At 25.1% G+C, this 72,089-nt stretch overlaps 1 protein-coding gene and 2 long non-coding RNA genes across 3 annotated transcripts; all 3 read left to right on the top strand.

Annotated features, from left to right (window-relative positions):
* The first annotated feature begins 24,439 nt into the window (after nucleotides 1-24,439).
* On the top strand, nucleotides 24,440-36,808 carry LOC135926074 (rho GTPase-activating protein 1-like). Its single transcript, XM_065461742.1, has 12 exons — nucleotides 24,440-24,669; nucleotides 33,057-33,245; nucleotides 33,774-33,861; nucleotides 33,922-34,053; nucleotides 34,109-34,195; nucleotides 34,256-34,354; nucleotides 34,416-34,520; nucleotides 34,567-34,640; nucleotides 34,681-34,758; nucleotides 36,201-36,326; nucleotides 36,378-36,484; nucleotides 36,532-36,808. The coding sequence occupies exons 1-12, from the start codon at nucleotides 24,522-24,524 to the stop codon at nucleotides 36,700-36,702; spliced, it is 1,404 nt and encodes a 467-aa protein (XP_065317814.1). The 5' UTR covers nucleotides 24,440-24,521; the 3' UTR covers nucleotides 36,703-36,808.
* A 16,796-nt stretch (nucleotides 36,809-53,604) lies between these two features.
* On the top strand, nucleotides 53,605-57,767 carry LOC135927547 (uncharacterized). Its single transcript, XR_010572112.1, has 3 exons — nucleotides 53,605-53,715; nucleotides 55,722-55,868; nucleotides 57,653-57,767. It is a non-coding gene; the product is annotated as an uncharacterized LOC135927547 (long non-coding RNA).
* Nucleotides 57,768-59,758: 1,991 nt separating this feature from the next.
* On the top strand, nucleotides 59,759-63,236 carry LOC135927548 (uncharacterized). Its single transcript, XR_010572113.1, has 3 exons — nucleotides 59,759-59,832; nucleotides 59,876-59,994; nucleotides 63,176-63,236. It is a non-coding gene; the product is annotated as an uncharacterized LOC135927548 (long non-coding RNA).
* Nucleotides 63,237-72,089: the final 8,853 nt, after the last annotated feature.

The following is a 72,089-nucleotide window of genomic DNA, read 5'->3' as shown; positions in this document are numbered from 1 at the left end:
TGAATATTATATTGCAGATCTTCATTTTCAATTAAACCATATTGCAGTAAAAAAAAGGAAGAGTAGCCTTATTTTATAATTCAATATTCCATAAATCTTATTATTATATTGCAGCTATTTATTACTCAATTTACAAGCTTTTATGCATATTTTATTGCTTCAATTTCAATCAAACCATATTACCGTTAAAAAAAAGAAGCTTTACTTTAGAATTCAAAAATAAAAGGTATATTTTATTCAAAAATGCTATATAAATTATATATAATTGTAGATGCCGATTTCAAAATCTGTTATGTTCCTCAACTATTGCTATATCATCATTTATGGAGAACAGTAGCGTCGCTAGGAGGGGGCGCGCAGGGGCTCGAGCCCCCTGGAAAATTTGCATAGCCCCCTGAAGCAAAAAAAAATTTTTAATGGAATCTTAACCCCTTGAACTTAAAAATTTTTTTTGATTGCCCCTTAAAGATTTCTTTTATAATTCTATTAAGTCAAATATATATTTAATTTTATTATTTAAAATTAATAAGACTATCTATATATTTATTAAATGAATACTATTTTAAATATTAGATTAAATTAATACATATAAATTATATTTTCACTATGACAGCTAGCAATCAAATTTTGAGAATATCAATATCCCTCACTAAATATTAATTTAGCATTAACAATTGAAGCTTAATGGACTATTATTATTTAAATTATTTTATAAACCTATAAAAAATATTGTAATTAGCAGAGTTCAAAATGACTAATCAACTGTATATTTATTTTTAAATTTTATTATACCTATTCCTAAAAATATTTTCAAGGTCCAAATAAGTATAATAAAAAGTAAGTAGACATATAGTTTATAATCCTCTATTATATACAATTGTTTATAAAATGTTAGATAAAATGCCACTGCAGTTATTATATATTACAGCTAATATTAAAATGAATTTTATTAATAAATGCTTTTGATAATAAATATAGTAACAATTTGCTTTCAAGTATTAAACGCCATCTATTTACTTATAAATAATTTTAAAAATTAAACATTTTATTATTCATCCTACAATAGATATAATAAATTTGATATCTTTTTTTTTCTTTTTTACGTTAGGAAAGCTATTTTTTTCTTTTTCAAAAAACAGTTTTGAGTTAAATTTTTAATACAAGTATATTTTTGATATTTTTACAAACTACTTTGTATAATTCAATATGCACAATTATTCTTCCAAAATTTTTAGTGTTTTTATTTTATCAATTTATTCAACATAAAAAATTCTGATACTAGTTAACATCGTGAGTGTCATGGCTATTACTGCAAATTAACTAGCATCAATTATTTGTGTTGCTATATAATTTAAGATTATTACTACAACGGCTGAGAGCATATGATTGCATATTTTAGATAAACAATAATGGTCAACTGTGCAGTCGTTTATATATTATATATCATTTAAAATGGATGATAATCATTAAGAAATTTAATATCTCACAATAATTTTCTCTATTAATTATCTAGCTACCATCATGTCATCTAAAAGGAAGTGCTAACCACTTAATAGTTTTATGATTTGGATTGGTCGTTTATACTCTCTTCTTCAAGAATTGTTGATTTGGTTTAGGCCTATATAATTTTCCTTATTAGTCCATTCTATAAATGTATTAAATGGTAACAGAGAGTTATATTAGTTTGATAACAATTTGTCAATGTAAGTTGTTAAGAATTATATTATTGCATAATGTGGTTTCTAAAAACTATTATCAATTTATCACTTGAAATACTTTATACGCAAATTTTTTTTATATTAACAATCGAAAATATTTTATATTGTAATAAATAGATTTTGTATTAAAAAAAATTTATATTTAGAAATGTATTGTATTGTTTTAATTATTTATATTCCAGTTTATTTTGTATGCATAATATAATAAATGAGAATTAAAATTCAGAATAATTGTTCAGAGTTAACAAATTTAAAAAAATTATAATATATTAATATAAAACCCGGCCGACGGCCGGACAAAAGAGGGCTAAAGGCCCGCAAATTTATGGGCATGGGGAGGGAGCGAAGCCCCCATGGAATTTTTTTAGTTGAGCCCCCCGAGATTGTAAAGGCTAGCGACGCCCCTGGTGGAGAGCTTTATATAGTAAAAGTTCATAATATTAATCATAATGTTAATGACATTGGAATGCTTGAATAGTACACTAAACCCTTCCTTTTTATATTTTTTTTATCAGTATAACTTACATTTATTGTTGTTATATTTTTTGTATAATTTATTTCAATTCAAAATTATCATCTTTCATTTTGTACGTTTATATTATTGTTTCGCGCACTATTATAAAATTATTTTTTTTATTTAACCTGATATATATGTAATTAAATTCTTATAAAATACATTTTTAATATTGTCTACACAGGCATGAATAAATAAAATTATATTCGCGAATTTTCAGAAAAATTTCATAATCAATAATAATTTAATGTAACCTGCGTCTCTTCCTTTCTCTCATCAATTAATTCAAACCCTCTTACTAGCGGGAAAAATAAAAAAACTAAAAAATACTCAACAATAAATAACTTTATTTTTCAAACCATAGTCATTTCAACTAATGGCAATTTCTCAAAATCTACATATTTTATTTTTAAATTTTAGCACGTAAAATTTTTAACATTACAAACGAAAAACGCGAATCAATTTTTCTTAAACAAAAACTCCAATTAGAAATTTTTAAATAATTCCTGTTTTTAGGAGCATTTTTACTATAAGCTCTTTTTAGAGCCATCAATATTTTTAAAATATACATTCACTTTTAATATATATATATATTCATTTTTTATTTTTATATTTTGTTTACATGTCTTAAAGATAAATGAATAATAAATATCGGTAATTATGCACTTGAAATAAAAAGAAATATTCATATGTAACCATAATTATATTATATAAATATTTACGATAAAAATTTTATTAAAGGAGTTCTTAGTAAGAAAAAAAATTAACGATCCCATATCAGAAATAACAGAAAAATTTGAGTAAATCAGATATTTGAAGAAATAATAAATATAAATACCTACTATAAAAATTTTATTTATAGAGTTCCAATAAAAAAAATTAACGATCCCATTAATTATTAGAAATCTAAAGAAATTTGAGTAAATAAGATGTTTGAAGGAATAATAAGTATAAATACCTACTATAAAAATTTTATTTATATAGTTCCAATAAAAAAAATTAACGATCCCATTAATTATAAAAAATCTCAAGAAATATTTGAGTAAATAAGATATATGAAGGAATAATAAGTATAAATACCTACTATAAAAATTTTATTTATAGAGTTCCAATAAAAATAATATTAGCAATCCCATTAATTATTATAAATCTCAAGAAAAATTTGAGTAAATAAGATATTTTAATGAATAATAAGTATAAATACCTACTATAAAAATTTTATTTATAGAGTTCCAATAAAAAAAAATTAACGATCCCATTAATTATTAGAAATCTCAAGAAAAATTTGAGTAAATTAGATATTTGAAGGAATAATAAGTATATATACCTACTATAAAAATTTTATTTAGAGTTCCTAGTAAAAAAAATTAACGATCCCATGAATCATTAGAAATAACAAAAAAAATTAAAATATATGAGTAAATGTGATATTTATTGAAATAATGAATATCTATTACCCCTTTACCCTCAAATTTATTTTTATTTTCTACTCATCTACAAGTCTCATGAAATTATATTCAGAAAACGACGTAAGTAAATGGCTCCTAGTTTTACCATTCTTGGTTATTTTTTTAGAATAAATATTACAAAAAAATTAATCTATATTTTTATTATTAAGTATATAAGTTCTCTAATGCAGAGAAAAATTGTTTTAATATCATCTAATATAAATTATTTAAAAAAATATATATAATATTGAATAAATTCTATTTATTATTTCATTATAAATAAATTATATTAAATATATCAATAATATTAAAATATGCAAATATATTATAAATATATTAAATAAATTATATTAATTATGTAAATAATATTAATTATTATATTATAATAAAATCTTATAATCTTACAATTTAATACAATTATTAATTTACATACTTTTCTTTATATCTAATTTAATAATAAATATATTAAAATTAAAATTTATATTATACTATGTATTTATTAATATATATTTTTTTAAATATTATATTATTAATTTATATAAATAATTAATATTAGTGTTGTAGTTTTGTATTATTATGATACTAGCTAATAACCCGTCAAGAATGACGGGGTTGAGGGGTAATTAGTTAGTTTGTGTATTGCAACGTAACCCGTGAGCATTAAGGGTATTAGAAATATCAAAATTTAAATTTGTGATAGGAATCATATTGGGTAAAATTAAAAATAGAGATGATTCAAAATTTTTGAATTTTAAATATGGGCTAGACATTGGTCTCAAAATTTTGTTTGCAGATACAGCTATGCCTGATCAAAAAACCACGTCCCATGCAACTTTCCCAAAATTTTGACATTTATTTCTATTGTAATTTAATAATAATGTCTTAAATTTAATTTTATATTTAGAATAAAATTTAAATTTGTAATAGAAATCATATTGAATAAAGTTTAATATAGAGATGCTTGGAAATTTTTTAATTTTAAATATGGGGTACACATTGGCCTGAAATTTATTTTTGCAGACATAGCCAGGCCTGATCAAAAAACCAAATTCCAAGAAACTTTCATAAAATTTTGCCATTTATTTCTATATAACAATGTCTTAAATTTAATTTTATATTCCATTTATTTCTATTGTAATTTAATAACAATATCTTATTTTATATTTAGAATAAAATTTAAATTTGTGATATAAATCATATTGTGGAAAATTTAAAATAGATATGTTTGAAAAAATTTTAATTTTAAATATGGACCAGACGGCCTGGAATTTTTTTTCTCAAACCTGGCCAACCCATAATAATTTTGTAATTTTTTCCCAAGCCTGGAGATAGGTAAATCTCTGAAAACCATATTGTTAGGAAAATTTTCTCAAGCCCGCCAAAGACCATAATAATTTTGTTAGTTGAGAGCTGAGATAAAATATATATAAGTCATAATTCATTTAAAAATAAAATCAGAATATGAAAGTTGCATGGGCTTGGTTTTTTAATCAGGCCTGGCGATTTCTGCAAAAATAAATTTTCAGGCCAATGTCTAGCCCAAATTTAAAATTAAAAAATTTTCATGCATTTCTATTTTATATTTTACCAAATATGATTTCTATAACAAATCTAAATTTTATTCTAAATATAAAATTAAATTTAAAACATTTTTATTAAATTAAATTTAAAACATTTTTATTAATTTAAATAAAAATAAATGGCAAAATTTTATGAAAGTTGCATGGGACTTGGTTTTTTGATCAGGCCTGGCTATGTCTGCAAAAAAAGAATTTCAGGCCAATATATAACCATATTTAAAATTCAAAAATCTTAAAACTTCTCTATTTTAAATTTTATCCAATATGATTTCCATCACAAATTTATATTTGATATTTCTAATACATGCTCACGGTATACATTACAACAATTTTACCTCTTTTTCTCCTAAATTTTAATATTTATATAAAATTTATTAATAATGTATATTTAGTACCATACACACAAACTAAATAATTACCCTTCAACCCCGTCAGCTAATATGGTAATAAACGGTAAAATTTTAATAATATCAGCTATTAATTAATATATATATATAAAATTAATATTTTAAATTTAATTATATTCAAGTTGGTGCATGCTTAAAACATACGCCTTTGAAACGGGAGGTTTGTGGTTCGACTCTCGTAGAGAGCAAAAAAAATAACATTACACTATATAGTCCCCTTAAATTTTAAATACATTGGGAGGATACCAAAACGATCATGTTTTGATTATGGAGATTATATATTAGATATATTTTTACATATATATTATAAAATGTCAATCAAGAAGAATATATTTTATTTATTGGTAATTTTATCGAGAATTGATATTCAAACACTTGGTATTTTTTTTTGTTTACTTGTTTACTTTTTTACTTTTTTACTTTTTACTTTTGACTTTTGATAAATATATTATACGAGAAAAATTTACTTTTTCTTTTTTTATTGAAATGAAAAGAAAAACTTTTATGGGATGAAAATTATTTTAATTTGATGTTAATAATTTGATTCAGTCGGTGATTTTATAAACTAGAGATGTAAATTAATTGATTTTGGTTTTATATATTTTGAAAACTGAAATTTTACTTGGTTTTTATGAATAGTTATTGTAAATAGGAATTTTTTTTATTATAGTGTTGGAATTTATTATTGAAAAATAAAGAGAATTTTATCCGAATAAATTTATATAAGTAGTAAAGTATTTATAAATATAAAAATGGTGCCGTGACCAGGATACGTGAACACTTATTAGTAAAAAAAATAAGTTAGAGAAAAATATAAAAACTGAGATATTTAGAGAAAAAAATAAAACAAGAGTGTTTTATAAAAATAAATTTCAGATGTTATTAATCAAGAAAAACAATTTCTAGGACCGGGTTCCTCAAAATAATAGTGGATTCCGGATATATAAAGGTAAGAAATTTTTTTTTGTATTATAAATTACACAATGCAATTGTAAGATTTTTTGGATTAAAATTAGAAATATATAAGATAAAATTTTAAATTTTGGGTAATTATTGAAAAAATGGCTTTTTATTTTAATGATAATTATAATAAACATAATATTAATAAAATGTCAAATTTTAAGAGTAATTTTAATAAAATTTTTAATTCAAACTTTAATAAAGTGGATGTGACCAATAGTGTGGTTACAGCTTTCATTTTTTTTATATTGTATATATTATTAATTGGTTTCAGACAATTAATTAATAAAATTCAAAGAAGATCAGTGAATAATAAAATAATTAAATTAGGTGATCTAAATAGTAATAAATCTTTAGATATTTCTGAGGATATCAAAAATAGTTTATATTTAATTTTGTTAGAATTAAAAAATTTAAATAGTAAAAAAAATGTTGAAGATAAATATGAGAAATATTTAGATATTGGTGAAGTATTTAATGTTCCTTAAAATACTGACATATCGGAGGATATAAATAAAAAAATTAATTCAAAATATTTAGATACGGGGAAAGTTTTCATCAAAATATTGACATATCGGAGGATATCAATAAAAAATTAAATTCAATTGTGATTGAATTTAAAGAGAAAATTTCTGAGGTTTTAAGTAAAAAACCAGAAGAAATTTTGAAAAATAATAAAACAGATAATACTTTGAGACAAAGTACCGAGGAATCTATAATTTTAAGTGAAATTAGAGAAATGAGAGAAAATATGAAAAATTTATCCAGAGAAGTTTCCAACTTAAAAATCAAAAGTAATAATGTGATTTAAAGTTGTGAACTTTGTGGAAGAAAAGTACATATCGGTAAAAATTGTTATTCAAGAGACAGAAAAACTAATGAGAATGTGATTATAAAACCAAGTGAAAAAAATGACATAGTGTGTCATAGATGCGGTTTTGTAGGACATATAAAAAGAAATTGCATGGTGAAAGAAGCCAATTTCAAAAGTGGATTTCCACAACGAACATCGGTAGTGATAAATCCAGTGGTTCGAAGTATACAAAATCCTCAGATTATAAATGTGGATGAAATTAAAACTTACAATACAGACCATGATAGAATGTGTTTCAAATGTGAAGAAATGGGACACATTGCCCTACATTGTATTCAAAGTGTGAGTGGGTTACAGTGACTATATGATTTGAAAGAGAATCAAAAAAAATAGAAAAATCATATTTAGAGAATAATAAATATTTTGATATATTTAGTTTTATTAAAAATTTTTGAAATTTAACTCGATTAAAAAGAGTTTTAATGTAGGAAATTTTTATTGACATTTTGATGAAATAAAAAATTTTAAATTAACCAATAATCTGAATAAAAAGGATTATTGTAATCAAACAAGTGAGAAATATCCAGGAGAGATTTTTAATAAAAACATAAATGAGATTCAGAGACCTGTAAATTCTGAGATGAATTTAGGTATGAATATTAATTGTATTGAAAAAGAAATTAAAATAAATATCATTCAACCTATTAAATTGCCTAAAAATTTAATAACTGAGGGAGCAAAGGAACAGAGTTCATGTCCTCATATTAATTTAAAATTTGGTGGACAAATGGTTGAAATGTTATTTGATACCGGGGCAAGTATTTCAATAATGTCTAGTGAAAATTTTTATAAATATTGTCCGAATGGTATTGTTGAGAGACAAGTCAATATAAAATTGAGTAAAGCATAATTATAAGTGATAACATATTGTAATAAAAGTTTTATTAAAAATAATATCTGGGAAGAAAAGTATTATTTATCTTAAGCAGTAGAGAAGAATATTTTAAGTTAAGAATTATATTGTTATCAATAAAATAAAAAAAACATTGACTTTAATAAATTCATGTGAATAATACCATGTGGTATGTTATTGGAAAGTTCAATGAAATACAAACTTTTGTGTAGATTAATTTTTAAAAAAAAAATGTATTTTTTTTTAAGAGACATTGTTGTGAAACAATTAAAAAAATTTTTTAATATTATGTGATAAAGAAAAAACTCTTAAATAAAAGTTGGTGGACAATAAAGGACTTTAAACTTTGACCTAGTGAAGAATTATGTAAAATAAAGGAGTTTTAAAAAAGGATGGAATGTGATGTGAGGATATTGTTTATAGTTTTAATAGTTATAATTATAAATTAAAATTTTTTTTATCTATTGGCATATCTTCATATTTTTTTTTGTAACATAAAAAATATGATTGTGGTGGCATAATATACATATATTGTAGCTTTGTATTTTTGTTATATGACATGTCTTAATATTTTTTTTTTGTGGTTCATATTATTTTCTTAATGGATATAACGAAAATATATATATGTAATTTTAATAGTGACAATTATAAATTATTTTTTTTTATCCCTATTCGTATTCTTTTATTTTGTTTGTGGTCAATTATTTGTTTTATAATTGAACATTAAGAAAAAGAAAATAATTGTAAAGGATTGTTGAATTCAAATTTATAAGTATTATAAAACAAACAAAATATATTAATTATTATAATCCGCATGTCGAAAGAAGACAATTAAGAGTTAAAAGTCGATGATGTTCAAAGATAAGATTCGATAAATGACGAGGAAATAATCAATGTCCTTAAAGAACGATATTTATAATGGAACACGTGGCTTATGAAGGGTGGGCGTGTTGTAGTTTTGTATTATTATGATATATATTTGTACATATATATTATAAAATGTCAATCAAAAAGAATATATTTTATTTATTAGTTATTTTATCGAGAATTGATATTCAAACACTTGGTATTTTTTTTTGTTTACTTTTTTACTTTTTTACTTTTGACTTTTGATAAATATATTATACGAGAAAAATTTACTTGTTCTTTTTTTATTGAAATGAAAAGAAAAACTTTTATGGGATGAAAATTATTTTAATTTGATGTTAATAATTTGATTCAGTCGGTGATTTTATAAACTGGAGATGTAAATTAATTGATTTTTGTTTGATATATTTTGAAAACTGAAATTTTACTTGGTTTTTATGAATAGTTATTGTAAATAGGAATTTTTTTTATTATAGTGTTGGAATTTATTATTGAAAAATAAAGAGAATTTTATCCGAATAAATTTATATAAGTAGTAAAGTATTTATAAATATAAAAATTAGAATTATATATTTTTTAATATTTATATTAATAAATTTTTCATTATATTAAATTAATTTAATATTAAATAATTTACTTTAAATAGTAAAATCTGTCTAATCTGTAAAAGTTAAATTTTTTAATATTTTTAAATCTCTCGCTTCAAACTTATAGGGGTCATTTTGACAGCCATTTTAGCTTATTTGCTTTTTAATAATAGTAATTGCGGACCGTAACCGAACCAATCGGTATTTTATTTATTTTTACAAGTGAATGAAAGTTTTAATTTGATTACGTGATTTCAGCGCTAAGTTATAATGTTGAGTTGACAAACAGAGCTTCGCTAGGTTTTCCTCATAAGCCATTATTTAATTTAAGGGGAAATAAAAAAAATAAGTAGCCCTTCACATCCACAAATACATATATGCACAACAGTCCAAAAAATTACTAATTAAACGTCCATGGGCTAAGAAAAAAAGAGTTGAGCCAAACAAAAGCCTTTGTCCTAGAACTTCAGTACAATTTAATTACCTTAAGGGTGAGAGGGTAGCAAATTAAATTCTTTATGTAAGTCTTCTATCCATTAGTGTTGTTAAAAAGCCCTATTTATGTCGATTTTTCTAAACAGCCCGATTTACATTTCAGCATAACATAATATTTATTTATTTTGATTTAAAAACAATTAACCCCTATTAATCAAGCATATATTATATAAAAATAATATGGATTCCTGTTTAGCTCTTCAATATGACATAGAAAATGGTTTTTTTTTAATTTATAAAAAAAACTGATAAATTAGTTTTTTTAATAAACATTTTTTTTCATGACTAAAATAAGAATCCCCATAGAATACTTAATAATCCTTGCTAATTATAGACTACTATAAAAAAAATTTGAAATAGATTCAAGTTTATCTCCCAATGTGATTCAGAAAATGTAAAAATTAATTTAAAAAATGAATTTTAAATTAATGAGATATTGAAAATTACTCCTTTTTTTTGACTGATTAACTAAAAAATCCTTTATTAAAAAAGCTCAAATAGAAATAAAGAAATATATAATCATGTATAACTTTTCAAAGGGATTCAGAAAATATTATATATTAATATTTTTTTAAATTTATAAATATCAAAAAATTTAATTTTTATTGACTAAATTAAGAATTCTCTATTAAAAAGGCTCAAATTTAAAAAAATAATTATAGAATCTTTTATAACTTTTCAAGGGGATAAATTTATTTTTTTGACTAAACTAAGAGTCCCATATTAAAAAGGCTCAAATTTAAAAAATAAATATTGAATCATGTATAACTTCTTAAGGAAAATTTAGAAAATGATAATATTCATGTTTCTAAAAATATTTAAATATCGAAAATTTAATTTTATTGACTAACTAAGAATCCCCTATGAGGCTCAAATTTAAAATAAGAAATATAGAATATGTAAAGAATCCCTTAGAATCCTGTATTTAAAAAGCTCTAAAATGAATGTAGATTACAAAAAAGTTAATATTAACCTATTTTTAAAAATTATTAAAATATCAAAAAAAACTATTTATTTTGACCAAGCAAAGAATCCTCTATTAGAAGCGCGTTATTTTATAAATAATTTGTTTATCTTAAATAAGATTCAGAAAATGTAGTTTTTATATTTTAAATAACATTTGGCAAATTAGTAAAATAAAAAAATTAAAATTTTTTTTTGTCATTGTGAAGTGATTAATAAAAATGATTAAATTTTATTAAAATCAATTTTTAATAAATCTTAACTAGGGTTGTCAGACCTCCCGATTTTGATGTAAACTCCCGATATTTTATGCTTGTTTATGCCAAAATAAAGTTCATTAATTTACGCTTTCTTGCGATTTTCTATAAAATATATGTATATATGTTCTCTCGAGAGTGTCTTTTATTTATCATTTATAATATTAAATTCTTTAATGAAACTGGTCGTTTTTTTTATATCTTTTTTAAATCATACATTTAAGGCATCTTGTAAATGATTATTTTATATATATATATAGTGATAATACTCTATATTCAATAACCAACGCGAAATTTATCTATCACACGATAAAATCATTTAGTTTTTATCTTAAATTGCATTCTAAACTTATTACCTGTTCTTTTTTTTCATATTGGTATCCCCTTACAATATTCCCCTTCATTTTATTTTGCACAAATCACAAAAGGTCAAAACGTGGTATACTATAGTTATTATATAAATAATATTATATATCTAATCTTAAATATCCAATCTTATAACTTGAGAATTGGTTCTCAAGTAACAATATTCATCTTTATTTGCAATATACTTATAATTTTGAATAATAATAATAAATATTTCTATAATTTTTATTTATCATTGTCCCTGCTCAATAAATAAGCTATTGTTAATACACTCATTTATATTATGGCGATACATTAATTTTTTTCAGGGATCCAAACCGAACCTGAACCGTTAAACGCTAAAAACCGATATTTTTTATCAAACCTAAACCGAACCTAAACCGTTAAAATATTTCTACCCGAACCTGAACCTAACCGCTAAAATGCCTCTGAACCGGTTCGGGCCTCATGATTTTATGCCTATAAAATAATATGTAAGTTATTTTATTATTAGTATATTTCAAAAATTTCAATTATATTCAAATTGTTTTAAAGATTATTATCAATCATATTTGATTGTAAGTGTCAGTCATAATTTTTATAAACTTTAGTATATTGCCGTTTTACATCATTTTTTAAATATTTTAAGTTTATAAATTATAATACCTAGAGAGAATTAAATCCAATGTATAAATTATTTACATATAGTATTATAAATGACATATTAAAATGTAATATTACTGATTGTCAAATAAATATGAAAGGCCATCATAAATCTTGAGTGTCACATAAAAAGAAACCACCATCTAGAATTCGATAAAATTAACAAAGTATCACAACAAAAGCCTAATAAAATAAAAAGGTTTAAGATGTCATCAAGCCAACAGACGCTAGAAGTTGCATTAATAGAACAAACAATATCGGTAGAACTAAATAAAAATAATAGTAATCGATGCTTATACTGAGTTGGTCACTTTTAATGGCAGACCATTTAAATTAATCGATGATAGTCGTTTAAAATAAATTCTTGATCCTATATTAGAAGACGTGGGTAAAATTAAAAATTGTTTCTCAAAATATAATCTAATGTTGCAGAACAAGCCTTAAGTATTTGTCAAAATAAATAAATAAATATTATATTTAATTTTTGTAAAGAACCCATGTTAAATAAAACTATGAATATTTTAAATTATTGGAGAAATCAGAGTAATCAATGCTCAGTATTATGTAAATTATTTGATATCATACTGTCAGTGCCAGCTACCCAAGTTAGCGTGGAAAGATGTTTTTCAACAATTAAATTTATACTATCTTTTTATAGATGTAATTTGAGTGAGACGAATCTTAAAAATATATTAATTGTGCGGCCAAATTAAAAAAATTTTTGTAAATAAAGTTAAATATTTTTCATATTAAAATTAATCATTGATATTTATTTGTATTATTTATAATTTAAATATAATTTTATAATGTGCAATTACTAAAAATGAAGGTTTTATGCATATGTTTTTTATTTTAATGATGAAATAAATATAATATACATCCCTATACATAATTCGAATGTAGATTTGAATATAAAAATGTTCAAACCGGTTTTTAGAGGTTCGAACCGATATATTTATTTTTACGAACGAACCTGAACCTTGAACCGTTATTTTTATCCGAACCTGAATCGATATTTGTTTCGGTTTGGATCCCTGTTTTTTTTATTTACCTACTCTACCCCATATTATATTTTATTTTAATTCTTAACAAATACTTTGTGATTCATCGTTATTTTTTACTCACCACTATTTGTGATTCATGGCTATCTCTAATTCTTTGCCATTTGTGACACTCACCCCGGCCGAAGACCGGTCTAGAACGACGCCCTAATTTTAATAAAGAAACAATAGTTACAGGTATAACTCTAAGAAAAAATCAAGAATATTAATTGATGCTTGGCAGAACTTTATTTTAAAACAAAAATTAAGAATTTCATTATAATATAAATCTTCGAAAAAAATATGAAGGATTTATTTTATTTCTTGATTTTTACAATATTTTGTGTGAATATTTTTTTATATACAAGTTTAATTTGAAATTATGGTTAAATTCTCCCGCTTTTTGTTTGTAAAAATCTGGCAACCTTGATCTTAACTCAAATTTTTACCGGAGTTCGGTTCGGGTTCGGTTTAAGGTTAAAAAAATAGGTGGGTTCAGATCGGGTTAGGTTCAGGGAAATTTTTTGAAACCAGGTTTGTTTCCGGGTTTAGCTCGGGTAATGTTTGAATTGATAAAAAAAATATTCTATATTTAAATCATAATTAAAAAACTAGACATAAATTTGGTATAAAAAATAAATCTTTTATTTTATTTATAGGCAAATAGTTAAAAATACAAAGCATAGTCATGTATAGATTTAAAAAAATTTATTTAGACGTATTTTTTTAAATTAACAATAACCAATATAATAATTTTTATTTTGACTTGTTCACTTTCATTTTCCTCTAATTAATAATCTTTGATAATTAGTTAAAAATTAAAAATAAATGGCTTAAATGAATTTAATTGTTTAAAATTTATTAACAATCCAATAGGATTTTTTGAGAATAAATTTTTAAAAATTTAAAAATGTAGTGTCTATTAAAGGAATCTCGATGTCTGAGTTTTATGATTTTTGGCAAAATCGAGTCGTCTAACTTAGTGACGAAGCGTCAAGTTACTACTAGGGAAGCAATCAAAAAAATTTTTATTTTTATTTTAGTTAAACTCAAACCATAAAAACATTAAGATTTATAAATAAGTGGTATTAGTTTTTGAGTAAAATGATCAAGTACTGCATTATAAAAGTTATCGCTAGCTTTTAAATTTTTTAATAATTTTTTTTCAATCGAAATAAAAGATAGATTCGATAATCGATTTTGGCTCGTCCTGTTTCTGCAATAAGATTTGATTCTTTTTAAAGATGAAAAACTTCGTTCCGCATTGCTGTTGTTGAAGCCAAAGTTAAGATGAATTTGCATAATTTATAAAACTTTTCATCAAATCGGTGCATATTAAAAATTCAAGTATTTCATTAACTTTTTCTTTCTAAATTCAACATCCCGAAACACTACCTTTAATTCAATTCGATTTCCAGCTTGTGTAAGTCGAAAAATTAAGAATAAGTGTCGTTTAAATTATCTAATAAATAGTTTGGGAAATTTTGATAATTTGGAATCGACTAATATCTAACACGACGAATTTAATATTTTTTGGTGTAAGACTTATGAAATAGAATTAATCAAATCATTTTGAATATCGCTTGATAGTCCAATAAAAACTGCACTATTTCTAAATGATGTTTCAATATTAAATTTTCTGTCGTGAGCAAATAAATTAATTAAATATAATTTCCACTATTTACTGAATTAGAAGATTCATCATCACCACGGAATACGAGCTCCTGAATTCCAAGAAAACATATAGAGTTGATCAATATTTTTATATTTCTCTATTTGATTTGACTTTAGAATTATGCTGTTCGATTGATATTTTGCACATCGAATCCATCATAATTTTCAATACGATTTTGGCCAAATTTTTTTAATTGAATCATCGACTGCAAATGATTGACTCTTCGTGCCGTTTAACTGCCTTTGAAAAATTATTGATATCCGAAAATCCTTTATCATTCCAAACATATTTTTCCTTTGGGAATAATAGGAATGACCAACAATAGAGAGAATTAGAAAATTCACATCCAGTGAGCCATTTATATTTTTCATATTTATCAGAAAAATTACGAATGCAAGTTTTGATTTCTTTTTTTAAGTTTTGTAAAATTGGTTTTGGTCTTCCTTTTTCAATAATCAATTTTTTGCATCAAAATTTCTTGAGCTAAATGATAATGTTAATAAATTTTCAATAATACAATTACAATTATTAAACATTAATTAAGGATTTTAAAAACGAAAAATTTTTTATTTTAAAAAAGTAAGGAAAAAAATATTATATAAAAAAATTTCTTTCTCTTTTCTTTATTAAATAAATAAGCATTTTTTTATTTGCTTCCCCAATGCTTATTTTTTTAATGGTAAAATTATACAATACCATGGCATGATTTTCTTTTTATTTATTTAAAAAATAAGCAATATTAAATTTGTTTCCCTCATGTATATTTTTTTAACTTAGTAAAAAATAATAGTAAATTTTCATAGTAAAAATAATAGTAACTTTTTAACGTAGTAAAAATAATAGTAACTTTTTAACGTAGTAAAAATAATAGTAACTTTTTAACGTAGTAAAAATAATAGTATTTCTTAATATAGTAAAAAAATAATATTAATTTTTCAACGTTATAAAAATAATATTAATTTTTCAACGTTATAAAAATAATATTAATTTTTGAACGTTATAAAAATTATATTAATTTTTCAACGTTATAAAAATTATATTAATTTTTCAACGTTATAAAAATTATATTAATTTTTCAAAATTTTTTAACGTCGAAGTCAGTTTAGTTTATTTAGCATAGTTACAAAGGGTACGATTATATTGTTTATTTAAAAATTTTGTAAGAAAAATTTCAAGGGAAGCAATGCTTCCCTTGCTTCTATGGACGCTTTGCCACTGGTCTAATTACACTATAAAATATATAATTTAAAAAATTGGTTTTTTCTTTCTATTAGATACCTGAAATAATGACTTGATAAACTTTGTTCACGCTTTTTGAATAGGTTGCCTTTTATTTTAAATTAATGGAATGTTCAAAACGTTGATATTGTTATAAATGAGATATATTATATATATTATTAATGTTATAAATGTCATATACAAATCAATCATAAAAATATATAATATTTGTCATGTGATAGCATACTTGATTTACATATACATATGAAATAAAGAAATTGTATATTGGCGACGAACCTTTGTCAGTATATGGTAACCAACCGCTGGATGTACTTGGTGAGACTATGAGCAAGATCACTACCGATTGTGGTGACCCGTTCAAATGTCATACCATTATTTGGACTACCATGGATACTGGCATTTAATATGCTTATCCCACGACAAGTTACTATACGTAGTATCTCAAGTAAAGAGGTTATGACAACCGATAAACAAATTGATGGCATGACGACAGAATTTTTCAGTGTTTTTGATGACAAGCCAGGACGGGTGAATGATATAGAAGTTAGCATACATCTGAGTAAGGCAGCAAGGCCGAAATCATGGCTAGCTCGTAGAGTACCTTTTCCATTACGAAAACCAATTGAAATGGAACTCGATAGATTGGTTAAATCGAGAATATTGAAGGAGATTGACCCAACAAAAAAGCGTTTGACATGGGCTACTCCAACAGTAAACGTACGCAAACAAATGGAGAAATCAGGATTTGTGAGGATTTTAAGGTGACATTAAACTCATATATTTTATACGATTATCATATTATACCAACGGTGGATGATCTTTTAACCAAATTAAAAGATGGGTTGAAATTTACGGTAATAGATTTGATAGATGCATATTTACAATTAACAATAGTTCAAAAAAAATACTTAATCATATCAACCCATATTGGTTATTTCCAATATCAATGTATGCCTTTAGGTCTTTCTAGTGCGCCGACCATTTTCCAAAGATATATGGTAAAATAACCGGAGTTTATCTTGACGATATTATCATAACGGGGAAAAATGATGTAGAACATTTAAATAACGTAAAAAAAGTATTAATGAAATTAAAATGGGCCAAAATACGCTTTTTATATAAATCAGTTTCTTTTCTAGGTTTTGTAATAGACAAAAATGAAATACACCCAGCGAAAGAAAAAATAGATGCTATTCGAAGGATACCAACTCCTAATAATATATACCAATTACGATCTTTTTTTTGTGAATTATCACGCTAGAATTTTGCCACATCTGCATGGAATTGCCGCTCCACTGCATAAATTAACAAGCATTATATGTTGCTGGTGTTGGTCGGACAGGGAACAAAAGGTATTTGATAAAATAAAACAGCTTTTGTCAACAAATAAAACGCTAATTCCATATTCGCCAAACTTGCCAATTATATTGGAATATGACGCCTCCAACACTGGTTTTGGAGCTGTGTTGTGTCATTTAGTAAAAAAAGGTATTAGCAGACCTATAGCATTTGTCTCGCGAACATTATTGGAGTCAGAGAAAAATTATGCACCAATAGAAAAAGAGGCACGAGTACTTTTGTTTGGAATGGAAAAATTTCATACTTTCATTTTTGGTCGAAAATTTATGTTGCGAACAGATCACAAACCTTTGAAAAATTATTTGGTGATAAACGGGAACTACAAAAATATCCTCCAATAGTCGATTAACGCGCTGGGCTTGGAAAATGTCCGCATATGATTTTGATATTGAATATGTTCCAGGAAAAGAAAATAAAGTAGCTGATACTTAATCTAGACTGCCAGTAGAAGGCATAGAATCAAATAACGATCAAAAAAATGCGTTAAAAATTAGAGCTATAAATTTGCACGATATAAATATTAGTCAAGTTGAACTCCAAAAGGAAACAAGGAATGATAGCTTGTTTAAAAAAGTAGTTAAAAACATTGAGAGTGGATGGGTGGAGTTTGATGCAAAAAAAATATATAAAGTTGGTTTGTTTTTATAATCGTAGAGAGGAATTGTTAGTAGATCATGATGTTATTGAATGGAATGGGAAGTTGGTATTTCCAACCGTTTTGAGGAAATCAATATTAACGATTATACACAGAGGGCATCCAGGAATAAATGCTATGAAATCAATTTTTAGAATGTATTGTTGGTGGCCTAATTGCGATAAAGACATTGAACAATATGTTCGTCAATGTATGCCATGTCAGAGTAACCGGTCGAATATTATGGAGGTTCCTTTATATTAGTAGAACATATCTAATATGCCTTGGGAACGAATTCATTTAGATTTTGCGGGGCCTATTGATTCGTATTCATGGTTAGTTGGAGTTGATGCACATACTAAATGGGTTGAGGTTGAGTTAATGAGAGAGACCACGTCCACGACAATAATCAGGGCTTTAAGGAAATGGTTAGCACGGTTTGGAACACCTAGACAAATTGTATCAGATAATGGACCTCAATTTATTTCTGGAGAATTTCGAAAATTTTGTTTCGAGAAAAATATTAAATTGATACATACAACACTGTACCATCCAAAAACGAACAGTTTAGCGGAAAGAACGATACGAACCCTCAAGAGTCGATATTTTGCAACTAGGAAAGACATCAGGAAGCCTAAGGAAGCCACGGGAGAAGTTTTGATAGCATATAGAATGGGTGAACATCAATCAACTGGACGTTCACCGGCAATATTGGGTCGAAATTTAAAAACGGGATTAAATTGGTTACATCCAAATGTTAGGGATGAAATGGAACGATCGAATATTCGACAAAAAGTAGCGCATGATGAACATAGTCAAATGAGGGAATTTGAGATTGCACAACCGGTATGGGTGCATAATAAAATAAATTCAGGTTGGAGAGAAGGAGTTATAAAATCCAGAACTGGTAGATATTCTTATTTGGTAGAAAGCAAGGATAGAATGGTACGAAAGCATGCGGATTAGAGGTCTGCTTTGGGCGGGTTTTTGGATAATATGCCCGCCCACTCAATGTTTAAAAAAATTTTAACCCGCCCGCCCAGCCCGCCCATAGTTTTCAAAAAAAATATACCCGCCCGCCCGCCCATTAATCTAAAAATTTTTACCCTCCGCCCGCCCATTAGTCTAAAATTTCTTGCCCGCCCACCCATTAGTCAGAAATTTTTTACCAGCCCGCCCATTATTTATAAAAAATTTTTACCCAAGTCCGCTATTTTAAGCATCTAATGAAAATAGTTTCAAAATTACATCTCTATAAGTTTTATAATTTAGGAAATTACTATATTAAGCTTAAAAAATATTCAATTTAAATTATGGATAATTTATTTTATCAAATAAAATATTTATAAAATATAAATATTATAAGTAATTATAATGCAAAAATAATAATGAATCCACATTTTCGGGATTCAAACACGTTCTTCTTTGTTCTAAAAACCTTCCGGCAATGCTAAATCCTCTTTCAGAAGTAGCACTTGTTGCAGGAATTGCTAATATTTTTTTTGCTAATCTTGATAGCTTTGGCAAATCTTTTTCTTGTCGTTTCCACCAAAGTAGGACATCCTTTTGAAGTATATCCTCTTCCTCAATTGAAATCTTTAAATAAAAGTGAACCAATAATAATAAATTTATAAAAGTAATTTAAATTTATATTAATTGTAATATATGCATCTTAAAATTATGCTAAATTATACTTATCAAAAATGGTTACTTTAAGATTTAAATATTTTGTTATGTCATTATGTACGGTACTATCCTCAGTAACAACCTCATCCTCCCATCTGTTAGGGTTTAATTTTGATGTGGATGCTATTTATTTCAAATATTACATTTAATAAGTAGCTAAACGAATTTATAATTTATTAATACCTTTTAATTGGATTCTCTTTGCTTTTGGGGAAATGGGTAAAATCAAATTTTCATCTACGTCGATGTTACATTCTTCTATGCAAATCAAATCTAACAAGTTTTCAATATGTTTTTTTACTTCATTAATTTCTTCCGACGACAACATCCTCATTTGTCGGAACTTTGGTATTAAAAATGTTGAAACTTTATGGAGCATATGAATTTTAAATTTTTCAATTATAAAATTTTTAGCTCTTTTCTTTATTATATCTATTTCTTTTTCGCATTTTGTTTTTCTCTACATTATATTCATATTTATTTCATTATGCTCATGTAGAAGATTATACCTAATTTTTTTATAAATAAAGAAAAAATGGGCATAAATCCGAAAATATTAATTTTCATACCATAAAAGAACGTTCTGTAGTGTAGGCCTGCAATCACCCTCAAGAGCATTAGTTGCATCTTTATATGGTTCCAAATAATCTATCAGTGTTTTTAAATCTTCCTATCCCATAGATCCCATTTTTTCAGTCATATCACGAGATTGTAAGAATAAAAAAATCTCATCATACATTATATAAATGCTTTGTAGCATATTATGCTTTGCATTCCATCTTATATCAATATTTTGTAGTAACGTCTTGCTTAGATATTTTACGTTGCCACTTTGTTTGAAATAAGTCGTCAATGATTTTGCAGTTACCAAAATATTATTAATCTCGGGAGCATTTTCTAAAATAAAAGTTGCAGTTTAGCTATTAAAGCTAATATTTAAAAAAATAAAAGGAAAATATAATTCTTTAAATATGAATGTTTATTCTTTAGGTGTACACAAAATCTCTCAATTATTATAGTATCTACCTAATAATTAAATTTTATTTAATAAAAAATTTACCCTTCCTTTTTTAATATTTGCTCCTTGATCCGTAACAAAGATGAGCTTGGAAAAATATTCTCGGGGAACACCAATTTTTAAAAAATTTTTTAATAATTCTTTAAGAATATTTTCTCCCGTCTTTTTTTCATCTTGAAATTTTGAAATAAAAAGAAATTTTTTTTCTAATTTCCAATTTTGTATATAATGGATTGATAGAGATATGTAATCAGTTTTGGTAAATTCTTCACACCACATATCAGTAGTACATGAGCAAATGGAATTTTTTATCATTTCTACAATTTAAGGAAATAATATTTCCTTAAGATCCTCAGTAACTTTGGATACGTTGCGGCTAACTGTTGTAGCACATGGGATGATCTTATTAACATCCAATTTACCATATGTTGCCCCTAAGTCGGCAAATCTTTGTAAAATATTTATAAATCCAGGTCCTTGAACTGCTTGGAATGGCCTAAAAAAGATAAAAGAATAATTTATTAAATTAAAATACCTAATGTCTCTAGCGCAATATTCTACAAAATTCGCTATTAGACCAGATTTTATCGTTTTGTTTAATTGAGAATTGTCTTTTTCAAAATATCCAGTTATTTTTTTATTATCTACCAAATCTTCATAATTTGCAGATGAACATTGATGCCGAAGGAAGAAGAAGGTGCCACTTTTTCTATTATATTTAAAGATGGACTCGCAATCATTGCAGCGAATCCAATCTAGCTGTCATTTTCATCAAAAATAATTTTAAATTGTTTCCATATAGAAGATTTAAGTTTATTATTATTAACTTCATTGTTTTTTAATTTATAAATATTATTTTTTATTTTCTTAGCAATCAATTCTTTATTCATATTTTAAAATTAAATTAAAAAATATTATTTTGTTAAAATTATGTTTAAAAAATAAAATTTATATATTATATAAAAAAATAAAAATGAAAATAAAAAGGGCAATATAAAGATAAACAATCATTACTAAAATAAAATAACACAATGGAGTAATTTCATTATTCCCAAAAAAGGAAATTTTAATTTTCAATATCTAAAAAAATATATATATTAAGAAAAAAGTTTTATTTCATTGCCATAAAAGGAGATTTTAATTTGTTTATAGAAAAAAGTTTGTTTTTATTTGTAGAAAAAGTTTTTTTAATTGAAGAAAAAAGTTGATTTATTTTATAAAAAGTTATACCAGAAAAAGGCTTTTTATTTTTTAAGTTCGTAAGAACAATTTTTTATGAATTAAAATAAAAATTTTTAATTTTTTTAACCCGCCCGCTTATTGTTTAAATTTCTTAACCTGCCCGCCCACCCGCCCATTGTTAAAAAATTTTTTTTAACCCGCCCGCCTGCCCGTTATTAAAAAAATTTTACCCGCCCGCCCGCCCACGGGCGGGCAGGAAACCCGATCAATGCAGACCTCTAATGCGGATCAACTAAAGGGGGGTAACTAAAGAAATGGAGAAGTCTGGGCCAGTGGAAGAAAATAAAGAAAATATGGAATGGAGTCAGAGAGAGAGGAAGAAAATGGAGAAAATATGGAGTCTGAGAGAGAGGAAGAAAATATAAATTATAGAGAGTCGGATATAGTTGAGATTTTAGAAAATGTGGAAGATAACGGAAAACTAGAAACGCGGAAATTACAAAGAGCTAGGAAACCTACAAATCGGCTAATTGAGGAGTTGTAAGATCATATGTGTGGGGATATGTTATAAATGAGATATATAATATATATTACTAATGTTATAAATACCATATACAAATCAATCATAAAAATATATAATATTTGTCATGTGATAGCATACTTGATTCACATATACATATGAAATAAAGAAATTGTATAGATATAGGCATAAGTTAAATTGATAAGGGATCGCCTTCGTATTGGAATTATTATTTATCTTATGATTTTTGTAGATAGTCCTTTCTGCATCAAAATACTAAACTAATAATAAATTAATTGAGCTAACTCTTCTCTACTTAATTAATGCTAAATTTGACCGAGTACGGCCTTTTTTTATTTATTACTTCCTTTGAACAATAGCAAGTTAATCCTATTATGCGTACTAAGGTAATTGTGCCATGTCCAAAAAACGTAGATAGTCTTTCTCATATTTACTTCCCTATAATTTAATTTCCCAGTTTTATGGGGAACAAACAGAGCTAGCGGCTTGATATTACATATCATTTAATTTAGACAATTCTTAAATAGTATCAATATCTGTCTTTAGATCAAATTATTTATTTCTGAATGAATGAGATGTGGAGGAGGAGGAACAGCGTCTACATGACAGTATTTTTACTGGATGTCAACCCCTTCAAAAACCTTTGCCTACACCCTTAAAAATTCTCGCCGCTTTCGGCGGCGGTGTCTCTCTATTATTATTTTCACCTTTTTAATTTATTGATACTCTTTTCAGAGAATTAATAAAAGATAACTTAAATTAATCTATCTCTACTACCAACTATCGATATTTTGTGAATATAAAGAATTTTTTTTTAGATAATAAATTCAATTAAAACCTCCATTATTCACAATGAATTAATTATTATGGCATTATGAGCTTGCGGAAATATCTAAACCTTTTAAATTACATTACAAAGGATAGCAGAAAGTTTTATTTGGAAAACAATGTGTATGATTGTTTGCAATATAGATTTGGTCGATGAACTGTATTATAATAATTCTATAATAAAAGTATTAATTTTTACAGCAATAAATTTCGTACTATTTGATCTCAAAATTTAATAGATAACCCCCCAAAAAATTTATCATACCCCCATTAAAGCAGCCTACCCCCACCCCCTTAAAAAAATAGGATGCAAACTGTTCCTACCCCTCCCGCTCAGGTAGACGCTGAGGAGGATACACAACAAAAGGATACGTTTGCAAAGATGGCTATGTTAATCTTCGACTTAATTAATTATATAAATTAATAATATATATTTTATTATCAACTTATCATATTCAATGCAATGATATATATCATTACCCCTCCCGCTCAGGTAGACGCTGAGGAGGATACACATCAAAAGGATACGTTTGCAAAGATGGCTATGTTAATCATCGACTTAATTGATTATATAAATTAATAATATATATTTTATTATCAACTTATCATATTCAATGCAATGATATATATCATTGATTCAATGAAAAAACCTGGTTTAACGTCTGTTAGTAGCCATTTTATATTTGTCTAAAATTATGTGTAGCTTTTTGGCAATAAAGCCATTCTTGATATTATTTTTTTTGAACGGATGATTATACGATTACGTTTATCAAGATGAGGTTATTTTAATGGAAAATATTCAATTTATAAATGATGACGATAACATAATTGATATTGATGAACCTTTTCAAACTTGGACCAATTCAATTCGTGAACCACAATTAGAGTTTGATGATACAGAAGTACAGAATTCGGTTCCTTATGATATTGAAAATGGTTAAGATACATATGATATGAATATATTAAAATATCTAGGTATTAGAGATGTCGATTTATTTAAACTAGATAAAAATTCTTTTTTTTTATAAAATTATATTTTTTTGATTACATAAATAATGAAAAGTATAATATGTAAAGAAATCCATCTTTTAATAAGTTAAAATTTATTAATTGAATATGTGCCTTATAGTGCAACCTAATTGAGGGTTATAGAAAAAAGCAAACAAGTATGTGTTTTTATTAATGTTTGTAAATTGTGATCAATTTGCACAATACCATTTGAAATACATGTTTGTATAACAAATGGTGAACACTCAATTATGTTTCACTATTATTTGTATGTGGATATAAAATATTTTCTGAATTTTTAACTTGATGATAATATAAATATGTGAATTTTATTCTATTCCAAGATAGTAACAAAATTATAATTCTATATAAACAGCCAATTTTATTCAATTCTTAAAAAATTATATAAATAATTACATTATTTTACATTTTATAAAAAATATATTAATTATTTGTTTAAATAAAGTGATTTTAATTTAAAAAGGTTTGTAATATAATATTTTATTTTTGGATAAAAATATAATAAACTTTATATAAAAAACAACTATTGTATAAAAAAAATTATTTCTAAAAAAGACAGTTAATACCAGAGTTGTTAAAGAGTATCTAGATATAAAAATGTAGTATCTGTATCAAGATAGATTTTTTAGAAAGGTATCTGTATCTAGATATTTTTTTAGAGGTATCTGTATCTCTTTTTAGATACTTTTTAAGATACATTTTATATACCCCTTTTTTTATTGTAAATAAAAATATTTGACTGTAAAATTTATTTTATTTCATATGAGCTTATGAAATAAATAAATATATATATTATATATTAATATTTATTAATACTATAACAAAGAATTATATATACATAAAATATTAAAACTTATATATAAATATTCATTAATTTAAATATTATGTCCGAGTTTATCAATAAACTATACAAATTTTAATATTACAATATGGAAATGGTAAATTTTATTTTATAACTAAATTTTTAAGTTTATATATTTATTTAGATCTATATCGATGAAGAAGAGGAAGCAACAAGTTCTATTGCTTTACCATGGCCAAATTGAGCATATTTTAAAATAATATCTCAAAACAAATAAAACAATTAATTCTCTGATGGTAAAAGGTTTGCCGTGTCTACCTAAAAATACAAAAATATCCGTCAGTATGACTTTAACGTGCAATATCATGAAGCACATAAGGGTATAGATATTATATATTTAAAATTCTAATTAAAATTTTAAGAGAAAATATCCAACCTTGTTAACAAAAATAAAAAAGGGGAAGGAAAATAAAATACTAAAGAAAATATTGGCAAGGCTCATCCTCCAATAATATTTTTGCTAAAAGACCTTTGACTTTAACTCAAGGCACTTTAGATGATTTAATTATTGCTTTTATTATAGATGGCATGCAGCCATTATAAAAGAAAACAATTGATACAAAGATTAGCTGGTGAATTATCAAAGTCATCAACTGACTGCAAGCAAATAACCTGCCAAAAAAAACAAATAATTTAATTTCAGATTTTTTTCAGTAGCCTACAGCAGATATAATTTCTAATAATGATTTAAATTTTGATAATCAACAAATTTTAAATAACTTTTTCAAAAATAAATGTAGAGATTTTAGCATTTTTAAAGAACTGATATAAAATTGTTATTTATTAAATATAATACTACAATTCCTTCAAGCGCCCCTGTGGAAAGACTATTTAGTGTTGCTAAAAATGTCTTCACAGATAAACGAGGATGCCTAAATGATCAAAATTTTGAAAATATTTTATTACTGAAATCTAATAATTATTTAATCATATATTTTCATATATTATATTAAAATTATAATTTTGGTTATATTCTGATAAATGTTATATCGCGTCAATAAATTTTTAGCTCATTTCATGAATTTTCACAATATAATATTAATTTAGGTTTATGCAAACCTGTATACAGATGCATATTAAAAATTGTATCTGTATCTTGATAACTTTTTAGACGCTGTATCTGTATCTAGATAACTTTTGAGACTATGTATCTGTATCTGTATCTAGATCCATTTAAAAAGTATCTTTTAACAACTCTGGTTAATACATTTATAAAATAAAGTTTTGGGTTGATCTACATATTTCTTAGGAGATCCTCTGTTGTAGATAAAACCCCTCTTTGGGATATCCAATATCTACAGCTATTTTTTTCCTGAGGCTTTTGATTAATTGGCTACCTCACCTCTAAAGATTCCCAGGGTGTTGGTAACTATGGGCTTTTGAAGATCAGGATATTTTGTTTCTTTTTAAGTGTAAATTATTTGATTTCATTAAGAAATTTATACAAGTAGTATATCCACAGGCTAGAGAAAAACAGTTCAACCAAGATATAGTATACCACCCAGTCTTTAGAAATATCACTAAGGAGAATTACTTTTTTAACAGGCACGTACGCAGGAATTTGGTCTGGGGGGGGGAGGGGTAATAAATTTTTTTAAGAAATATCATTGAGCATAAATTTATTAGGACTAATAACTTTTCTAACACACAATTTAAAATTAATGTGAAATATTAAAAAATTATATATATAAACCGGCATATAAAAAACTATAAAATAAATGTGAATTAAAAAAACAGATATAAATGGCAACATTGAAAAACTATAAAATAAATGTGAATTATAAAATATAAAGTGAATATAACCACCATATGAATCACTAAATGACCCAAAATAGAAATTTGAATTTTTTGAGCCTTTAAAATTTATATATAAAGTATAAAAAATTTAATTGTTGGAAATATAAATTATTACACAAAATGTTTCTTAGGAATAATTATATTTTGTATGTTTTGAGCTAATTTTTCAATTATCTCATCCTTGCTTGGCGTTAAATGCCTATGAATATTCAAAAGATCCAAACCATTCAATCTACTTTTAGAAGTTTTACTTCATGGGTATGTTTTTCAGAGACTTGCTAGCTTGGCCCCTGGGCCTGACCATATATTTTTTTTAAATCTGGGCCGGGCCAAAATTTTTTTTCAAAAAAACACTCGGCTGGGTCTGAAATTTTTTTTAAAAAAATATCTGGGCTGGGCTATATATTTTAAAACCAAATATTCGAAATCACCATTATTAGCTATAAAAATAAAAAATAAATATAATTTATTTTAGAAAAATTTGGGCCGGGCCTGAATTCAAAAAAGTCTGGCCTGAAAATTTTTTTTTAAAAAAAACCCCAAACAGGGTCAAAAAATTTTTTGAAAATCCGGGCTGTGCCCTGCAAATGGTACCTCTGCAGGGCTCTGTTATTCTTCTTAAAAAGAGAATGTTCTCTCATTAGTTTATTAATAGGAAGAGTTGCTAATATATTTATAACCATTTTAATACATTGGGAATATAATCTAAAATGTGTTTGAAATAATGTGAAGCATCCATAGCATTTTTTGGGACTATGTCCACCATAGTTAATCTTTTAATCATAGTTATTTAGCTAATAAGGCATCATAAGATACTTTAATATCTTCAAGATAAAATTTAATAAATATTTATTTTTTTCTATCACCATTCATTTATTTGGGTTATAAATGTATCTAAGAGTTGGGACACTTGTTTTATAATTCTTCTACTGATCCTATATTAATGTTTTGACGATGAGCTTGCTTGCTGCAAGTCAAGGGACAAATATTAAACACGTCAAGCTCTGCTTTTGACTCAACAATAATATATAAAATATGAAATTCTTCATCAACATTAGCTCTAATTTCCTTGAGGTCTTATAAAATTGTCTCCGCTATTCTCATTTTCTTAATCAAGCCAATGTCATATTTTTGAAAAGTATTACATAAAATAGTTGTATAATTAAATAATACATTCTAATGAGAAAATAAATTTGGAATAAGTATTGAATTCAATAATTTTCTTGCTTCTGAGGAAATATTTCTTTCAAGCCATTATGATATTTCATTAATAGCATTAATAATTGGCTCTTATAACTCCATAAGAGCTGTTACTGCTTGATGGCGGCGACTCAATCTCGTTGGACAAGCTTGCAATTTCTTTCTCCCTGTTAGACAAGGAGTTTCAGAGATAATTATTATTGACTAGAAATTTAGATAAATATTACGCCACTAATATTTGAAAATAATAAGTAAATTACGCCAAGGAAAACTTGAAATCGAAATTAATTAATAAAATAACTTAGTAGATGAATGTGATAAATAAATCTAATTAAATATATATGAGATAGGAATAAATATTAACAAATATAAATTAATATTAACAATAATATTTTTGAAAAATATAATCCGGCATCTGATTTTTTTGGCTTTGGGGGGGGGGGATTTGTACCCCTATCTCCCTCCCCCGCTGCATACGCGCCTGTGTTTTAAGAGTGGATAGTATTTGTAGACTTTTGAAAGCTTGTAGAATGATGCTGTTGATTGCTTTATGGTGGGGTTCATGTCCATGAGAATATTTGCAGTATATTGGGTTTTATTATTTATTAATTGTCAGTTAGTTAAATGGTGTTACTGTACATTCTAGAAAAAGACAGCATGGATATTTAATCAATGAAACAGACAACAAGTGGAGAATCCCAGCTTTTTTGGGAAGGGGTTGATCTGATGCAGTTGGCCCAGGTGTTTAGTTAAAGTTAGGTCATTGTATGGGGTGAGTGTTTGAAGATAAAAAAATTTATAGGAAAAAAGATTAGGTGAAGTTAAGGCCAATGTAGATAGGCACAAGGGTGAACGGGTGCCATTTTTACCAGTATGAAAAAGTGTTGGCAGAAGTGGAAAATCTTATATTTAAAATGATCCCAGTAGGTTTTTAATTTTAATTTCATGCTAGGCCTGAATATCCTCATTTTTAAATCGAGGATGTCATAGCATATGAAATTTTAGGTATATTAAAGAAATTTTTGCTGAACAGGAAGGGCATGTTTAGGGTGTTATATTGGGAGAGTTAGTTAGAAAATGTGTATAGCCCCCTTTCCCCCTATAGGGGATCCTTGATTAAGTAAAATTATTTATGGGTATAGTCTGGAATGGGGAAAAGAGGGGAAATGTGAAGGTGAGCATCTTTGGAGATATTTAGAGAAAGACTTTTTGTAGGATACAAGTCTTCAATATTTTTGATATATAATAGCTGATATATCGCAAAGATGATTCTATCATCTAAATAGCAAGAATTATGAGATAAATCTGATTTATGTTTAATATCAGCCCATTCTACGATAATAAAACATGATTATTTAATTTTAGGAAAAACAAATTTGTAGCATAGCTATTATAGATCAGAGACCTTAATGGGCCTAAATTTTTTGATTAAACCTGATCCAGGTTCGCAAAAAATATTTTGGGCAGGCCCGGACATATTTAATATTATAACTATTCCCAAGTCTGACACAGGTCCATAATGTGTTTAAAAAATAATTTCCAATCCCATATCCAAAAATTTAAATTATTGTATTGAATAAAAATGAACAATATTAAATGTATTCATTTTGTTTACAATACTAAAATTTATTATTAGTATAAGAAAAAAATTACAATAATTTTTTAAGCTAGCAACTGTATAAGCGAAATATAAATAAAATAGTTTTAGGCCCAAACCCATTAAAAATAAATTTCAGTGACCCAGGCCAGCTAAAAAATATTATATCATGGACTGTTGAGGAGGAATATTCCCATTTGGGATGATATTGAGAAGTTTTATTAAGTTTTTAATACAATAAGGCTTTAGGGAATGTTTGGTTTAATAATATCTTGGAGCAAAAATATTTCCTTTTTTTCAGAGTTGTTAAACCCTACTTTTAAAAGTAGCGCGATACCGTTATCGTTATTTGTCAAAAAATTTAGCGCGCTACCGCGATCGCTACTCATCAAAAAAAGTAGCGCGCTATTAGCTACTATTTTTTAGTAGCTTGGTTACTTTTTATAAAAAAAATTAGAAATAAATTTGTTTTATTTTTTCTTATAATGTAATTGTATAGTATATAATACATAAAAATCAACATTTATAAATATTTAAATATAGTTAATTATTGATTATAAAAAATAGTATATAAAAAGGCTAAAATTAATGTAATAAAATAATTATTTATGGTAATATTTATTCTTATTTATTTTGGCATTTTAATAATAATATCATTTCTATACTATCATCCCCAAGCCTAGAGCAACGATCAGAAAGTATAAGTTTTGCTTTACTAAATAATCTCTCAACACTAGCACCTGAGGGCAAGGCAGTATTTAATTTTATATACATATTTTTAATATAAGAAAAATTTTCAAAAATAATCATTAAGTAGTTTCTGATTTAACGTATCTAGGAGATTTTCTATTATATTAGTATCCTATATTTCCAAAAAATTATCATTGGAAGTCGTTTTTGAGGTTCTAACTAGGGAATATTTGCTTGGTATTTGACTATCAGTCCATGAGCCTATCACGTTAATCCTTAGCATTATCGATTAGAGCATCTTTCATCTCTTCAAAGTTATCTACCATCTTAATCATTAGTGGCTAGCGGCAAAAAATTGTTGTACCAGGGGATAGAGTTTTAATATTGTAAATGAATTACAACCAATGACATTGGCTGAACTATATCAATTATAAGATCGATAATAACTTTATCAGCCAGTTTCTGAAAAATATTGGCATGTGCAATATTATTTATTAATCAATTTAGCTTGAATCTCTTATATATCAAAATTAAAATCTTTTTAAAACGGTTGGCATGAACATTCTTACAAAATAAAAATAGTATTAAAATTTAAAAATGACCATTACCTTTAGATGTTTTTTGAGGTAATAGCTACTAGATTTATTTGAGGATATATTTTTTCTACATTTTAAACAAATAAATTTATAGCCACCTTTTGTTTTTACATTAATTTGAAAATATTTTTCAAATTTATGAATTGGAAAATTTGTATTATTGTTATTAAGAACATTTTCTTCCAGGGTACTTACCTTCCACTTCATTAATGATCATTGTCTGACTCAATTACATCAATTTTGATTGCGATGACATATTAAATAATTTAAACCAGATGATTTAGGTTTATATTGAAAATATAAATTTCAAAATTAAATAATAAAAATTATTATTAATTATGACATTATTTAAATTTTCATGTTTATAAGCTACATTCATGCTACTTAGCTACTTTCAAAAAAAGAAGCGCGCTAAAAAAATAAATAATTCGAAAAAAAGTAGCGCGCTATTAGTTATCGCTACTAAAAAAGTGCGCTACTTTAACAACTCTGCTTTTTTAATAATCATTTTGGATATAATTTTGAATTTAAATTAAACAGATTACTTGTTTTTCGATAATAATAAGACTGCATTTTTTTAATTCTTAACTGTTTTTTTTTATAATCCTTTAAAATTTGAATCAATTAGCCTAATTAATGGGTGATTCCATATTAAATGAGCAAGAAAAATATGATTTTAACGGATTCTTTCAATTTCAATAATAATTTGTATGAACATCATATCTTTGGTGCCACTAGCCTTTACAATCTCATGGGACTCAAATAAAAAAAATGGATTTTTTTAGGAAATATTTTCTAAAATGATCTTTTTGGGGGCTCTTCAAATTTTTCAGGATCTCTGGCTTTTTTATGCCCCCTCCCCAGTTACGCTACTGCATCATATATGTTCTAGTTATGACTGAGACAATAAGATTTAAAAGTACAAAAATTGGTTTTTTTAAAACTTTTTTCAAATGTTAAAATTAGTTTTTAATTTAAAGATGGAATTAGTTGAATATTGAATCTAGTATTAATAAATAATTCAATAATTGATAATTATGATTAAAACATCAATATTCAGTTCTTAAATATAGTCCATCTAAATTTAAAATTATATTTTAAATAAGCAGGAGCTCTAATTTTCCATTTTTTAAAAATTCTTTTACTATAATTCTAAAGGTCATTCTATATCAAACCAAACACCTTTCGGTCGACCCTTTTCAAAAATTTGTAGGTACATTTAAGTTCTATTAACTTTAGCTCATTCAATAACTTGCCTACAAATTTTTATCGAAATTAAAAGAGGTGGACTGCGAGATATTTAATTTGACATGTTTAATAGTCATAACAATTGGTATCTTTGTTTTAAATTCTTATCTATATATAGTATTTTATAATTATGTAATTTAACTTCTAATATTTTGTAATTAGATTGACCTTAATAATATTATATTAAATATAGGAAAATAATAATATTGTATGACAAATATAATATTCATATAGCATTGAATATAATATTATAAAATATAACAACATGGAATGTCCTTTAATTAATGATTATGAAAAAAAATAGAATATAACGATGGATTGTTAAACGAAAAACTTGACCTCGAGTTGACCGAAAAAGTTGATGCTCTGCAGTTTTTCGATGAAAATTACGAAGACCAAATTAAAATTACCCCAATTATGGACATGGGGGCGGACTCTAAGGCGATAGATAATTTCTCAGATATGGTCAAATACAACATTATTAACGTGACCGGTAATATGTTTACTTAAAACCTTTTTTATAAACTTTAAAATGTTATATCAAAATTATATTATTGCTGGCAACAGATTAATTTATAACTTATGGTGGATAGAATAAAATGAATAAATGAAATAATATTTGGAATAAACCGCTCCTAATGCTCTTTTACACCGTAATGAGTGCGTTATGAACGATGGTTTTTAATATAACACAACATCTTTGCCCTCAATTATATTTTCTTGTAACAACCATTATTCAATTGGGTTCATTTTATTTATAATGTCATCTGAACTGAATACTCTTCTTTTTTTTAAATGGATCAAATCTTGCCTGGAATTTTAACCAAATTGATATGATATAGGTGCTCAGATATATTTTTATAATTGCTATAATATTTAGAAATGTATCTATACCTATACTCATAGTATCAATATATCAATACTTGCCATTTTAAAAATAAATAATTAATTAACCGATAAGAAACATGGTGATGTTAAATTTTTATTGATGCATCTAATATTTTGTATATAACGATTAAAGGTGATGACAAATATGGACGTAAAATTATTATAATATCCGCTTGTAATTTACCAACAAGAGATAAAATGGATTACAACAGATTTTTGAAGTGATGAAAATTTAATTCTTTAAAAAAAAGTGTTTTTTTTAAATAATTTTATCAAAGTAGATATATAACCACTACTCTGGACACATTCGTTGAATTAGATTATGTTATCGTTTATTTTCACTGTGGCTTGAATAGTAAAAACAAACCACCAATGTCATGGTTATGGCAGGCTTATAAGATGTTTGATCATAAGTATATTATTTTTTACCATTATATGTTGTTCAATTTATAAACATTATATTTATAGATATAAAAAAAATTTAAAGCAGCTTTATCTCGTGCACCCTACGAATTTTGTAAAAATATTTTATCAAATCTTTAAACCTGCAATAAGGTATAATGCTTTGTTACTTTATTCATGTATATTATATGCTAAAATTATATATGAAAAAAGTAATAAATTCGGCCATAAAATTGTGAAAATAAATTTTTTATATGAACTTCAAACTCACATGCTCATTGAACAGCTTTACATTCCCAAATTAGTATTAGAGTAAATAATACATATTCATTATATTATACTAAAATTAAATTAAACATTTTTCATCTTGTAGACATGATAGCAAATTATATATAAATTACAAAAATACTATTAATAATTCTAATTTGTTCGAGGACCATATATGCGAAAATGCATTATTTGGAGAAGATATAAAAGAGTAATTTTATCGTTTTAATCCAATATACCTAAAAAAGTTAATAAAGTTTAGCGAAAAGAAATAATGACCCTATACCTATCTTTGTTAAACAAATTGTTGAACATTTGTCGACCAAAGAATGTAAATTATTCAGTATATAGGTTTATTCATTTTGTTTTAGCTCTCAGTACTGTTGGGCTGTTTAGAAGGTCATGCAACATCAATTCGCTTAACGCGATCAAACAAAGATTAAATAACGGTTTATACTTATATATCAAGCATGATTTATTGAATAAAATAATTTTTGCTCAATATGATAATCAGAGTTATAACATGCTTTAAGCGAGGAGCGAGAGCGATTTATTTAACGTTAAATTCTATTTCTTTATTTAAAGTTATATTTAAACAAGCCATCTAGTTATTAATTATAAATTAAACATAGCTTGGTCCCAATTAGGGATTTAATCGTTTGAAACATTTTTTTTACCTCTGAAAATGCTGGAGGTTAGTTATGAGCAAAATAAGTAAGTGGGGCGTTAAGATAGAAAAAACACGACTCAAAAAAATAAATACCGTAGTATTTATCAGGGATGTGAACCCTTCGATAAAAAAAATGGTCCGGGTTCAGGAATAAAATTTTTAAAAAAGGTTCAGGTCCCGGGTTCAAGGTTTGGAGATTATAAAAAAATATTGACTTAAAATTACACAATTTATTTTTTATATACTTCATATAAATAATAGGCATGCATAAAATTAATTTATATTTTTAATGTTTTATTTAATCGCATAGCCCTTCTTAATATCATTTATAATAAAATATTACCTACACTAAAAAACATATTGGTCACTTTTTTATAAAAAAAATGCTCTTTTTCTAAAAATTTAGAATTATAATCTATATTTAAAAAGTTATTAACTTTTACTAATTTATCATTCAAATTCGTTTGTTTACATTTTTGGGGGTGAAGGCTATTTTTTATTACCTTAAAATGATATTTACGAGAGGCAAATTTGCGATGGGGGAAGGGGGGGGGGAATTCACATATATCACCTTTTAAAATTGATATAAATTAAAACAAGTAAAATGGAAGTATAAATTCCAGAAAATTTTGAAAAATGGGAAGAGATAAAAAAAACGAAAATATTTTAAAAAATTTTTGGTATTTTTTTTGACACCAAAAATACCAGAGTTCAGAAGAGTCTAGGTTCTGGTCCGGTTTGATTTTCATAGTTTTTCCCTTTTTACTAGCTTATTTATTTTACCTCAAGGCCACATATCAATCACTCATTTAAAAGTCAATCAAAAAATAAGATTTTTGCAGGACCTTTTCAGATTTTGACTACATTTTTATATACACATAAGTAAAACGTGTTCAAAATTTAGCATCCATTTCCTTAAATTTTTGGAGACACAGACCGGCAATAGATGTATAATTTAAAAAATCGGAACTGGGCCCAATTCTAAAATTTTAAGATATTTGATTTCAACAAAATAACCAAATTATTTATTATGACCAAATTTTACGGGCCTAAAAATAAATTTTTTTTATTCGGGCTTGTCGAAAGTCGATATTTTAAACTCGGGGGTCTGATCTGCAAGCTTGGCTTGGTAAATGGTATCCGTGATTTTTTTGAGTGCTTAAATTTTTTGAATTATTATGTTTGGTATTAAATAATTTTATTTAAAATATTGAAATATAGGAGCGAAATTAAAGATTGAATCTACTGATGATGCACATTTATATGCCGTTTTGTTGAAATCATTTTTACGAGATTTGCCTTCACCTTTATTTACATTTGAAAATTACGATAAAATTATAAATTCAGGTATTTTTGATTATTTTTATCTATTATTTTAAATTTATCAAAACAATTTAGAATCGAAATCGAACATTCAAACTCCAATATTTTGTAGAGATATTATAGATACATTGCCAAAGGAAAATTATGCCTTAATAAAATATATTATAAACTTTTTAAAATTGGTAATACAAATAATAAAAATATATTATTAAATTCTGAATTATTATAGGTGACGACTCATAGTGATATTAATAAAATGACCAGTCACAATTTGGGCTTAATATTTGGACCAAATTTTATATGGGCTAAAACTCAGCCATCGTTAATTAACATCGATCGTATTAATAATTTTATCACCGTTTTAATATCTTATTCCGATGAAATATTTGATATTATCTAATCATATTTATTGAAATAATTATAATTTTACAATTTTTATATAAAAAAAATGTAATAAAAATACATTGTTATTTATAATACATTTTATAATATATTTATTTAATAAAATACTAGACGGGTATTTTTTTTAATAAATGGAAATCATGTTCATATTTAATTAGGATATAATACATCTATTAGATTGTTTTATCTTTTATTAAACTATTTAACATTTTTGAACTTAAGACAATCATGATCCTTTATATAAATCGATTATCCTTCCCTCTAATTAGCGATTTCTTCCTTAAGCCTCTATTGTTCACTTTAATCTTATAGTAGTAATGGAGGTCTAGTATTAGCATGATATTAAAAAATAAAGAATAATGCTATAAAGCGTTATTTTTAAAATTTAACATAATTATTTTGAAAAATTTAACTTCGGTACCTTACCTTTTAAAAGAAGTCTTATATTATTTTTTTCGAGAGATCGAAAATGATCCATACGCTATAAATTTATAAAAAAAATGATACAAAAATTTTTAAACCGATCTAAAATTAATTATAAATGATAAATAACTCGTATTAACGTATTCCGGCGAAAATATTTTAAAATTATTTTTATCTCAGGTATCAGCCGACTCATGTTATTATCGGTTTGAATATCGATTAAAATAGTGGTATCGTTATTAGTGATCTGCATCGAGCCTAATTTTTTAAGCCCGGCCCGGCCTGAAGTTTTTTTTTAAAAAAGTTTTGCCGGCCCAGCCCGAATTATATATAGAAATTAATTTTTATAATAACTAAAAATAAAAACTGTGTTATATGGCGTTTAGTTTCTATAAATAAAATCAAATATTTTTATATTACATAAAATTTCAACATAAATTTATATATATTTAAAAAAATTCCAAGGCCCGACCCGACTTAGCCCGAATTTAAAAATAAATATTAAGCCCGACCCAGTCCAAACCCGATTTTTTTAAAAAAATAGGCCCGACTCGAAGCCTATTTGGGCCGGGTACGGGCTTGTCCTACTTTTGCAGATCTCTAATCGTTATATCTCAGACAGGTATTATGTAAATAGGGTTATAAATACATTATAATTAATCAATAAAATATATAATTTTTTTGAAAATTTATTAAATAAATTTATAATTGATTGCAAACCATTTTTTTAAATTTATTTATAACAATAATTATTCAAATTTTTGATCTGACAAATAGGAACGTTTAGCGCTTATAATTGATGTTAAGAATTTTCCATTTTATGGCTTGAAAAGAGTTATTTTTTTTTGTCCTAATCTATTAGAATATCTTTATTCAGTTTTTAATTATGTTTAAATGTGTTGGCACCCTTGTAAAAACAATCGACATAATTATACTAGGAACGACGTTTACATTATGGCTTGTCTCAATGGGGCGGATTGTAGATCAATGTTTAAGTTAGGTATTTATAAGGTTTATATTAAACGTTAGATTTGATCAGGAAATTCATCTAAAATTTAAATAAATTTAAAAAAAATACTGGGTGAAACAAACTGCTATTATGGGTAATCAGCTCCAATTTATTCGTTACTTAATTTACAAATATCAAATTTTATATAATTAAATATTGTGGACTTTTGAAACACTTTGCTTATACATTTTATTTTTCGATAGATTCTATAGTGTGTAAGTGTATTATTTATTTACTTAATAAAATTATTTCATTAAGACAAATTCGAAAAAACCTTTATTTTCGAAAACCATAATTAACCGGAATCTTTTAAAATTTAGGCAGCTGAACCTAACCATAACCTTTTAATTTTTTCGCTTCTGAACCGTAAACCAAAATATCGGGCCCCTCTACTTAGCCTTTACATTAATTACTGAATCTATGCAAAGTTTTTCAATTCTAATGATTTAACATAAATAAAATTATAAGCTAACTATAATAAGTATATAATAAAGTATGAACTTTTAGTATTCGTAGTTTAGTTAATATTTTTTCTAATATTGCTTTAAATAAAATTTTTTTGTAAATATTAGATATCGCCCCGAACCGGCTCCTTAAGAATTTAAAAATGTTTTTCATATGGCTCGAAATTTTTTTTAGCTCAGCCTCTTAATTATTTTTGGTAAAATTTTTTTTATAAATTAGCATTATTCAAGACTTAAAAAATTCCGAGCCAAAAAATATTATACACGAATTGCCTGGCTAGAAAAATATATTTTATAAAAGTTAGGAGTATTTCTGATGTGTATTCCTTTCTGAGTAAAATAATTCCTTGAGACAAGAAATTTTTAATATAATAGCAGGTATAGAAGGAAATATGATATTTTATCAGTATTTGAAGAAATATTAATTTTAATCTCTTAATATATTTAGGATCATTAGTAATATCTACACAATATCACTTAAATCTAATAGCTTAGGATATTCTGAAAATCTAATAAAATATTTAATATTAGACATTATAATAAATACTAGTCAGGCAATAAATACTAGGGCAAATCAATTATTAAAAAAATAATAAGGTTATTGAACTAACGTAAAACATGAACGCGTTCGACAAAAAATGAAATGTGGAACGAGTTCGTTTACAACCAGTATATATTTTAATACGAATCCCGGAAAAAAAAACCCCGAAATTTTTTTTCGAATTTACTTAAGATCTAATAATATCGGTATATTTTTATTTGGATTTAATAAGGTATAGATAAAATAGTATTTTAGAAATAAATATAAAAATATAATTTAATAATAAATTTTTTTAGGCCCCATTTCATTACTTAAAGATTTCTCATATACCCTCCATAAAAAATGCTTAAATAAATCCTAAATTTAGTACAAAAATTATGCTAACCTAAAAAATGCTGATGTTTAAATTGGTACTGGGAAAAAAAATAACCCATGTATTACTTATTTTCGTAAAAATTATTTGCTATAGTAATAAATACAATCCATCCTTAATTACTATATTAAGTAGACTAAATTTGACAAAATTTGCAATAAGATCTGTTTATTTTATTGATAAATCATAATATATATACAAATTTAATAATTTACAATAATAATTATATGGGTGACATAGAATATTGAAGGAAATCTCCCTCATAAAAATCTGGATGGCTTCGCACTACATCACGGTATTCCTCGCAAAGTTTCTTTAGCCGATTCTGGGTATTGTAACTGCGATTTTGTTTTCGGTGTCCAACTACCTACACGCCATCGTTCAAGTTTGGTTTAATCGGCAGCCACCTCGCATTTCATTTTTTTAATCAATACCCAGATTGATGGGTGTTTATTCCCAACCAGATTAGAAAAACGATGATTCCAACCTTGAGAATAGCTTCTTGTGACCTTCCTTGATACTCCATTGATGTAATTTTTATCGAAATATTAAAGAATATCCTTACCATTGCTCGGAGTAACTGATCTAAGGAATGCCATTGCATTGCCCATATCACATAAAGGAACAAATGCTAAGCCTTCCATCATGCCACAAAGGAAGCTAAGGGCTTCATCGGTTCTGTATTGGCTTACCAGACCTAGCTTTTGAATTTTTATATGGGTACTTTGACACAAATGGTAAAAGCATCCTCTGATTATGATGTGATCCCCTAATTGGAAAAATAAATATAAATAATTTAACATATTAATAATCATACCAATGACAGTTTTAACCGCGCTCATGGCAGACTTTTCGAAATCCATGTAAATATATAATGGATCAGGAAATAAATCCCGTTCTTGACATTTAGACATTATTACTTCGAATATTTTTTCTTTTTTTGGAGTTAAATAGCTGTTAATGATTGTGGCATTCGCTTATAAAATTATTTATCAATATTAATTATTGCTAGGTTATACTAAAAAATTAAGTGAAAATTGAGAAGAAAAAAATTGAGATAAGATCAGAAAAATAAAGATTAACAATGACATAAAGCAAAAATGGGAAGAATAAATTGAGAAAAAAATTTAAGAAAAAGTGACAAGAAAATTTTTTTAAAAAATAACGATTTTCTTTTGTTTTGGATTTTTTTTCCATGGGGTTTTTTCCGGGGGTTTTTTCCGTGAGGTTTTATTTCCGGGGGTTTTTTTCCTATTACCATTTTAATACAATCTTTTTCAATTCTGTTAGGATTTCACTTGGTAGGAAAGAATAGATATAATTTAGAAAAGATTTATTTTAGATGGATTCCAATATAAAACAGTGTAATTTATTTTCTATTTTAGATAAAAAGGTGTAGTTAATAAATTTTTTAATTTTTAAAATATGACAATATATTATCTCCTCAATTTAAATAATGTATTAATTGGTCCAAATTGAATAAAAAAAAATTAAATAAATATTTATAAAGTTTATATTATTTATAGAAATTGTATTATTTTTATTATTATATTATTTTTATTTATATTATTTTTAATAATTTATAATTGCTAGAAATTTATGAATGCAAATGTGGGAAAAATTTGGGAAGTAGCCAGCTCAGTGTGGGGTATGATATATATTCTTTTAAATAAGGGAGTTTTCCACTTGAGATCTGGCTGCCTTGGTCTCTAGACACTATACCATTAAGCACGTTTTTAATATTTTAAAATATGATTTTGTAGGAAATGCATTTCAGCATGTAAAAAAACCTATTTCCGTGGTTTTTAGAAAATTGTGTTTTGAACTTTTGAAATAAATAAAATTTATATTCGTTTTCCCATGGATTATATAAATTATTGACTCAAAATAATGGTAAAGTTGTTTGAAATTCATAGGGTAAGGAATTCTGAACAGGCTGGAAAACATTTCCGGTAAAATCAGATTTTTAAAATTTAAAAAAAGCCCCCCAAAAATGATTAAAAGTTGAAAGAATAAACGCTCAAACATTTATAGGTAATTTTAAACAAATTGGATGATTATATATTCAAGTGCCAACCTTTTTGCTGCAGTTGATAAATAAAATATAATTGAATATAATTATAGTAATACATAGATGTTCTAGTTTAGACTTGTTTTTAATTATAAATTTATTTATAAAAAATTTATTTCTTTTTATATCGATTTTTTTACTCCAATAAATCGATATTATTACGATTTTACCTTTATTGTGTGATGGTGATTAAATTTTGATATCGTATTATTTAAATAAATAAAATATTTTATTTAAAACATACTTTTGATCTCGAAACATTTAACGTTTAGCCATGGAGTTAACTGTTCAGATTCAATGTCTTCAAAATTTGATTAAAATGTGTTTATCCATTGGAAATTTTCATGATAATTTGAATGAACAACTTCAATTTGTATTAAACGATATTGAAACCAAGTTTTTTATTTGTGCTATTGATAAATCAGATAGAAGGCTTAGAATTATATTAAATATGGATAAAGTTAACATTTTTATTAAAAAATTGTATAATTTAATTAATATTCAGATGAATCAAGAAAATCTTGATAAATTTATGATTTTCATAAAAAATAATAATGAAAAAGAAAAAAGAGTAGACTCAATTTTAGATTTATTTACGATAGTGTGCTTGAATAAAAGTATAGAATCAGATCTAATAAAGCAATATATTCAAAAAATCTTTGATAAAAATTCCATACCAGATAAAAAACATTTGTTAAACGATCTTAATATTCCACAACAATATGATACAGGTAAAAAAAAATTATTTCTTTCTTTCTGTTGAGGCCTAAAAGTCCCAAGAAATGATTTATTTAATTTTTTTTAGTTTATTAAAACTCTTAATGTTTCCCTGGCGAGTTATATTTTTAAAAAAATGTGTCCTTTGCCTTCTATTAAAAATAGATTTCCACCGCATGATTATAAAATTTTAAAATAATTTATCCTCCTATTAAACATTCTAATAATAGCTTGATCACATCATCAACCAATTTTTTTTAAAACTAAAAATAGGAGAGACTGGAGAGACTGTAAACTCCGGTTGGCAGATCACTTAATCTCATTTAAAAATTAAATAAACTAGAAATTAAATTTTATCCTAGTATAGCTTTAATTAAAAATTTATTCAAGAAATAAAATTTTATGTCAAATTCAAAAGATTTTTGCAAACAGAATTTAATTCTGTTTAAGTTATATAATCATTTTTATATAAATTAAATTTTATAGCTAAATTTTACCCTCTTTTGTAATTTGAGGAAGTTTAATGAGCTTATTTTGTATTGATATTATTTTTAATAATAATTTAGAGCTAGCGGGGCTTGCTATGCCATGCACGTTAATTATGGCAGTTAACATGAAAAAAAATGCTTCAAAATCTTGGCCTGCGTATGATTGGTATTTAGGGCTTATGTTAAAAAATTATAATCTCCTTAGGAAATTTATTTTTATATGTACAAAATATTTCTTAAATTAACTAAAATTAACTTTTAATTTTTGTATATAATTAGCTTCAATTTAAAAGTATAGATATAATAAAATAATAAAACTATTCTATACGAATCATTATTAATAAATAAAAATATATTTCAATTCTTTATCGCCAAATAAACTAGTGGTTTAGGAAGTCCCTTGTAGTGGTTTGCCTAATCTCGATATTGGAATTGATTGGGCAAAATTTCAACTTTTGCAAAAAAAATTAAATATGATTATATATTTAAAGATATTTATGAGGTGCCTTTATAGAGTATAGTTATAAGTATCGATTCATATATTGTTGTTTATATATAAAAAACAAAGGCGTTATAGCCGATTTTGCAAAAATCGGTTCGACTAGCCCCAGTCTCCCCTACTAGAAGCAATTTAATATAAACAACGCATTGTTACATATAGCAAATTATTGAATTGTTCATAATATAAAAAGTTGATATAAGGAAAGATTTTTGATAAAAAAAATATAAACATAAAATAGTGTGATAAAGAATGGCTCAAATTGCATCAAATCAGAGGTGTTAAAATCAGGGTTGGCATGTCGGTCAATTGACCAGTCAAATTCGGTCAATTCACTAGAGGAGTATTTGACCAGTCAAATACTCTAAAATATTTTTGGCGAATAAATATTTTGATATAATTAATTAGTATGCATTAAAAGAATGTTTATCAATCTTATTAGGTTACAATTTATTAAAAATATATTTGTATCATGTAGTGTTGTTAAACAGCTCGATTTGAGCCGATTTTTAAAAACGGCTAACTCAATATTTTAAACAGAATAATATTATCCAAGCCTGAAGATTTTGGTCATAGATGGCACAAAGGTTTGGACATCTATTCGCGAAATCTTGAGGTTATAGTCAATAAAGCATCAGTTGTTGATGAAGTGGTATGTGATATTTGTCCTATAATTACCAATAATATATTAAATGAAGAAATATTTTGGACAAGAAATTTAAAATTTTAACTATACTCAAACCTTTAGCTACCTTTTTGTTGAAAGTGCAAGGAAATAAATGTACTTTGGTCCACGTAAAAAACGAAATGCTTAATTTGGAAAAACACATAATACAATCATGCCATGATTCTATATTTTCTCCATCTGAAGAAAAAAACAATTAAAGTTATGTTTGAAAAGAGAAAAAATGATATAAATACATATAAGAAACCATCAGATTTCGGCCTCAAGTTAGTGGAATGCCTTTGTCCACCTTGCCCATTAAGAGAAGTAGCTAATATTATACTAACATTCCCTAGTTCAACTTCTTCCTCAGTAAGAAATTGGGTTTGGGGCAATATTCATACAACAAATAAAAATCGATTGAAGACTTAGAACAGGAAAATTGTCAAGAGTATATCATAACTTAAGATTGATTAAAAATATTAAAGAAAATAATGATATTGAACATGAACCGGAACAAGACTCTGCCATGGAGGGCGATTCATCAACTATGGAATGAATTAAAAAAATATTATGAAATTAATATTAAATAGATTCATTATAATATTATATATATACAAAATAAAGTTAATATGGTGTAAAAAAAAATTATTTGAATTTGACCATATTTGTAGGTCAATATCGGTCAATTGACAGAATCGTATTGACCCATCAAATGCATAACCCTGGTTAAAATAAAATGTTTAAGCTAAACTAAATTGTATTGCTTACCATATCTAACACAAAACATAATTACAATTTACAACGTCACTATGTTTTATTTATTCTTATTTAGCATTTTTGGATATTTTTGAAAGAAAATTGGAACAAGGTAAAGTTTGTAAGGGGGTTGAAAGACATGATATTAAAAAGGATTTAAAGTTAATTAATGAATCGATGAATACTATTTTTAACGTGGAAAATGAATGGGAAGATATAAAACAAAAAATTGATTTAACATTTACAATACTGAAATCTCTATTAGATCTTAATATAAATTGTGATAAAAACTTAATTGCGTCCATATTTGAATCAACAAGTAAAATATTTATAAAGAAAATGTACAATATACAAATATGAATATTTAGATATGACGCTCAATAATTATATTAATGTGCACTATAATCTCTCAGATATATGGCCTATAGATGACAAAGGGTTTGACAATATTTCAAAGAAGATAATGAGTATCACAAAATATTGGTTACAAAAATCAAAAACATTTTCCAATAATGCTGGTTTAAGTATCAATTTTGTCGAGTTTTTCAATAGTTTAGATATAATGCCACTCAAAATAAACGATGTACAATGTTACAACATTTTGATTTTAAAAATATTATAGATTTTATATTTTCAATTAAAAGGTTGAGCCTTTTTTAAGAAAAATTTTTAATCAAATATTATCTAAAAATTCCAAATATTTTTTGTAAAAAATGTTTTATAAGTAAATATTAATTTTTTGCATGAAAAATTTTTCAAGCACAATATTTTTTCAAACTCTGAAAAATAAAAAAGTAATATTTTTAATTTATATTAAGTTAAAAAAAATTGCTAGCTACAGTTTATATAAAAAATTTTCTAGGAGATCCAAAATCTACCCGTTAGTAGATAACCGCCTGGCTTACTATAGTCATTAAGATAGTAGAAGTAGAATATCGTAAATTAGCGATTACTTAAATAATCACTTTAATTTTTAATGAATATCGGGGATTATGTTATAATAGAATCGAAATGAATACTTAGTTATTCCATTCAATCTGTTCTAACTAAAAAAGAATACTCAATTTATTCTATCCGTTGAATGACCATATTACATAATTGTTATTTGCTTTGAGATTGGTTTGCTTATAAATTTAAGAATCAAATGAATGTTATATTTTATAGCTCTTTCATTTATTTAAAAAAAATGATATTTATTATAGAGTCCTAAAAAGACCTGTATAGCCTGCCCAAAATAGGGTTAGAATAGACTAGGTCAATTTTTTTTACAAATCGAGCTTGATTTAATTATAGAATTTTGGTTTTTTAAAAGCACACTTGATTAATTTTTTGCTCTGAATTTTATATTCTATTTTTATTAAAATTTACTATTTGTAATTTTTTTATTTTTCTTTTAATTAATATGTTTTATCGTTTAAAATTATTAATTTTTTTGACAATAAATTTGAATTTTGATATAATTGTTAGAATAATAAGTATGTAAATGTTATCGAATTCAATATTTACTTTGTGTGAACTTTTAAAAAATTTTCAGCCGACATAAGCTTCTTGGCTAAAAAAAAGTAGCGTTTTTAAATCTTTATAAATCTAAAACGCGTCTTTTTATGAATAAAATTTTGTATTTTATTAAAGAATATATAAAACTTTGTTATTCTCAATTTTTTTAGAATTTGGATTTTAAAAAAAGCTAAATTTTGACAAAATAACTCAAGATCCACAATTATTTTTTGTCAATGGAGTTCACATTATGATGGATAATAGTCGAACACGTCTTTTTTAAAAAATATTTACCTAATCGTAAATTGTAATGCAAAACAAGCATTTTGGGATCTTAATTTTAACATAATTAGTGAAATATCAAGTTTCTAAATATATGCTGATAGGTCCTTTTTTATTCTGTTCTGTTTAACATCTAACAATCACATTTCCTACTGATTGAACGCCAACTTAATTTTTTCTTACAAAATTAAGGGCCATATTTCACGAGTTTTCTTCTAAAGTTTATCTAAAGATACAAAAGGTTATAGCTTATTTAATATGTTGCAAACTTGACAATACAGTACAGATATAAATTTTCCCCTACACCCCCCACCCTTTACCCCAAAAAACGTATACAATATATCACTTTTAAGGAAGAATTTGAAAGAAAAATTAGTAAAAGTTAATAACCTTTTAAAATAACTACTATAATTCAAAATTTTTAGAAAAAAGATTTTTATTTATATAAAAACATATTTATTTATTAAATTTTTTTTACAGTTTTAAAAATATCAAATATTCTATTTTATAATAAAATATAATATTTGAATTGAATAATATGAATATTTATTAATAATTGTTCTTTAATTATATTTCTCCAGCCATGGTTCTAAATTCGCTAAATCAAGATTATAAAATAGCATTGATTATTTTTAATTATTATTAACTCGTTAGAATATGCCAAAACGAGTTGTTATCTATTATTATATATAATCACCGTAATCAAGAAATGAATGTCTTCATTAGTGTTGTTAAACGGCTCATTTTGAGCCAATTTTTAAAAACGGCTAACTCAATATTTTACTGGGAAATTTATTATGCAAGCCTTAAGATTTTGTTTATAAGTGACACATTTGAATATGCATTAACGAAATCTTGAGACTTGGACAATATTTTTTTCGGCTAAAATATTGAGTTAGCCGTTTTTAAAAATCGGCTCAAATCGAGCCGTTTAACAATACTAGTTTTCATATAACCTTAATGTTAATTTTTATTTTTGGTATCAACTTTCCTATCTTCTTAATGTTAAATAAATCGAAGGAGACTATATACCACTAATGTTAAATTATTTATTTATTTTTTTTAAAAAAGAATTTTTTTTATACATCAACGAGATTCGAACCACTGACTTAACGTTCGACAGACAAACGTTCTTTCCAGTCATCCCCCTTCTATATTAAATTTTGTGATACAATTCTTCTTATATAGAATATCTTATGAGGCTTAAATTTTAATATTTTAAAAAATATATTAATAAATTATATTTAGTACCATATACACAAACTAATTACCCCTCAACCCCGTCATTCTTGACGGGTTATTAACTAGTTATAATATAATTTATCAATTTTAAGTTTTTTTAAATTATATGTTCACATATGAAAAAAAATTGCATTACAATCGCAAAATAAGGGTGAATATATACAAATTATAACCAAAAAAAATTTTCATTCCGGAAAGAATGCGAATAAATGAGTATTTGTATTTGTTAGAATAAAAAAAATAAAATAATTAACTATTCGATTCGATAAAGGTCGAGCCTGGTCTACTCTAAAATACAAATTATAGTAATTAAAATGAATTAAAATCCAAAATATATATAATTATATTTTGTCAATCAAAATCTTGATCATTTTAATAATCATACTATAGGAAATATATTTGCTGATATATTTTATAGGAAATATATTTGCTGATATATTTAATATAGACAAAAGTAAAACAAAATAAATGTATCTTTTTGATTTCAATAAGATAAATTCAGCAATATAATATCTATATTTAAATACTTTTCATAAATTATAACCAACTCTGATTTCTATAATAATTCAACATTAATATTATTTATTTCAGACAATGTATATAAGACACTTTAATTCATTCTTATCAAAAAATACTTCGTATCAATTTGTATCACCCCCATTAATTTACAAAGACATTACCACAACCGAAAATCTAATGAGTTTGGATTTAGAAAAGTGGAATAAAATTATTGATAGTTATTTGATTAATGTAAAGTCATATATTTTGGAAAGTTTGAAAAATTTTAAAATAATATACTATGAAACAAATAAGGAATTGACCAATTACGATGCTCTCTATGATATTATAATGGAAAATCACTATTTGTTTAATCATCCTAAAACATTCAAATTTTTATTAGAAGATAATAATTTTGATGATATTTATCATAATATTCTATCTAAATTACACGATTTAATCGCGACTGAAGATAATATTAAAATTGATGATACATTTGAAAATAATAATTTTATTATTTATACAAAAAATATTGTGTCAGAACTTTCGAAGTTATTGGCAAATACGAATAAGATAAACAATGTCAAAAGATGTTTTAGTGAATATTCTTTTATTAATGATAATATACATCTAAAAAAGTTGTTTGAAACTCTCGATATATTTGTAAAAAAAATTGAAAATCGCATAAAAAAGCTTACTGAATCCTGGGAGCAAGACCTTTTAAATCGTTATTATTATGATACCACAAATAAGTATAGTTAATAAATATTAAATTCTGACCAATTATTTACTATAGATTTGATACAAATCACAGTATATTCTTGGAAAATGAAATGGATCAAACATTATCTACATCATATCCAAATGACTTAATTCAATTATTAGATGAATTCGACAAAAGATATAATATATTAATAGATATTATCAAAAGGAATAATAATGAAACCGATGAATTTGTCTTAAATTTTTTGGAAAAAACTAAGAAGTCTTTAAACAATGCGAAAGATTTTTCAAAAGTTTTAAATTATTAAAATATATCCAAATAATCCCTATTTTTTTAGGATATAAATAAATATAACAAATTATTCCTTAATTTTGGATTTGAAAGACATTTAATAAATCTTTTAAGTTATGACAAATCAAACTTTATCAAATATTGCGAGCAGGTAATTTTTGATATTTAAATACTAATGCATTAAATCTAGAATAATGTAACTTGGAGCAGTTTGGTGGATGACAATGAAAAATTAAATACAATTAAAACTAAACTTATAAAATTGGTGAATACAATTCAGACACTTGAAAATATTGAAAGTAACTCGGATAGTTACATAAAAAATTTGACGAAATACAGTATATTCAATAATCACCAAGAGATCAATAATGTGATAAAATATGTTCATAATCTGTCCCAAAAATTAATATATCCAGAGGTTTATTATTGTTTTATATAAGGAGATATTTATGAATTAAAATTAAGATTTAGCCCATAGTAACAAATATTCTTAGCCATTGGGTTAACTTAAATATAACCTTTGATGTAAACATTAACATACATACCATAAAAGGGTTCTCAACTGTTTTTAATTATTGTTTTATTACTATCATATCTCATTCTATCTAGACTTTTGAAATTTTTTTCCTCATAAAAGCACTCTACCATTGTAAATCCCTAAAACTCGATTATAAGTCTTATCTAGTAAATAAATATCATAGATATTTTCCTATTTCACTGGATTTTTTTCAATGAGGAAATTCTAAGTATAAGATACATCGCTGATCTTCCTACTTTAAATCAATATTTATAATTATTCAGGTCAAACTATTTTAAATGATATGATAAACCGAAAATTAATCAATATATAATTTCCATTACCGAATACTAGGCATAGGCATAATATTTTTCTTCTCATCGAAGTTTTTTTGGAATAAAATATGTTAAAATATAATATTACTGTATTTTTGGGAAGGGAAATGTTTTTTTAAATATTTAACCTTTGAGTGGTAAGATAAAAAAAATAATAACGCAAGCAAGTGATAAATTATTATCTTGAGTTTTCATATTTGAAATATATAAGTTTTATAAGAGTGATTTTATAAAGATAGTCAAAAAGCAGAAATGCTATTAATTTTATAGTGGTAAAATATTAACAATAGCAGCATAACTGCTATTTTAAAATAGTTCCTCTAGATCCTTTGAGTATCACAAAACATTATCATCCCTTCACCTAAACATCTTTTATATAGCATTTTTAGATAACTAGCGTCCTTTTTCAATATTAATTATATCCATATACTCTAAAATAACTTATACATACATTTATTTAAGGGGGGGGGGTAGGGGTAGGAAGAGCGTAGGAGAACTATTTTTATCAATTAACATGTTATAAATCCCTGAGAGGAAGGAGGGAGGAGGGGGCCCCTTTTCCCAGATATGCCTATGCAATAAGGTACAATTAATTGGAAAAATGTATTCTAAATTTTATTATTATAGTTCAATATTTTTATTAAAAGGAAATGATTGCAGAATGGAAATATAATATTGAAACAAAAATATTAACAATATTAAAAGAAAGTTGTGCTATTCCGGATATAAAAACTTTGGATGTCAAATTCGAAATAGAAATTTTATATAAGTATTAAAACATGTTTGTTTTCTATAAAACTTCTTCTTTTAGAAATTTTAAACTTCGTCTGTCCCCCAATATTGATGGCTTAAAGAGTGCCATTAATTTAAGATTGAAATCTCTGAAAACTTTACCAGACAATAATATAAATATTTTTGAAATAGAAGAAATAAATAAAAGTTTTAAAAATTTCTTGGATACACAAATTAATGAAGATATTGAAAATGAAATAGAAAAAAATTTTGTCAAAATTGAACAAGAAATCGGAAACGTTTTAACATCCATCCAAGTAAATAAATTATAGTGTTAAAGGAAAAATAACTTTTTTAAAAATAAAGCAAACACTTGAAAGAATAACTAAAGATGATATTAAAGAAACCGACATTATAGATTGGAAAAAAACGTATATCTTATACGAAGAAAAAATCAAATTAATAAACAATATTAGTGATTCATTTTTAATAAATGATATTATTATATTATCCACCAAAAAAATGAAGCAAACTTTAATTAGAAAAACCATGGAAACGCTTAAAAATATAAAACTGGAATTAAAATATGATATTACTCAAAAAATGAAAAAATTTCGAGAAAGAATCTTTGATATTAATAATATGTTCAATATTAAAATTTGGAATGAAGATGATACCCAAATTTACAAGAATATTGAAAAAATTGATGAAAATAAAGTTTGTTAAATAATTATAAATATAATATATAATTATATTATATTATATAAACTCTTTTAAAATTAATTTAAGTTAGCTGATGAACTGGATAAAATTATGGCCTATAATGAGTTTTATGAGAAGAATTCGCTAGAGAAACTTCAAGAAAAAGATTTAGTCTTTAAGGAATGGTCTAATCTACAAATGAATATCATAAAAAAATCGGATCTTTTGAAAAAAAAATTAAAAATTATTAACGATAATATCAAGTCCAATTACGAATCACTAGAAAAAGAATATAAAATAATACATGATAGATGGGAAGACATCTTTCAACTGATTATGAAATCCAACTATTATAAAAAGGATAACAACACTTACATAAATTACGAAAATATCATTAAAGATATTTGTGAATTATCTAAAATAAAAGATAAATGGAATAACTTTTCATTAAGAGTCTGTACATTTAGGAAAAAATTGAATGATAATCCGAATGATAACGAATCAAGGGTTTATAAGGATTTGGATTCGTTATATCAAATGAAATCTTTTATTCAAAATAATCAAAAAGCTATTGATTTTGCTATAAATTTGGACGAACTCAATTTGATCCCATTCGACGAAAAAGAGTAAATTTTATAAATTTATTTAGATTATAGTGAAAAATTTCTAGATCAATCTCAAATACAATAAATAAAATAATTGGAAATATAGGCTACATCGAAATTTATTTTAATAGCAAGCCCTTTTTACTACAATTAATAACCGATATTAAAGATATTTTACCCATATTTTCAAGATTTTATAAAGAAAATTTATGGGATCATGCTTTACCCTATATAATAAACATCATAAAATTAAGCGCACCTCATAAAAATGATCATGATTCCAATAAGTTTTCATTTGTTCTAAAACATCTAAATTTATTGTATATAAATAAAGATAAATTATCGGTATATTTACATTTATGTTATAATCATAATATAAATGTGGATAGGTAATATTAAATCAAAGTTCAAACATTCTAATACTAAATAATTTGCTCAAAGAGTTAGATGTGTGGAGTAAAACAGTAAGCTTAAAATTTAATACTTACACTCTTTCACTGGGTAAAAGAATTGGTGTTCCTGATAATTTAATTTATATAATTAACCAGGTATAAATTAGTTCCTGTAAATATAACATAATTATAATATTTTTCGTAGATTGCCGCAAAAGAAAATAATATTTCCTCAGCTAAGCATTTAAAACTTGAAAAAGATATTGTAAACTTTAAAAACTTAGAAAAATGGCGGGATAATTTGAAAATAATAAAAAATGCAGTCAAACTAATTCATGAAATTAATAAACAATGGATATTTTTAGAACCCCTAATTTCCAAAAAGGTTATGTTTAATGAAGAATGTCATCAAATTTTTTTTGTTGCACAATTACAATGGATAAATGTGCTGCATTCATTAGAACTTAATCCTACTATCATTGAGTATTTTATCGATTCAATATTAGATAATGGTGAACATAAGAAAAAACTTTATATAAATAAATTGAACAAACTGAATGAAAACTTTACGATATCATCGGATATGTTAAATGAATATTTAGAAGTAATTTTACTAATATATATACATTATTTTAAATATTTGTTTTAACGAGGGTAAATATAAGTAAATGGTTGTTATGATTATCCATTCATTTTAATTTAAAAAATAAAACAAACTGTAGGAAAATTTTAGGATATCATGGGATATGTTAATTCAATATTTAGAAGTAATTTTACTAATATTAATACCTTCTGGGGCTAAATATAAGTTTATGGTTGTCATGCTTAATTCCTTTTATTTAAAAAATAACCAATCTTTGATTATGATAATTTAAAAACATTTGATTAACATAGGGGCCATTCAAATGTATTCTTATTTTTAAATAATCTTAACCATTTTATAATAATTTATTAGAATAAAAGGGTATTGGTTCCTCGATTATATTTTATAAATCATTTGGAATTATTGACCTTATTAAGTGATTCTCAAGATATTGCTACACTCAATAAATATGTACCAAAACTTTACTGTGGAATTAATAAATTTGAAATAGATGAAGACCAAAGGCAAATAAATTTTTTTATATCTGAAATGAATGAGAGGCTAAAGCTAGCTTTTGATGTGAATCTGACGAAAAATATTACAGTAAACACAATTTGTCGATTGATTGATTTAAGGAAAAGATCCAATCAAAAAAGGAAAAGGATCAATCATAAAAGGAAAAGGTTTAATCAAAAAAGGAAAAAAAGGAAAATCGTTAAACAAAAAAGAAAAAGATCCAATCAAAAAAGGAAAAGGGTCAATCAAAAAAGGAAAATTCCCAAAAGGAAAGGAAAAGTGTCAATGAATTCCCATTCAAAAAAGGAAAATCTATTATTTTTTTTTCTTGTCAATATTTCTTAGATTTTTATTCATTTTTATTATTCCTTCTTATTTTATATTTTTGTCTTTACTTTATTTTTCTATTATCTTTTCTCAATTTATTTTTCTATTCATTTTTGATAATTCTTTTTATTAGAAATAATTTATAATTTTTCCTTGTTATCTTTCTTCACTTCTCTACCCCATTTTTTAAACAATTCTTTCATTTTTTTTTCATCATACATAACAATATTTTGACTTTTTATGATTTTTTCTCCTTATATTGTTATTTTTTACATATATTTCTAACTTTTTGAATCTTATTAAGTCATTTTTAATCTATATTTTTCTGATATTTTCTCAATTTTTTCTTCTCCTCATTTTTGATAGATCTTTTTAATTATCACTTATATTTCTCAATGGCAGATATTAGAATAAATAAGAATTTAAAAATGTTTATATTTTATTAATTTACATATCGTTTGGTATTACAGTTCAAACTTATTTTATAAATTAAAAGGTACATTATAACCTAACGATTAATTTATTTCAACAATTGTAATTAAGTAATTTGATATGTAAAAAATTCTAATAAAAAAATTATCTGCCATTGAGTAATAAAAATTAAGTGAAAATTAACAATAATTACAAAAAAGAATTATCAAAAATGTTGAAGAAGAAAAAATTGAGAAAAGATCAGAAAAATAAAGATTAAAAATGGTTTAAAGAGATTTTAAAAGATAGAAATATATGTAAAAGATAACAATATAAGGCGAAAAAATCATAAAAAGTCAAAATATTATTATGCATGATGAAAAAAAAGGAAAGAATTGTTAAAAAAATTGAAGAGAAGTGAAGAAAAAATAACAGGGAAAATTTATAAATTATTTTTTAAAAAATAAAAGAATTATCAAAAGTGAGAAAAAAAATAAATGAGAAAAGATAGTAAGAAAAATAAAGTAAAGAAATCACAAAAGTTAGAAATAAAATAAGAAGGAATAATAAAAATTTAAGAAGTATAGACATGAAAAAAAATTTATATATTTTTTAAAAATATTTTAAAAAAATAACGATTTTCCTTTTTTGAATGGGAATTTTACTTTTTTTGATTGACACTTTTCCTTTCCTTTTGGGAATTTTTCACACTTTTCTTTTTTTGATTGGATCTTCTCCTTTTTTGTTTGACACTTTTCCTTTTTTTGATCGTATTTTTTTATAAACCTTTGGGACTTTTCCTTTTTTGATTGAACCTTTTCCTTTTATGTTGACCCCTTTCCTTTTTTGATTGAAACTTTTCCTTTTTGATTGGAACTTATCCTTCTTTGAATAGGAAACCCTGTTATAATCCTTAATATATTAAAAAACAAACTACTATGTGAAATGTTTAGACCTGACTTCCATTAAGTAAATATATATGACCGAGGAGTTATTATTTTATATTTTTAATCAACAGTTAAATATATCAGAATCAGGTTAAACACTCCCCTCTTTTAAAGTATATTTTTTTATTATTCTGTCATAGTATTATCAGAGACCTGCAGACCCAGCCTTAAGCCCAGGATTTTAATTTAAACATACTCGGGAGGGCCTAAAATATCTGTTTAAAATAAATATTTTAAAGTGCCATTATTAGTTATAAAAAGAAATAATATATTTAGAAAAATCCGGGCCGGACCTGAAAATATAAAACCCCGGCCTAACCAGATCGAAATTTTTTTTGAAAAAAAGACAGGGCTATGCAAATGGTACCTCTACAGGTCTTTAGTATATATAATATATTTTATAATTAGGAATGGCTAAATGAGCTATCTTCATCAATAAATGTGTCACTGGTGTTAATTTTGCGGACTAATTTTTTAAAGATAAACAATTTACTAAACATTGATGATAAGAAAAGGAAAGATTATTTTATTAATATCGAAAATTTACCGTTTCAAGTTAGATAATTTAATTATGTATATTATTTTAATTTAATAAATTGTATAATACAATAACTTTATAGTTCTATCTAAAGCTAAATCACCTCAATTTGGACCATTAAAAACGGCGAAATAGAGATGATTTAACAATCATTTCTCTCTGTTGTATATTGTAATATTATAAAAAATTATAAAATGCTCTCTTAAGCATATAAAATAGGGTAAATATAATAAATGACGTAAAAAATATTTTGAAGTAATTACGTTTTATATGCTTAAATAAAGTATAGCACAATTTTAAAAATATTTTTCATATTTCTTAAATCGATCGGTTATCGCATATTTTTTTGGTTTAGTATATCAAAACATCTCACTATATATGCAAACTACTTAATTTTTAAGATATTTAAAATGGTAGTGTCATTAATAGATAAATTTGATTTTGTCTGAATGATAACAAAATAGGGATAATTATATGATTCAGGTCAATAAAATATTAGTATTATAACTCTACAAAGCTAAATTTCTTTATAAAACCTTATAAACTTTCATATCGTTTAATTTAAATAATGCATTTCAAGACACAAACCTAAATGTAAATATGTTTAGGCATCTATAATGAAATTCCTCAAAAATCAAGAAATAATAAAAAATAAAACCTAGGGTATACTCAACAGCTATACTGTAAAACTTTGCACATATCTTAATCAATTAAACTGTCATTTTTGGTAGGATGGTGATTAAAAAGTAGATTTAATTTTATTTTCTAACAAAGACTATAAGAAAGGAACAAGTATTTTGCTTTTTTTGTTATAGAAATGATATTATTATTTCAAGGTTATAAATAAAATTGCTATTAGTTAGCTACAAACACGGTAATTCAGCTAGCTATCTCTTATAATTTAGAAGCTAGATCAGCAGTAACACGTTATCTATTTTACCCTGTTATCCAAGCCAATAATTGAGTAATGACAAAATATCGACTAATTCTTCTCAAACTATGTGTGCATACCGAAAGAAATTTGTTTTGTAATGAAGCGTAAGTTAAATTTATGGTTTCATGATTCACCTTATTTTCACCGCTCAAAGTTGGTTAAAATCAGAGAATTAACCCAACTAAGCACGCTTGTTGATAACTTTTATAATGTTCTCTGAATATAACGCAGATACAATAACCGCAGTTTATTTGTATTTAAACCAAGTGAGCGTTTTACCTCTCCAACTATACCCCAAGGTTTTTAAGTTCATTTATATAACTCTTGCCACTTAGTTTCTGATTAATTTTATTTTATAGTATCCCAAGAATCTTGAATATAAATTTTGATTAATTTATCTTAAATTGTATTTAAACATAACAAAAAATACAAAAATAAACAATTAGAGGCCAAATGCAAAAATATTTAAACTAGGAGAGACGGCCTGGAAATACTTATAATATACCTAGGAGATTATAAAAATTATTATTTTTAAATTAAAACCCTTCCTGCAGCAGGGTAATATCAAATTTTAAACAACTGTTTTACCACAATTATCGTTTAGCCCTCTTTACCATATATAATTTATAAAGTTCCACCACAAATTTTCAATTCAGCCTTAATGAATATTTATAAACAGTTTAATAATGCCACTTGCAGAAAATTCACTCTAAAATTGAAATTTTATTATATAAGCATAGCACAATCTTTTATTCTATTTTATCATTAGTTAAAAAAATAGATTTTATTTGTAGTCCATTATTTTTTATTTAATTTTGGTTATTGCATTTTTAATCTAAATTATTTTATTTTTAACCTTAAACATAGATGATTTCAGTTGCTAGACAGCTTGAATTCACAAATAAGTGTGAGTATTATATAAAGGAGAAAAAATTGAATGATTTCTTATCATCACTACATTCTTTTCACAAAGATATCGCCGTTAATATTGAATATGTAGAAAATTTATATACAAAATCAAAATTAAAAGTAAAATACTAATTATCTTATATATTATAAATAATTTTGAGAATGACATATAGAATAAATTATTTAAGGATAATGGTGTGCAAAGCATTTGAGAAAGGAAAGGCTGATGCGACATTATACATAATATTTTAATAATATAAAGATAGCTAATAGATGTATAAGTCCTATTTGATTAAACCATCTTACATGTAATGGCCATTATATATTTGAACGATTTATGAATTACAAGCCGCTTTAATTTTGATTGAGCTCCTTCAGATATGATAAATTTTTCTCCCCTATATCTGAATATTTCCTTTTTTAAAAAAAATGTTATTTTCTGTGATAAAGTAGCTAATATATTTGATTTTTCTTAATATCTTGCCAATTGATTATGTTTTATAATTACTGAGCGATCACAAACTCAAATATTAAATTGATGGGTCATAGAAAATAATTGAATTATCCTTTCAGCAATTTCGAATATATTGAGGAGAGTTATACTTTTCGCCGTCCCAGACTCTGATCATATTAATTGAGGGATAGATATTTTTTAACTAAGTTATTTAAAACTTACATAAATATTAGCTTAAAAACATTTAAAAAATTATTATCGCTTAATAAAATTATATTTTAAAAATGACATAAGGAATATCCTGCATAATGGCCCAGACAAAATTATCCAACACAAAAAGTTACCGGACAAAAAAAATCCTAATTTTAAAAATGTATTTAAATGTCTCCTTTTAAGCGTTTAAATTTTTGAAATTTGAGGTATATTTTTGTTCGGTGTCTTTTTGTCCATGTGTGTTTCTTTCTAGTGTCTTTTGTCCGGGATTTTCTCCAGGTATCTAGGACATTTTTGTCCGTTCATCATATCTTAAATTGTTAAAATAAACAAGGTTTATAAAAGGTTAGAGATTTAAACTTCCGTGAGTAGCATTCTCCCTATAAATAAATCAGTCCTTTTTGTAAGAAATAAATTAAAGTCCATTGCATGCATATTCGTTACATTTGAAAGTTGAATACAAAAAATATTGAAATTATACAAGTTGTTTTATTTTAAAATATCTCTCAAAATATGCTCCGTAAGCCTCTTGTCCATCCATATTTGATTAGTGATAAGAAGGATATAAAATATAATCCCGTGACATTTTACTAAAGTTTTTCACTTATTAAAGGGAATCCTTATGGAACAGATATATTTTATCAATATAGTCAAGTCCTTGATTAATAGCCAAGTCTATAATACTGAATCGTTTGGATGGAAGAAATTTATCAGGTATGGTAACTAATATATTCTATAATCATTTATTTAAATAAGGTTTGATTAATTGTTTGCAACTAACCTAAAAAATTAAATATGTAATATATTATTGATTTATAAGTTAGATCAGTTCTTCATATAGAACGTTTCTAATTTTGAAAATAATTGATGAAATCTCATGTAGGTTTAAACTTGGATAAATAACAAAATAATTATTATTCTATTATAAGTTAAAAAATCATTTTGAATGTTTATCCCAAATGGTGATGAAATAACCTAAATTTTAAAATCTCACCCCATATTCATAATAAAGGATTAAAAATAATAGATCCTTTTTTGATATGAAATTTAAAATAAATTAGTGGAATGTATTCCATTATTCTCTTCAACAAATTTAATTATTAATAATTCTTAAAATTAAAGTAAAATATGAATTAAAATAAGCTAAGGTTGTATAATATATATTGATTACGAATTAGTATAGTGTTTGATTAACTTTCCGACATTAATAATTTTACTGTTTTTAGATAAAATATATATTTAAAATTATGCATAAGTTAATCTGTAGGAGTTTTTAATATAATTCAAATTACAGTATTAAACTTATTTGATAGATATTACAGTAAAAACCTTATTGATGAGGACGAAGACCTCAATATAGAAATCCATATATGGAACAATATATTCCATTACAATTTTGAATTTCTACCATTTACACTTCCGTTAGTTTATACAAATTTGACCGAAAAATGTTTTCTTATCTCTACAAATGGTACCTATATCGTTTCTAATGTTTAACCTATAATTCCCTATAGCATTAGCAAATAATTGTGGTGCCGATTTATATGGAATAGCTGGAACAGGTAAAACAGAAACTGTTAAAGAATTAGGTAGATATTTAGGCAAAAGAGTTATCGTTATCAATTGTCATAAAGTAATTCATATTTTTAGAACACAAAAATTTATAATTCCCTAAACGGTTTATGCATATTTCAAAAAATTTATAATTATTAAATTAAATTATAGTTTAACATAGAAATCCAAAATACTTTCAACGAAAATGAATGGAGTTACTTTCTTAAGTTACGTATAAAATTCTATTCCAAATACCATTATTAATTATTAAATAAACGCTCTAAAATTATAATATATATTGAAATTTTGCTTATAATGAAAGTATGTTGTAATAAATTGTATATACAAATTTACTATACCAAAAAAATAAAGTATATTATGTGTCCTCTATTTTATTTATTAATTAACCTTGTATAATCTAAAATATTCTTATAGATGTTGAAAATGGGAGATGGATTGGATTAAAACAAAGAAAGATCTCATTAATTCTTACATATTAAAAAATAATATAGTTATAATGTAATTCAAAGTTCTATATTTTTTTACAACATAATCCAGCGAGAAAAGTTTGGGACTTCGAGTTAATCAAGATAAAAGTGAATATTGTCCTCTTAGGATCATTGATTTTAACCACGATACTATGTTCAATCATACACCATTGAACGCTTTAACACATCTCGGATCTCCAGTAGGTAAAGACGAGTCCTTTATCAAGTTCTTTGCCGATATTCTACGAGAGATATCCCTTATGCGCGATACACTATCTCGCCTCCCAGCTCACCAAGCTTTCTTCTTATTAAAGAATTACCTTTTAATTCCAAGAATTTTATATACACTCCGAGCGTCACGGATCTTTCAATATGACGTCAACCTCGCTTCACACGAACTGGAGATTAAAACAGAAGATATACTCAATCTTAAATTTGAGGAATTATCATGGTTGCAGGCTACCTCAACCAAATACGGCGGCATTGGTATAAGGTCATCTTTACTTTCTGTTAGTGCGTTCATATCCTCTCGCCTGTCCTGCGAGTCCGTCAATCAAACACTAACAAAACATCCTGACCCCTTACTCCTACGGGCAATTGATCTATGGAAGTCCCTCTCATTAGTCGATCCTCCATCGTCGGCATTACAGAAGGATTGGGATAAACCTCTAGTTGGCAACTCCGTTGCATTCCTTAAATCGAGGAGCCAACCAGAGGACCATTCTCTATTCTTCTCCATTTCCGAAGGTAGTGGATACGAATTTGAGGCTTTCCCATCCCGAAACTTTGACCAGCTCCTAAGCAATGATAGCTACTTCACGCCATCGGTCTTATACTGAATTGCGATATGGTAATAGCTTATCACTGTATCCTCTGTCAAACGTCGGTCAACTCCAAAAGCCGTCACTCTCTACACTGCAAGCGCTGTAGAGGCAGATTCATTAGGCATTCAAAATGCAATAATACTATTGCCAGGGCCTTAAAATCCGCCGGCATCCCATCAACCCTCGAACCTACTGGCCTTTACAACTCCGATGGTAAGCGGCCCGATGGTTCGACTATGATCCCTTGGAAGAGGGGGGGGGATTTCTAACTTGAGATTGGGATTTCTCATGCATCGATCCTCTTGCCCCTTCCAATATAAATAGAGATGCCATACTAGATGCCGAGGCGAATAAACTAGTAAATATTCGCCATCTCTTCCGCCAATTATACTTTCCTACCATTAATCGCCACTACTCTAACGTCGTTCGGCTCTCATGCCCTAGTCTTCTTTAAAGAGCTGGGAAAACAGATCTCTGCTAGGACCGAGGATCCCAACAAGGGATTCTACCTACGCCAACGATTAGCCATAAATATAGTAAAATATAATTATCTCAGCTTTATTTTTTCAGTATCCGAAACCCCGTAATTGAACATCCTATGCATAGTATAGACTTTGGCCATTTTGTTGCCTATTATAATGTTAGCGCTAAAAGGGAACTTGAATATCAATCAATAAAAAAATAGCAAGAATTAATGACTTTATATAATTGTGATTTACTAATATTATATTTTTTTACTATTATTATAACATACCTTGATATAAATTGTCGATATAACGAAATTATAATTGTAATTAATTATTTTAAAAATAACAATTTTAGTATGAAATTTATAATAATATATTTGGCCAAATTTAAAACCCGTGGTTTCATGTGATTCATTATTTTTGTCACAAAATTTTTTTTTAAGATCACACGACTTATGATTTCGATATGTATAATATTTGTATAAAGAACTTTATAAAAATAAATAATATTATTTATTAACCAAGAAAATGAGTTAAATATCTTTATTTTATTATAATATATATATATCAGAGATCTGCAGAGGTATACTACTTGCACAGCCCAGCCCGAATATTTTTTAAAAAATTTTCGGCCCAACCCGGCCTGGGTTTATTTTTTTTTTTAAAAAAATATTTGACATTTATTTTTAATTTTTATAGCTAATAATGGCGATTTAAAAGAGTCGGTTTTAAAATATACGGCCCGGCTCGGGTACAATTAAAAAATTAAAATACGGACGCGCCCATATATCTAGGCTGGGCTTAGGGCCGGGCCGCAGGTCTCTGATATATATACAGTAGATTTTTTATTATTGTTTTTATACATTTATTGCGTAGGAACTTGCAATTTATACTACTAATATTAATTTTAAAATTAGATAAAATATAAAATAGAAACACTAAATTAAGTAACGCAATCACACATAAATTTCACAAATTTTTTAAAATATTCATATGCCATAATTTATGAATAATAAATATAATTACAAAATCTTTATGAACCGAGTCAAAATTTATAAATGTTCGGTTAACGGTTCAGGTATGACGAAGTCTTGGTAGATTATAACGGAAGTTCCGAAGTTCGGGACACGTGGATAGAATTTTTGCTAAATAATTTTATTACTGAAAGTGAACAATATCATCCTATATGAATTTAAAATCTTAACCTAACCAGAACATTAATATATAATTCTTACTGAATTCACAATTTTACCTCCTCCTGAAATAAGTAATAATATAGAAATAGATAGTGTACTTAAAGTAACTAATTACATTTTTGCAAAATAGTAATTGTAACTAGTTAATCTTAAAATAATGTAGCTCGCTTTTTTAAGAATGTCCCTAGGAGTAACTAGTTGCCTTTCAAAAGTAATTGTTAACACCATTAGATATAAAGTATTATAGAATTATTATTAAAATTTGTCTTACTTTTTTTTAAATAGGATATAAACCGAAAAGTGATTGAAAGATTATTATATGGAATAAATTATTGTAAATTTTGGGGATGTTTTGATGAATTCAACCGCCTTGATTCTGATAATCTTCTCAATATATCAGAAATATTTTTGCAATTTAAAAATTCACTTGCAATTTGCAATGAAACGGTAGTAAGATAATATAATATTATTTAATTCATAATTTTGATTTATTTTAAGAATAATCATTTCGGTTATTTCCTAACAATGAACCCTCAAAATAAGAGATATCTAGATAGAGCTATATTACCAGATTATGTTAAAGATATATTTGTTCCAATATCGATGCAATACCCGAATGTTATGGAGATTCTTCAATCGCTACTAGCATTATCTTATCATGGTTTATATCACGATGAAGGGGCCTTGAAATTTTACAATTTAATTTTAAGTTTTGAAAAAATTCTCTCAGGTGAAATATACTATGATTGGAGCTTAAGATCGATCTTGTACATCATTCAATTATTTCAAAATACTTTGAAGAAAGCCAATGCTGTAGAATTTCATCTATCTAATGTGGATGTGATTTATGAATATGATTTGTTTTTACTTAAGAGTTTGCAGAATATATTTTATCCTAAAATGAACATGTGCGATCAATCATTAATTAATTACATCATACAATGCTATTACAATATTGATATAGATAGCCTAAAAGCTACTCGATTTCTGGACATTTTTACGAAAGAAGAAGAAATTATATCATTTTTGAAAAAAGACCAATATTTTAATATTATTTTTAAAAATAATCTGGACTACATGATCACAAAATGCATAGAAACATATCAGCAATTAAGTAATAGATCTGGTATATTAATAATCGGCCCACCCAAATCCGGCAAAACTTTAATAGTTAATTATCTACAGAAGGCTTTAAAAAGTATTAATAATAATGAGAATCGTAAAGATTTGGAAAAAGAGGAACAAGATTTCCCAATAATATATCCGAATTGCTTAAATCTAAAACAAATTTTTGGGAATATGGATTTTGAAAATAATAAATGGACTGATGGGTTATTTACATTCTACGTTAGAAATTTATTGAATAACGGTATGAATAATGTTTGTAAATATTTTATTCTTTCTAATATAAAAACATAAGATTCCAAAGAAATAGAAAAATGGATTATTTTTAAGGGTCATTTAAATCCACTATGGGTTGAGTCTTTAAATTCTATATTAGATGAAAACCACATTTTAGTTCTAGCATCGGGAGAAATTATAAACTTTCAACAGAATCAAAAAATTACAATTAATGAAAGTATTATTAAACTAATTTTTGTAACTGATGAAGTAAGTAATAGTTCACCAGCCACGCTATCACGTTTAGGAGTGATTGTATTGGAAGATATGGATAAGTTTCTAAAAAATTTGCTATTATAATCATTATTTTATATTACAATAGGGATCAATATTATAAAACGATCGAAATAAAAAATTTAGCAAGAAATGATTGCAAAAAATTATTCATTTATTTTAATAATTTAATGAAAGGCATCGATATTAAGATCCCTCTTACTAAACTTTGTTTTAAAAATATATTGGAAGTCTCATTTAATGATAGTATTCTCCAAACATACAACATTGGCGATTCACTTGAAAATATTATTATTGCCTGGAATAAGATGAATATTTTAAACGTCGTCTCTAAATATGACCAATTTATAATGGAAAAAAATGAATTATTTGCACTAGGTTCATCAAAACTAAAGGTGAATTATATTGTTTTATATAAAGTATATTTTGTGTGTATATATAGTTAAAATATTGTGATATCAAAATATCAGAAAAATTATCCCAATTTAGAGAAATATCATCATTTATTTGCAAGAAATATCATCAAAATTATTATACTTCACGTTATTTATTTATTCTATACGGTTATAATCAACACACAATTGATCTATTTATAAATCATAACATATATTTAAATACGGAAACATTATATATTCGAAATTTTAAAGCAGAAAATCTAATGGAATTTGAATTGAAATTATGCGAATGTTGTGAGAAAATTGAAAATGATAATGAATATCGTCTAATACCTAAATATTCATATCTAACCTTGATCTTTACTGATTTATTTGATTTCACAGATGTGGAATATACCAGGTCATTTTTATTACAGGTAATAATATACAAAAAAAATATATATATTTGAAATAAAATTTTAAGTTATATGAACTCTCTGGATTCTATAATGGCAATAACAAATGGGTGGTATGTGATAAAATAAATATTGTCGTAACAATTTGCGAAAAAGAATTATTATCGAATACCAAATGTTTTCCGTTAAATGCATCATTAATGGCTAGATCAATTTTTCTATATATACCGTACGTATTCATCCATTTTTTCAACACTATCATGTCCTATTCTTCCTATCTCTATCACTATTCATATCACCATCCCCTTCCTTTCCTTTAATTTCCTTCCTTTAATTTCTTATTTCTTTAAATTTAAGAAAGCTAACTGCTGATGAATATAACATTATTCTTAAAAAATGTCATGACAACATATCTTCTGTTATTACGAACTTTAGTACTTTTCCTCAGCAAGATGCTATCAAAGAAATTTGGAATCTCTTACTAATTAAAGTAAATTTTAAGTGTTATTTATATTATAAATTTAATGATAGTTTTGGGATACAATACAAAATTTGGAAATTAAAAAAGATCTTTATGGAAAATATGATGTATTTGTTCACCTTATCATGAAAGTGTACAATCGTTTACTCTCTATGATCTCTAAATCAAATTATGAGATTTCATCAAATTTTTATATCACTTTATTGGTTAAGTTATTTTATATCTCAACCACCTCATATTGGGAAATGTCATATAGCAATATGATAACAATAATCAATAAAAATTGTAAAAGTAGTATTATTAATCAAAATTTTGAAATTGGTATATTGTATATTACTAAATCTATATATTACTTTTTACGCAGATCCAGAATTAATATTTATACATCAAGCTATAAAAACGGAGGGTATTAAAAATCGATGGGAAGCTATGCCTTTTAAAGAATTTGAGTCACGCTTAAATAATGAATTAAAAAGTTTTAATATATTATTTTTATCAGCCTTGCACACTTAATTTTAATTTTGAGGTAAAGATGAATGTCTTATTTTAAACTAAGATAATAGAAGAAAATACTGCAAGAATAAACTGGTACTTTTCCCTTCACTCGAAAACAATTATATATAGCAGCTGATATCAAATAAAGATGAAATATTTTAAAACATTTTAATTCAATAATATGAAACTAAAAAAATCATTTAATAAATAATTATCAGTCTCTGATTCTTATTTTAATCCTTTTGGAGTTATGATGATTTTAAATTTAAGAGAATTTGAATAAATTGTTTCAAAACCGCCACTTACGGGATCTTTAGAATAAAAGTATGAGAGGAAGGGATAAGGATGACTTTGATTGAGAATGTGATTTCCTTTTTGCTAATTTTATTTTTTCTTTATTTTCTAATTTGGATTTCCTTTTTATACTGAGTTCTTTCTTTCTTGACATTTTTTGTTGCTTTTTTTATTATTTGTTTTGTTGCTTTTTTTATTATTTGTTTTGTTGCTTTTTTATTATTTGTAATCCCTTTTTTTTGTTATTGTTTTTATAAATTTTCTTTTTTTGAAATTTTTTATTTGAGTTTCTATTGACACCCCTCTCCCTTCTATGGAATCAAGCAGATACTTAATAGCTTTCCATATCTAATATCAAATTAGTTTCAGGAAAAATATTTTAAAAAAGTTCTGACCTTCCTGCCTAGCACTGGCCTTATTTCACTAAAACTCAAATATAAGGTTAATGATTTTTTTTATATTTTTTTATTATTAAAATATAGTTTTCCCCAAAATCATTATAACAATTAGTTCTAATATTCATCTATTATAAAAAAATATATAATACTCTTTATGAACTCCTATTTCCCAATCTTTGTGATTCTCCATATGACAAGTTTCCTCTACTAGTATATATTATTATCAATATCTAAAAAGAACATTAAAAAAAACATAATAATCATTATTTATCACAACTTCAACAGTAAAATAATCCTTATTTTTTAAAAAAAAAAAATTATCAGTAAAATAACTTCTTATGATAAAATTACTCGATTTAGAATAATTTCTAAGCATGATGAACATCCACCTCTTTTATTACTTGTTATTTACTTTGATGTTTATTTTATCTAATCTGAAGACGCACAAAAATCTTTATATTCATTAAACATTACTTTATAGATCACATGCTTAACCCTATATTAAAATATCCTAAATCCATACAAAATATCAAAACTTGTTCAGAGATTATTAGCTTGTCCTCTACTTTTATAATGATTATGGGGGATACGGGAATTAATGCATCAGATATACTAGAAGCATGCGGAATTTTACTAAATAATGAATACGCAAAATTTAACACATGTGATGATTTCTTAAAATATTTGGAACAAGTAATAAAATAAAAAATATTAGCATATAATATGGTAATCTAATTTTAGACTACAAAAGATTCCGATACACATCATTTATTGCTTCTAAATATATACCAAATATCTACAATAGCTAAAATATTGTTAATTCCAAGATACCAAATTTGCAGGAATTTTTTATCCATTGATCAATTGAGTGCACACAGCTTTACATCTAAGCAATCCTATATTGAATTAGAATCAACAATGAGTAACATACACATCGTATTCGATTGTACTTGGTTATCACATGAATATCAAAATACTATTAAAAATGATTTAAACAATTTCTGTCAGTCAACAAAGATATATTTAGAGAGATGGGACATTGCAGATTATCAAAAGGTGACCTATTTTTTAAATCAATATTTTATTATCAACATTTTTTAGGTTTTTAAAATGCTTATGGACAAAAGGCAGATTCAAATAACTGATCAAGATATTGTTAAAAATTATTTATGGGAATATTTAGAAAACATTTTATGTGGAAAATCATGGATTAAAATAATGAATCCTCAAAATTTTTATATCTTTACACAGATATTTTTCAAATTATATGAAAATTATTTTTCCCGAATAGCAATGAGAATTAATTTTTTAGAAGTATTGTTTTGCCTTAGAAAAATATTCAAAAATTGTATTTTTTTTTAGTCAGGGATATCTCTTTTAAATAACCTTCGTGTCAGATTGGAAGAGATAAATAGATTATCTTCAAATGATATGTCTAGTCTTAAGATTAAACAAAGTCAATTAGATGAAATGATTGTGAATATTAAAGAAAATATGGAAGTACATACATATATGTATTTTTTACACTCTTTTTTTTACAATTAAAAAATAAAAATAGAAAGGAGATTCTAGCAAAATAAATTTATTGGAACTAAAGAATAAAATTACGAAAGAAAAAGAAGACCTCAATCAACAAAAATATTTATACGAAAATCGTATCAAGGGAATAGCACCTCTTATAGAGGCTGCTCAGTCTGATATTTTAAAAATTAGAGAGGAAGATTTATATGAAATCAAATCATTAAGAGCCCCTCCTATCATTATACGAGATATTTTAGAGGGTGTATTAAAACTCATGGGATCTTATGATACTTCCTGGAATAATATTAAGAGGTTAAAAATAATTATTTATTTTTTAAGTTTATGCTACATGGTAATTAATTAAAAAATATATAGTTGGATTTCTAAAAAGAAATTTAAAGAAGATTTTGTAAAATTCAATGCCAGAAATGTTAAAATAGAGAGCATCGAAATTTTAGAAAAACATCTGATGGATCGAAAAACTTCATTCGAGGAAAAAGTAATATTAAATAATCTACATTTCCTAGGAAATGTAATCAATATATTTGTTCAAAGAATGCTTTACGCGCTTCTGTCGTTGCGGCACCTTTAGCATTTTGGGTCAAGGCCAACCTTAAATTTATCAAAGTTTTACAAAATGTCATACCTATCGAAAAAAAACTTTCAAAACTTGAGAAGTAAGATAAAAAAAAAGAAGATAATAAATAAATAATATATTGTCTATTCTTTTTGTTAGATAATACATTATTAGTTTTTTTCTGCTAAATGAAATACCCAAATTTGAATTTTAGAATCGATTTATTAATAAAATATTTTGCATCAAAGATTTTAAAAGCAATAAGGACATAATTGTAAAATACAAATTTATTTACTGTTATAAAGTAAAATAATTCATAAATGTTAATATATTTGCAATTTTAGAAATATAGTGAACTATGAGGAAAATATTCTCACAATGGAAAACGAATTAAAATCTATAGAAGATACGAATAATGAGTTAACATTAAGACACATAGCTCTGAATGATGATGTAAATAAAATAAAGCAATCATTGTCTAAACAAAAGTATTTTACTGAAAAAGTAAATGAGATTATGAATTTACTCGAAGACGAATTAACCTGTTGGAAGGAAGAAGTATATTTTTATCATTAAAATATAATATAAATATATCATTTCTATTTTAAATTATGCAATAATTTGGGTTGATGACCCTGTTTATACCTGAATATATTATTGAAAGTTTTTGTATTATATTAAGTATTGATCTTATTCGTAGGTTTCTCACATAAAAAGAAAAATCACATTTTTATGATATAGAGAATCTAGTTTATAAAATATTATTTAGTAAATTCAAGCCACTTATTAAATTCGGTTCTCGCACTCAACGGTTTAAATTTATTACTTCGTGATCTTTCCCATTTAATTGATTAGTGGCTTTCTTTACAAATAATCCAATAATTTAAATTTTATGGGTTGCGATGGTTTCTCCCAATATTACTTTACTTCGGCTTCTTTTACCATTATCTATAATAATAATAATACTTTCAATCTCTCTTATATATTTTGTTATTTACCTTAATAAGTTTTAAAGAAGAATGTTCAGCAGGGGCGGACTAGTGATGCCGTGGCCTCGTGGGTAAATGTTTTCTAGCATCTCATTTTTATGGGCCTTCGCCCCCATACCATATTTTATTTTAAGAATTGCACATATAAAATAATATTAATTGCACATATAAAATTATTACTTATTGCATTATAAAAAAATACAATACATCATATTGCACCGATTATAAAACTTATTGTGTATGTTAACATATGTGTTTTTTCTAGTAATGTGTTATTTTTAGAGTGTTGTGATGATTTAATGTAACATATTAACAGAGTTGGGCAGTACCGCGAATACTTGTATCTAAGATATAAGATACAAGATCCTTTTGTATCTTGTACATTAGTATCTTATTGACATTTTTAATAAGATACTAGTATCTGTATCTAAGATCCTTTATTTTGAAAAGAATCTTGTATCTTTTTCATTTTCTTTAAAAAGATACAGATACAGATTCTTTTTAATATTCATATTTAAAACATTTACATATCACACAATCTAACTTTATTTTCTTCGTGAAATCTTGTATTATTTTCTGCTATTTAAATATATTGATAACCAAAATTAGTTGGAAATTTTACAGATCACAAAGATAGATAGATTAAAAATAACAACACCAAAACTAAATAAGTAAAGGTTATATTTTATATGTAATATTTTTTAATTTGTAGAATGTTTAACATTTATAGTAGTGAAGATGAAATTATGGAGATAGGTTCTCCTGATCTTAAAATTCTAGATGGAAAATTTTATAAAGTAATTTATGTGAAAAAGGACAAGGTACAAGCCGAATGTCAAAATTACACAAGTAAAAATGTTAATAAAGGTTGAACAAACTCCTCTACAAACTTTGTTAAACATATTAAAGTATATTATACATTTTTATTTTATAATTATTAACATAATAATACCTATACTTAAGTCCCTCTTATTGTTATTAAATTTTTTTATAGAAGATGGTTGATTATCAAATTAAAATTTAAGGATATATAATTTTTAGAGGTATACCGATACCACTTTTTAGAGGTCAATCCGATCCGATATTCAATTGATATCCCGATTACTGATCCGATATCATATCTAATTTTGTATTCTGTAAAGATACCAATGGGTTTAATTTTTAATATACTTTTTATTAGTATAACAACTATAATTTAACTATACCATAACTTATGTCATTTAAATATATTATAACGATCAGTTATAGTTTATATTCAATTCAATTGCAATTCTAAAAGTATATAAAATATTTTTATTGTTAAATCACTTTTATATAACAAGTAATAACATTAATCTATATACATATTAATTAAACAATTATATTATGAAATTTGAAATAAATATTTAAAATAATATTTAACATTAATATAGCGAAGATTTCTTTTTAGTAATACCAATATTTCCAATTTATCAGAGGTCAGCTTGCGGCGATATTAACTGCCAATATCACCAGCTTCACTAAAAACAGATTCTGAAGAGATTATCGCATACTTTTATAAACAGAATGCGCAAAAAAATAACAATATGGTAGAATGTTTATTAATTAAATATTATTATTAAAAAAATATACATAAAAATGGATTTCGATTTTATTTATAAAAATAAATGATTTTAGATAAAACTATTTTTTTAAATTTTATAACATTTTATTTTTGTTAAAGAAGCCATTTTTATATCGAATCAAATTTTATAATATTGACCGATAATTGATATTTTAAAATGGGTGAAATATCGGTTCGATAAAAAATATCGGCACATCCCTAATATATTTTATATTTAATTATTTTAGCAAGTTCTTATTAGAGGAAATATTTAAGCTATAATTGATATATAACATTAGATAATTTTAAAAGGCTCTTAATAAAATAATTATAATAAGGTAGAATTTAATTTTATTAGTTACTTTTATTTATTTATGATATAAGTAAAATTATATTACAGTATTTATCTACAAAATTTAATCAATTTAAAATGCATT

The sequence above is a fragment of the Gordionus sp. m RMFG-2023 genome, chromosome 3, assembly GCF_954871325.1.
Source record: "Gordionus sp. m RMFG-2023 chromosome 3, tfGorSpeb1-WG-v2, whole genome shotgun sequence".
In the NCBI taxonomy this organism is placed as follows: domain Eukaryota; kingdom Metazoa; phylum Nematomorpha; class Gordioida; order Chordodea; family Parachordodidae; genus Gordionus; species Gordionus sp. m RMFG-2023.
The sequence above is the reverse complement of the archived record's forward strand: the minus strand, read 5'-3'. Positions and strand labels throughout refer to the sequence as shown.

Excerpts from the sequence above, each read along its gene's own strand:
- LOC135926074 (XM_065461742.1), top strand. The coding sequence starts at position 24,522 with ATGGAAAATATTCAATTTATAAATGATGACGATAACATAATTGATATT. Across the intron at positions 24,670-33,056 it reads TCCTTATGATATTGAAAATG|AATATAACGATGGATTGTTA; the intron begins GTTAAGATACAT and ends GAAAAAAAATAG. Across the intron at positions 34,196-34,255 it reads ATCTTTAAACCTGCAATAAG|TAATAAATTCGGCCATAAAA; the intron begins GTATAATGCTTT and ends ATATGAAAAAAG.